General features: G+C 42.0%; 1 pseudogene; it reads right to left on the bottom strand.

The window, feature by feature from the left end:
* Positions 1–33,058: 33,058 nt before the first annotated feature.
* On the bottom strand, positions 33,059–40,472 carry LOC136317600 (phosphofurin acidic cluster sorting protein 2 pseudogene; annotated as a pseudogene).
* Positions 40,473–69,419: the final 28,947 nt, after the last annotated feature.

Genomic DNA, 69,419 nt, shown 5'->3' with positions numbered 1-69,419 from the left:
TCCTCTTCCCATTTTTTTATGGGATTGTTTGTTTGTTTGTTGTTGAGTTTTATGAGTTCTTTGTAAATTTTGGATATTAGGCCCTTATCTGAACGGTCGTTTGAAAATATCAGTTGCCATATAGTTGGCTGTCTGTTTATTTATTTATTTATTTATTATTATTTTTTTTAATAAATTTTTATTAATGGTAATGGGATGACATTAATAAATCAGGGTACATATATTCAAAGAAAACATGTCTAGGTTATTTTGTCATCAAATTATGTTGCAAACCCCTCGCCCAAAGTCAGATTGTCCTCCACCACCCTCTATCTAGTTCTCTGTGCCCCTCCCCCTCCCCCTAACTCTCTCCCTCCCTCCCATGTCCTCCCTCCCCCCCCCTTGGTAACCACCACACTCTTGTCCATGTCTCTTAGTCTCATTTTTATGTTCCACCAATGTATGGAATCATGTAGTTCTTGTTTTTTTCTGATTTACTTATTTCACTCCTTATAATGTTATCAAGATCCCACCATTTTGCTGTAAATGATCTGATGTCATCATTTCTTATGGCTGAGTAGTATTCCATAGTGTATATGTGCCACATCTTCTTTATCCAGTCTTCTATTGAAGGGCTTTTTGGTTGTTTCCATGTCTTGGCCACTGTGAACAGTGCTGCAATGAACATGGAGCTACATGTGTCTTCACGTATCAATGTTTCTGAGGTTTTGGGGTATATACCCAGTAGAGGGATTGCTGGGTCATAAGGTAGTTCTATTTGCAGTTTTTTGAGGAACCACCATACTTTCCTCCATAATGGTTGTACTACTTTACAGTCCCACCAACAGTGAATGAGGGTTCCTTTTTCTCCACAGCCTCTCCAACATTTGCTATTACCCGTCTTGTTGATAATAGCTAATCTAACAGGGGTGAGGTGGTATCTCATTGTAGTTTTGATTTGCATTTCTCTAATAACTAATGAAGCTGAGCATCTTTTCATATATCTGTTGGCCATTTGTATCTCTTCCTGGGAGAAGTGTCTGTTCATGTCCTCTTCCCATTTTTTTATTGGATTGTTTGTTTGTTTGTTGTTGAGTTTTATGAGTTCTTTGTAAATTTTGGATATTAGGCCCTTATCTGAGCTGTCGTTTGAAAATATCAGTTCCCATATAGTTGGCTGTCTGTTTATTTTGATATCAGTTTCTCTTGCTGAGCAAAAACTTTTAATTCTGATGTAGTCCCATTCATTTATCTTTGCCTTCACTTCTCTTGCCATTGGAGTCAAGTTCATAAAATGTTCTTTAAAACCCAGGTCCATGATTTTAGTACCTATGTCTTCTTCTATGTACTTTATTGTTTCAGGTCTTATATTTAGGTCTTTGATCCATTTTGAATTAATTTTAGTACACGGGGACAGGCTGTAGTCGAGTTTCATTCTTTTGCATGTGGCTTTCCAGTTTTCCCAACACCATTTGTTGAAGAGGCTTTCTTTTCTCCATTGTGTGTTGTTGGCCCCTTTATCAAAGATTATTTGACCATATATATGTGGTTTTATTTCTGAGCTTTCTATTCTGTTCCATTGGTCTGAGTGTCTATTTTTCTGCCAATACCATGCTGTTTTGATTATCGTGGCCCTATAATATAGTTTAAAGTCAGGTATTGTAATGCCCCCAGCTTCATTCTTTTTCCTTAGGATTGTTTTGGCTATTCGGGGTTTTTTATAGTTCCATATAAATCTGATGATTTTTTGTTCCATTTCTTTAAAAAATCTCATAGGGATTTTGATGGGAATTGCATTAAATTTGTATATTGCTTTGGGTAATATGGCCATTTTGATTATATTTATTCTTCCTATCCAAGAACAAGGAATATTTTTCCATCTCATTGTATCTTTTTCGATTTCCCTTAACAATGCTTTGTAATTTTCATTATATAGGTCCTTTACGTTCTTTGTTATGTTTATTCCTAGGTATTTTATTTTTTTTGTTGCAATCGTGAAGGGGATTATTTTTTTGAGTTCGTTTTCTAATATTTCATTGTTGGCATATAGAAAGGCTATGGACTTTTGTATGTTAATTTTGTATCCTGCGACCTTACTGTATTGGTTTATTGTTTCTAATAATCTTTTTGTGGAGTCCTTCGGGTTTTCGATGTATAGGATCATATCATCTGCAAAAAGTGATACCTTTACTTCTTCTTTTCCGATATGGATGCCTTTTATTTCTTTGTCTTGTCTGATTGCTCTGGCCAGAACTTCTAGCACCACGTTAAATAAGAGTGGAGAGAGTGGACAACCCTGTCTTGTTCCTGATTTAAGGTAGAAAGTCCTCAGTTTTATGCCGTTTAATAGGATGTTGGCTGATGGTTTATCATATATGGCCTTTATCATGTTGAGATATTTTCCTTCTATACCCATTTTGTTGAGAGTCTTAAACATAAAATTGTGTTGTATTTTATCAAAAGCCTTTTCTGCATCTATTGATAAGATCATGTGGTTTTTGTTCTTTGTTTTGTTGATATGGTGTATTACGTTAACCGTTTTGCGTATGTTGAACCACCCTTGAGATTCTGGGATGAATCCCACTTGATCATGATGTATTATTTTTTTAATATGTTGTTGTATTCGATTTGCCAGTATTTTGTTTAGTATTTTAGCATCTGTATTCATTAAAGATATTGGTCTGTAGTTTTCTTTCTTTGTGCCATCCTTGCCAGGTTTTGGTATGAGGGTTATGTTGGCCTCATAGAATGTGTTTGGAAGTATTGCTTCTTCTTCAATTTTTTGGAAGACTTTGAGTAGAATAGGAACCAAGTCTTCTTTGAATGTTTGATAGAATTCACTAGTATAACCGTCTGGGCCTGGACTTTTATTTTTGGGGAGGTTTTTAATAGTTTTTTCTATTTCCTCCCTGCTGATTGGTCTGTTTAGGCTTTCTGCTTCTTCATGACTCAGTCTAGGAAGGTTGTATTGTTCTAGGAATTTATCCATTTCTTCTAGATTGTTGTATTTGGTGGCATATAATTTTTCATAGTATTCTACAATAATTCTTTGTATATCTACGATGTCTGTGGTGATCTCTCCTCTTTCATTTTGGATTTTATTTATTTGAGTCCTGTGCCTTTTTTCCTTGGTGAGTCTTGCCAAGGGTTTGTCAATTTTGTTGATCTTTTCAAAGAACCAGCTCCTTGTTTTATTGATTTTTTCTATAGTTTTCTGTTCTCTATTTCATTTATTTCTGCTCTGATTTTTATTATCTCCTTTCTTCGGCTGGTTTTGGGTTGTCTTTGTTCTTCTTTTTCTAGTTCCTTAAGGTGTGAAGTTAAGTGGTTTACTTTGGCTCTCTCTTGTTTGTTCATATAGGCCTGAAGTGATATGAGCTTTTTTCTTATTACTGCTTTTGCTGCATCCCAGAGATTCTGATATGTCCTATTTTCATTTTCATTTGTCTGTATATATCTTTTGATCTCTGCGCTTATTTCTTCTTTGACCCATTCATTTTTTAGAAGTATGTTGTTTAGTTTCCACATTTTTGTGGGTTTTTCCCCCTCTTTTTTGCAGTTGAATTCTAGTTTCAAGGCTTTATGATCAGAAAATATGCTTGGTACAATTTCAATTTTTCTAAATTTGCTGATATTGTCTGTGTGGCCCAACATATGGTCAATTCTTGAGAATGTTCCATGTACACTAGAGAAAAATGTATACTCTGTCGCTTTGGGATGAAGTGTCCTGTAGATGTCTATCATATCCAGGTGTTCTAGTATTTCGTTTAAGGCCACTATGTCTTTGTTGATTCTCTGTTTGGATGACCGATCTAGAGCCGTCAGCAGTATATTGAGGTCTCCAAGTATGATTGTATTTTTGTTAGTTTTTGTTTTAAGGTCAATAAGTAGCTGTCTTATATATTTTGGTGCTCCTTGGTTTGGTGCATATATATTAAGGATTGTTATGTCTTCTTGATTCAACTTCCCCTTAATCATTATGAAATGACCATTTTTGTCTCTGAGTACTTTTTCTGTCTTGTAGTCAGCATTATTAGATATGAGAATTGCTACACCTGCCTTTTTTTGGGTGTTGTTTGCTTGGAGTATTGTTTTCCAGCCTTTCACTTTGAATTTGTTTTTATCCTTGTTGCTTAGATGTGTTTCTTGTAGGCAACATATAGTTGGATTTTCTTTTTTAATCCATTCTGCTACTCTGTGTCTTTTTATTGGTAAGTTTAATCCATTTACATTTAGTGTAATTATTGACACTTGTGGGTTCCCTACTGCCATTTTATAAATTGCTTTCTGTTAGTTTTGTATCTAGTTTGATTCTTCTCTTTTGTTTTTCTATCATTTGTTTTTGTTTGTTTGTGTTCCATACTTCTTTCCTCTGTTGCTACCTTTTTTAAGTCAAGTGTTTTTGTGGTGGTTTTTTCAAGGGTGGTTACCATTAAGTAATGAAAAGGGTACCTACCATATTCATTGTAGTACCCTATCTTATAAGTATTTCTGCACTTCATCGTCCTTTGCTACTGTTAATCTTCATCCTCTCCCCCCTTTTTTTTCCTTTGTTGTCACAGTTTAAGTTTGGTTTTATTGTGTTCTTGGTGGAGCTGTTACTTGTGGTGTTGTTTTCTTTTGTTCTTTGAATCTGGTTGGAAAACCCCCTTTAGTATTTCCTGGAGTGGGGGCTTTCTGTTGATAAATTCTCTCATCTTTTCTGTATTTGTGAATGTTTTTATATCTCCTTCATACTTGAAGGATAGCTTTGATGGGTTTAGTATTCTTGGCTGAAAGTTCCTCTCTTTCAGGGCTTTAAATATTGGGGTCCACTCTCTTCTAGCTTGTAGAGTTTCTGCTGAGAAATCTGATGATAATCTAATAGGCCTTCCTTTATATATTGTACTCTTCTTTTCCCTGGCTGCCTTGAGAATTTTTTCTTTGTCATTGGTTTGTGTCATCTTTATTATGATGTGCCTTGGAGTGGGTTTGTTGGGGTTAAGAAAACTCAGTGTTCTGTTTGCTTCTTGAATTTGAGGCTTTAGTTCTTTCCACAGGCTTGGGAAGTTCTCGTCTATTATTTGTTTGAGTATATTCTCCATTCCATTTTCTTTCTCTTCTCCCTCTGATATACCTATTATTCTTATGTTATTCTTTCTGATTGAGTCAGACAATTCCTGTAGGGCTTTCTCATTTTTTATTATTTTTGAGTCTCTTTCTTCTTCTCTCTGTTGTGCCTCAAGTTGTTTCTCTTCTATTTCACTAATCCTATCTTCAATCTGGGCTGTTCTGTTAGCTAAGCTTGTTACCTCATTTTTCAGCTCGTGAATTGAGTTTTTCATTTCTGTTTGATTTGTTTGTATAGTTTCAATTTCCTTGGTAATATATTCTTTGTGTTCATTGAGTTGTTTTCTGTTCTCCCTATATTGCCTTTCTGTGTTTTCTTGCATATCTCTGAGTATTTTTAAGATTTCTATTTTAAATTCTCTGTCATTTAGCTCCAAGGCTTCCAATATGTTAAGTCTTTTCTCCATAGATTTTTCCACATCTATTTGTGTTACCTCTCTTTCTTTTGTATCCATAATATTCGATTTCCTCTTTCTTATCAGCATCTGAGCGTCGTCTTGTTGATAGCACTAATTAGAATTAATAAAGAGTAAAAAGTAAAAAAAAAAAAAAAGGTAGAACACCCCACAACAAAAAACAGTAATAATTTATTATTTCCCCCTTTTTTTCTCTCTTCTCTTTCCCTCCTCTCCCCTCCTCAGGGAAATATCATGCCTATAATGGAGGGCCTGATTTGGGGTGAAGAGTTCAAGGGGCAAAAAAAAAGGGAGTAGGGACCTACTAAATGCAAAAAAAAAAAAAAAAAGGAAGAAAATCTTAGACAAGCATAAGATGATTTGCTTGTAAGTGATGGTCAACTAAGAGATATAATGAGAGGGATAAGAGGGAACCAGAAAAAAGGACCAAAAAAGAATAATAAAGAAGAAAAAATAAAAATAATAAGTAAAAATCTGTTGTATTAAGTGGAGCGAAGACTAAATACAATGGAGACCTTCAGTTGGGAGGACCCAAAATGCCACAAAAATAAACAAACAAGAGAAAAAAATAAAAACAAAAGCAAAAAAGAGAAATAAAGCCAGAAAAAAAGCCTTGAGTCCCAAATTAACTAATTTGTTCGTGATTGAGGATTATATGGGAGGAAAGTAAAATGAGAAAAGAAAAAACGAATAGAAAGGAAAAAATAAGAAAAAGAGAAAAACGAAGGAAGAAATAAAATAGGAAGAGAAAAAAACAAAATAAAGCAAGACAAAAAAAAAACAAAAGAGGAGAGAGTGAGAGTTAAGTGTTTTGGAGTATAACCTTAAAGGAGGGTGAGGATGAAGAAGAGAAATAAAATGCAACACTCATGGGTAGTGTAGTTCAAGAAAGGGGAAGCATAAGATGGGCAGAGAATAGAAGGACCGAGGTGGAGGAAATAAAGGCAATAAGATAGAAGAAACAAACAACAACAACAAAAAAATTAGTGGATCAAGTTGTAAAGTCTGTGGATTTTTCTTGATTTTGAGAGGTTAACTTCTTCCTTTTTCTTTTCTCTCCCTCTTCCTGGTCGGTGACTCTGTACCCCAGGCTCTGCCCCTATGTCACACTTAGGTAGGGATTTGCAATTGTTGGGATTCTATGGCAATGTCATATAATTGGCTTTAGTCTTGCTGGTAGTCAAGGCTTGTTGGCGTTTGCAGGGTCCAACGATGAGAGAATTTGCTTTCCTGGATTCTCTCTCCTAGTCCCCCCTTTCTGAATTAGCAGCCTGGTGATCCAACTATAAGGCTGCAACTGCTTCTGCCTGGGGAGTAAGAGGCTCAAAGAGCTGGGAAATCCCCACTCTATCCCCACTCAGTGCAAGGCTTTGGGAAAGGCTCTGACAGTCACGGCCTCTAGTGTAATCAGGCGGGGGTGGGAGTCAATTGTTGTCAAGGTGACTGTTCAGCACCTATCATTTAGTTGGACTTCTCAACCCAGGCTTTCCACACTTTGTAGCCTGTTTTTGCAGGGAAGAAGAGGCACTAGTCTCTGCTTGCGACTAGTGTAGTATAGATCTTATTATCTGCCAAGTCATTCTTGTTAGCGTTTATCCCTGAATATGGAGGCTCTATCAATCAGAAGTTGCCCCCGCCCCTTTAGCGAGAGGCACTAAAAAATATCACGCCTCTTGTCTTGGATCGCTGAACTGAGAGAGATCTTATCAATTAGGACCGAGGGTGCGCAGATTTCATGGGTTAAGCTAATTTCAGTGATTGGGTCGCAGCTGTGCTTCCGAAGGTATTTTAGGCTGCCTGCGCGCGCCCCTCCCCCAACGCTTGATTGTTAGCTTGAATGGCTGGGTGAGGTGCCCCGCCCACGGAGAGAATCTCCCAAGCCTCTCCTGCTCGCCCCGCCGCTGGCGGCTGGACCGCACCAGGCGCAGGATAATGGAGCACCCTGGGTGTGCGGGCCAGCAGGGCGCCCTGGGCGTGTGGAATGCCCAAGGCACGTGCGCGAATGGGGCACTCCGGGCACCGGTGGTCGGCGACCCCCACTCGCAGTGTGCGGGCCGCTGGGAACGTCAGCGGTGCTCAATCGGACCGGGCGCGCGCGTGGCCGCTCACGGCGGCTCGCGGCGGCTCGCGGCTCCCAAGTATGGGCTGACTTACCACAGGCGCACTTCCTCGCGGTTTGAAAGAACGTCCCTGTGGTAGATTCCTCCACACCCTTGTCTCTCAGATTCAAGTGATAACAGTCCTTTCGCTATCAGTTTGTGTGGAACTCTGGAATGCTCCGAGGATAAATTTTTCTGTTTCTAGTTGATAAATTTGTTGTGATTTAGGGGAGAGCTGTCGGACGCGCTGCTCACGGCGCCATTTCCGTGACGTCACCTCTCCTCTCTCTCTTTTTATAGATGGTTAAACTGAGGGTTAAGATTCAGTGTCAAACATAGTACTAGAACCCAAGTCCTTTAATTCTTGCCCTGACTTCTTTTCTGGTGTTGAGTCCTGATTCAAATAATCAAGAGAGACTTAAATTAGAATTCTCTTTAGCCTGCTCTCTTTTGCTTTCAGCTTTTTATCTTAGCATCTAGGTTACTTTTGAGTCTATTCTTTTTTTAATTTAGAAATTAAATTTAATGGGGTGACATTGATCAATAAAAGTATATAGGTTTCATGTGAACATCTCTATAACATTTCAACTGTTGATTGTGTTGTGTGCCCATCACCCAAAGTGAAATCATTTTACCTTACCGTATATTTGTCTCTCTTTACTCCTCTTTCCCTAGACCCCTCCCCCTGATAACCACTTCACTTTTATCTATGTCTATGAGTCTCAGTTTTATATCCAACCACAGTGTTTTTGTTTGTTTATTTTTTTTCATGGTCCGAGCCAAACAAATTTGAAACCCCAGAGTTATAGCTGCCTTCCCTCTTTGTGATAGACTGGTTAATGGCTCCCCACAAAGTAACCAGGTCCTAATCCCTGGAACCTGTGAATGTTACCTTATATGGCAAAGAAACTATGCAGATATGATTGAGAATCTCGAGATGGGGAGATTATCCTGAATTATCTAGGGGAGTCTACTGCCATAAAAAATGTCCTTAAAAAAGAGAGGCTGAGGGAGATTTGGCACAAAAGAGAAGGCAAGTGATAATGTTGTCAGACATTGGAGTGATTTAGCCACAAGACAAGGAATGATGGCAGCCACCAGAAGCTGGAAGAGGCAAAAATCCCTTTGGCTACTGGTCAGGGTAGGTTTTAGAGCCTGGGACAGAGCTGAGGCTGTAGCTAAGGGAATGAATGGTCCCAGTGGTGGGATTCAAATAATCTAACAACTAGTTCTCTGCCCCAATGACCATTTTAAGTATAACAAAACAGTATACTGAAAGGTAGTTTACTATTTCATGCATTTAATGTTAAGTAAGAACAATAAAAGAGGTACTCAAAACTAGATTGTTATAAGAGTTTAAAAATATTAATGAAAAATATTAAACAATACTTGACAAAAAACAATAAAACTGTTAAGATATTTCCATATTGCTTCTTGATTGACATCCTCACTTGCAATTTTTTTCACCTATGGATAGAATGAACATTATTATGGGCACTTAGAATACACTGTTGTGCAAATGAACATTAAAAAAAAGTAAGGAATGTAAATTTGTGATTTCCACATTGGGCAGCTGCCCAGGCACCCACCTTAGAGAGAACCCTGATTATAGGTACCATTTTAACAACTGGTTTGCTGAACTCAACAAAAAAATTAGGTATTGGGGCCTTGGCCGGTTGGCTCAGTGGTAGAGCGTCGGCCTGGCATGCAGGAGTCCCGGGTTCGATTCCCGGCCAGGGCACACAGGAGAAGCGCCAATCTGCTTCTTTGCCCCTCCCCCTCTCCTTCCTCTCTGTCTCTCTCTTCCCCTCCTGCAGCCAAGGCTCCATTGGAGCAAAGTTGGCCCGGGCACTGAGGATGGCTCTGTGGCCTCTGCCTCAGGTGCTAGGATGGCTCTGGTTGCAACAAAGCAACGCCCCAGATGGGCAGAGCATCATCCCCTGGTGGGCATGCTGGGTGGATCCTGGTTGGGCGCATGTGGGAGTCTGTCTGACTGCCTCCCCATTTCCAACTTCAGAAAAATACAAAAAAAAAAATTAGGTATTGGTTCTGCCAAACTGGCATGAACCTACTGAATCCCACCACTGGATGATCCTCTAGTACAGGGGTCGGGAACCTTTTTGGCTGAGAGAGCCATGAACGCCACATATTTTAAAATGTAATTCCATGAGAGCCATACAACGACCCGTGTACGTTACACATTATGCAATAAAAATTTGGTGTTCTCCTGGAGGACAGCTGTGATTGGCTCCAGCCACCTGTAACCATGAACATGAGCGGTAGGAGAATGTTTTATATTTTTAACGTTATTATCTTTTTTATTAAAGATTTGTCTGTGAGCCAGATGCAGCCATCAAAAGAGCCACATCTGGCTCGCCAGCCATAGGTTCCCGACCTCTGCTCTAGTATATGGTCCAAACAGGAGGAGGACATCAGCCAGGGTTTAAATCAAGAAACAGAGCTGCTATTAGGGCTGGCAGTTGCCAAGATAGAGGTAAAGTGCAGAAGAGCAAGGATAAGCTGAAACCCACAAGCACAAGCTGGAGCCTGCAAGATAGGCTAAAACCTGTGTCAGTTCTCATTGGGTCTGATTTTGGTAGTATGGGGGTTCTACTAAACATACACCTGTCCCAGGAATATGAGAAGATGAAGAGAGATCCAGAGGAAGGTGGATCAGTTGCAGGCCCAGCTTTTGCCTTATACCAATGAGATGAGTCAACATTTCAGCCCCATAAATGAGCTACAAAATGGCTGTTACTCCGTTCCCACTTTTTTTTTTAAGTGAGAGGAAGGGAGATAAAGAGACAGACTCCTGCATGAGCCCCAACCGGGATCCACCCGGCAACCTCCATCTGGGGCTGATGTTGAATCAATTGAACTATCCTCAGCACCTGGGACTGATGCTGGGACCAATCAAGCCACTGGCTGTGAGAGAGGAAACGAGAGAGAAAGCGGAGAGGGAGGAGAAGAGAAGCAAATGGTTGTTTTTCATGTGTGCTGTAATGGGGCATCAAATCTGGGAGGTCTGCATGGCAAGCCAATGCTCTATCCTCCTAGCCAACCAGCCATTTTCACCTTTTCAATCTCATATGAAACTCTCTCTTGTGGCCCACACTGACAGAAAATGTAGAAGGAAGGGAAATCTGGGGAATTTAGCTCAGCTTAGCAAAGTAAACTGCACAGGGAAGACAGAAGTAGAGGCTGGGAAACAGCAACAGTCTTATGGGTAAACCTAAGTCTAATAGAAGTTGCAGGAATAGCTTTCAAATAACTTGAGTTGTCTAATAATTGTATTAACTATATTATAAGCCAGGAAGTTCCTCACCTCTGGATGTGTTCAAGGAGAAGTTTATGGCAAAATATTTGGAATATTTAAGATCTGTGGAAGGTTTGAAATATCAACTAGGATCCACATTTTATTTTTAGAACAGTCACTCTGATAGATGAATTGAAGGAGGCCAGATTTAAGAAAGGGAAACAGACTAGAAAGCTATTTTAGTAACATGGGGTAAAGCTAATGAAACACTGAACTAAGAAGTGGTGGAGGTGGTGAAGAGAGATTGAATTTGGAAGACAGAAGTAGACTCAGAAGGACTTCACAGCTGATTTGAAGTAGAACACTGTGTTCATTTAGTGTGGCTACTGTAATGAACTACCACTAACTTAGTGACTTAAAGCAACAGAAATACATTTTCTCACAATTCTGGAGACCAGAAGTCCAAAATGAGTGATACACGGCTAAAATCAAGGTGTCATCAGTGCTGTTCCTTTCTGGAGGTTTCCAGGGAAGAACTTGATTTTTGTTCCTTCTAGCTTCTGGTGGCTTACATCATTCTTTGCCCTGTATTTAAGGAGGTGGGGACCAGTGATTGGCAGTACAGGGGATCCTAAGAAGTGCAGATGAGGCAGATGCTGGGTGGACAAAAGTGAAATATTCACATTATGCTTGCCAGCTTACTTTGCCCCCAGTACCTTCAGCTCAATCTAGAAGTCCACCTTTCCTCAACCAATTATTTCTATCCCGTCACAGAAGGGCTAGCGAATTCTCTGTTATAGTCCTTCCCAGTGATATATGTGAACTATGTTTCTCTGTGTTCTCAAGGTATTACTTTATTCTGGCCTTTGAAATAATGTAGAATAAGTCAATCCCTCTTCTACACAATGTTCTTTTCCAGAGTTCAAAACAAGCTGTAGACTCTGCTTGAACCCTTCCCTCCCTCTCACCTTGGAACCATATCTTTTTTAGATGAAACATACTTCTAAGTCCTTCAGCCATTCATTGGGTTCCATGGTCCACTTGAGTCAGTTTTCAAGGGCAGAAACCATATCTTAAGGCCTGGAAGTAAATAAATGTTTAGTAATTGACTTATTGATGTGGTTTCTATAGTGATCACTCTCCCATTCAGTCAGGCTTCTGTGTAGTCAGATTGGCATTCAGTTCAATTGTGCACACAGGCTGGTGCAGAAAAGAGTGGGGGTGATTCCTTCTGAGGCTGAGAGGCTATGCTTATCTACATGCAATCTAGTGAGCTCAGCCATATTTGGGAACATGGTAGCAATAGCTCCATTATAACTTTCGGGCTGTCTTCTATCCTGAGCCTCGCAAACTTCATTAAATAAGTCCAGAAGCTTGTTTAACTGCTTTTTTTCTAAGCTGCTTCGGGTGGGATGCACTGGCAGCCAACCACAGCTCCCATTAGCATACCTGCACTGGTATGCTGCCCAGGTATGTTCGTTATAAACAAACAGGAAGACTAGCAAAAAGAAGAGACTACAACCCTGTAATTCCACCTTTGAGAGACACCCACTGTTAACACTTTGGTTACAATATTGTTTCTGTCTTTCCAAGTTTTGACTCTGCCTCTGCCATTGTTTTTTTTGTTTGTTTTTTTTTTTTTTTTACTTTAGATAAATTTTTAACTTTTCCTGGCCTCACTTTCCTCATTTGAAAAACAGAGATAATAATGCCAATATAGCAGGGTGGTTGTGAAGATCTGATGAGATAATTTATGGAAAGCACCTAACCCAGAGTTACTCTTAAAATTGTAACTATTGTTATCTGACCGGGTCATTACAGTTGTAAATAACAGTCTTAACCACTATCCTGATCTTTCCTGTGATATTTTTCTTCCTTAAAAACAAAATAGTAGCGTGATGGAACAAAATTGTCTGCAAGTTAATGATTACTGAGAATGTGGGCTCATTGCATTATTCTCTTTACTTCTGCCATGTGTGTGGGGATTTTCCATAATTAAAAGTTTTTAAAAAGACAGAAAACAAAACAACAACAATAAGAAGCCCTGAATTCAGATGTTGCCCTTATCTACTGTTGCAAACTCATTTTCTCTAATTTAAGGACCAGCAGGCAGAGACCTTACAAATTGGAGCTTGCAACTATGAACGGAGGCCCATAACAAAGGTACTTTGAGATGTAACTGTGCGGCCATGAGCATTAATTTTAGATTATGTAGTTTGTTCTTATTGAGATGAGTGAGTTACTTTCCCGTGAGAGGTGGTGACGGCAGCACAGAGGTTTGCGTAGAGAGGCTAAAGTAGTGATGACCTGACAAGACTGTGGAGAAGTTCCTGCGCTGGAGAGCTCGTACTACCTAGATGCTGACCTTCTTCTGCCTCCCTTCTGTCCTGTAAGCTTTTCCCTACAAGCTCTAAGGGCCTACTATAAACTTTTCAGGAATTTTGTGAGCCAGGTGATGTCACACTAATAGCTTGCAATAGGTCATGGTAGGAGAATTTATATGATGGAAATAAGTAAACATTATAAATCATTATAAAACATTAAAAAAGATTTTTTTTGTCCTACAGAGGTGGATATTTAACATTTACCAGTACACCGCTAACCAGACCGTACCAGTAAATTCCTTTTGACTCAGGTTAGCCAGAGTTGGATTCTGCGACCCCTCTCCTAGCTTCCTGAAGTAGAACAATTAATAAAATAAAGTGCACCTTAAAGAGAAAAAACAGCCTGCTACGGCTACTACTTTTAAGCACTAAACATGGCATGGGGCTCTGCCAAAATCAGTAACTCCACTGACACAGATAAAGCACTCTGTCTCCTTTTTAAATTGTCAAACAGCTTAGGGGATGGGAATGTAAGTGACAGGTACTAGCACTGGAGGCCTCATAGAAAGCAAAACTGCCCCAGCTTCTTCCTGAACACCTCCAACCCAGTACATCCCATGGTCTCCTAACAAGACTGTGGCCTTCTCTCTTCCCCTTTTCACTGAAAGGACTGGATGACCTGCAACTCTGCAACTGACCTCTGACACATTTCTCAGATTCAAGGGTTTACTGATTCCCACTGTCATTTCAAGTTTTCCTATAGCATTAAAGAGACCTGGATTGTCCACTTCAATCTGTCACTAATTCACTATGTCAACTTAGGCAAGTCTCTTCTCTTGAGATTGTGACCCTTAGGTTCACTCTAGGCTCTGGCATTCTCTGTGTGAGTTATTGCTAGAGCAATGGTGCTACTACTGATTTCCCCATCCCAATTTGCTTTAATGTTGTTTAAAATTTTTAAATCAGTTTTTGAATTAGACAATATTTTTAGTGAAATGAACTCACTCCTGTTCTAAAAGGTCAAACAACACAGAGTCACATACAGTAAAATGTGAGAGTCTCATTTCTTCCTCATTCCCGCATTTTCCTTCCTGGAGGCAGCTATAGTTGTTAACTTCTGTGTTTCTATCCAGTTCTCTTACACACATGCATAAATACATATACATGTATACAGGACACACATACACACTTAGATAAATGGGACTATATACTATACATCCTGTTTATTAATTGCCTTCATGTGCTGAATCTGAACTAGAAAAATACTGGAGATAAGGAACTTAACCCCAACTCCCCTCTCCCCTCAATATGACTGCCTGCAGTCTTGCTATCTAATTTTGCTCTCCCTTCCAAGTCCCACCCCCCAACACTATGAGGTAAGACATTAGCCCTCCATATCTGATATTGGGCATATGAAGATGCCAATTGCCAATGATGTTATGTTGGAATTTGTTACACAGGTTTTTGTGGTGCCATAATTGACTCAACCACTACCCTATTAAGCACCTTGTCTTCAGATTTCCATTACTATAATACTGCAAAAAAATCTTTGTAAAGATATCTTTATGCATTTCCATGTGCCTATAAGTTAAATTCCTTAAAACGGACTTACTGTGTCAAAAGGAATGCATATTGAAATATTTGAGAGACATTACCAATCATACACTAAAAGTTATTTTTGTATACCACCTTGAGTGTTTGAGTGCTCATTTCCTCATTCATTATTGTCAGTACTAGGTGTTCCCAGTCTTTTTAGTTTTTGCGAACTGATGGACCAAGATTGTGCACCATAATCTCATTTTAATCAATGTTTCACTAATAATTACTGAGGTTGAACACCTATTCACAATAATTGATCACCCACTTTTCATTTTTGTTCTTAAGAAATGCCTGAAACATCAGTGAAATTTCAGAATAGGGAACTCTAAAAATCTATCCCTCTACAAAAACTATAAAGAAACTGGCCAAACTCTCAGAATAAACTTTTTCAAAATTCTGGAAACTATTCAAATTCTTACAGCATCCAGGTGAAGGCTTAATCGAGAAACTATATCTGAATCTTAGTAAGTGAGAATGAGAATTGTGGCATTCAAACTCACCCCTAGTACTGCTCCCCACCCCCAACCTTGGCAGTAGCCTTGAAAACAACATCCCACATTCCTGGTATAAGCACCTAGAACTAAGAGTCCTTATGACTGATTAAATTTAGCTTTAAATCCTAGCTCAAGAAATCATGTCTGTCTCTATATACGTATATACCCCTCAGAGACCTGCCCCTCCCACCCCACAGTCAGCAACCTCCAGACAGCAGAAGACAGAGCTCAGTATGACTAGTGATACCAAGGTCTGGACCTCTGGCAGGCTAAAAATAACTTCTTGTCCTAAGTTATGTTTCAGCTCCTGAGCCCCAAGGTTGAAGGACACCCTTATCTCAGCATGAAATCAGACAGAAGGGCATGAGAACAGACCACAGAGCTGTTCTCAAGTTCTGAAGAAATGATTTTTTACCCTTACCTCACCTCCAACCCAATCAGCTCCCAGCACTACCAGGAAGAGGTGTCTTGTGATTTTGCCCTTTATCATCAGTAACCTGCATGCCTGTCAAGAGTTGGGGGTTTTAAACATTAACTTCCTGTGCTCTTGGGTGTCACCATTTATAATAAAATAACTAATATTTCTCCACTGCAATTCTTAGTGTTTAGTGTTTGGCTCTGCTAGCCAGGTGGACAGACTCTTTCTGTTCTGCAACACACCCAGTATTGGAGGGAGTAGACAGACCTTATTTGCAAAGAATTGTGGTTAAGTTTTTGACCTGTTTGGTATCTCCCTGGAGTATTAATTCAAAGGATTTGCCTTTAGTTTACCTAACTTGGAACTCTCCCAGGGCTGAGGTGGGATTGTTTGCTAGCAATATTGAAAGACAAATATTTTAGTTGCTGCTGCCCAGAACAAGGGATAACAATGATGGCAAACAATGGAGAATTGAAAAGTGAGGGAGAACAGGTTGGGAAATGAAATAGATAGGGGTGTGTAAAGGGCTTAAAAGAGCTCCTATAAATTACTGGAAATCTAGAAGGCCCCATGCATGTCCAAGGCTGTGCACATGCTCAGGAAAGACCTGAGAAGGCCATATGCTCTCACCTCTGAGCTCTGATCAAGCACAGTAGTAAAGGCTCAGGCAGAGTCATAGACTCCCTGATTGTTGATGGCAAACCACAGTAGTAAAGGCTCAGGCAGAGTTATAGACTCGCTGATTGTTGATGGCAAACCACAACACATGGAGCCCCTCAACAAGAACTAGGACAGTGTTTTTGATATTATTATTTTTGTAGGCATTTAAGGAATTCTCTGTTAAATTTCTGGCTGACCACTAAATGTATGGAACAAGGAATTCAGTGCCACATGTGACAGAGAACTTGGACCTTACAAAATCAGTTCAGAAAATTTACTCAAGAAACAAACAATAACCTTTCTCAAACTCTTTCAAAATATTGAACAGCAGAGACTATTTCTTAATTCCTAGGAAGCCAATATTACTCTGATACCAAAGCCAGACAAAGACACCACATCAAAAAAGAATACAGACCAACATCCCTTATCATTATAAATGTAAAAATCAATAAAATAGTGACAAAATGAATCCTGTAGCGTATTTAAAAGATTATATACCATGACCAAGTGGGATTTATCCAAGGTATGCAAGGCTAGTTTCGGCATATGAAAATTAAACAATGTAACATACCACATTAGAGACTATTAATATTCTCTAATTAATATTTCATATTAATAGAATGAAGGATACAACCCCACAAACTCCTCTCAATTGATGCAATAAAAGCATTTGACAAAATACAACACCCTCTCATGGGAAAAACACGCAGAAAACTAAGAATAAAAAGGAACTTCCTCAATATGATAAAGGGCATCAATCAAAAACCCATAACTAACATCATACTCAATGGTGAAAAACTGAAAACTTGCCCTTTAAGAGCAGGAAGAAAACAAAGATGTCTTCTTTTTCCATTGCTATTCAACATTGTACTCAAAGTTCTAGCTGGAGCAATTAGGCAAGAAAAAAAGAAGGCATCGGATGACGTCAGAGTAATGGCGTGGTAGGAAGCGATACCGATAAATCTCCCCCAAAACTCAACAAGATCTTCAACCAGAAACAGAAAAACCTATCCTTGGAACCTCCAGATGTTTCGCAATACACCCGAAGGTGTGGTCGAGCGAAAAAGTGGCTAAATATATAATCAAACCCCAAAGGAATTAGGGAGTAAGAAATGCTCCGCCTTCCTCACTAACCTAAACAGGACTGCTTTCACTGGGAACTGAGAATATAGAAACTAAGGTGGGCAAAGGGGGTGAATAGATCCAGGCCGCGGCACAAACGGCCGAACCAGGCTGTGGCACGGAGATCCAAGCCAAGGAACAACTGTGCCTGTGGCAACCCAGTCAATACAAGCTAGCACTCGCGCCAAACCCAGACAAAGAAAGACAAGCGGGGCAGCCATTTTCCCCAATCTCCGGGTCGGCATGCGCAAATAGTGGGCAAGAGATTCCTCCGAGTGCCTCAGCAGTGGGCGCTCGTGTTACCCCACAGAGAGGCAGAGTCAGGGGCCTCTGTGTGTGGAATCTCTGGGCTGCCCCAGAGCCCTGAAAAAGCCGTGCACGAGGAGGGAGTGAGAGCCAATTCCAATGCTGGAACTTTTCCGTGTGGATGGGGGTTTCACTCAGAGGGTGAGGTGGCCGGCCTGATATCCTGGTCTGCATGTGCAGATAGTGAGTGAGAGATTCCTCCAAGTGCCTCGGCAGTGCACAACCGTGTTATCCCACAGAGGGGGAGAGTCAGGGGCCTTTGTTGGGCCAAAAGCAGAATCTCCATACTGCCCCAGCACCCTAAAAAAGCCTTGCACGGGGAGGGAGCGAGAGCCAATTCCAACGCTGGAACTTTTCCATGCGGGAGGAGGTTTCACTCAGAGTGTGAGACTGCCAGCCTGATATCCTGGTCTGCGCACGCAGATAGTGAGCAAGAGTTTCCTCCAAGTACCCCGGGAGTGGGCACCCACCCATGTTACTGGACAGAGTGGCAAAGCCAGAGGTCTTTGAGTGGGTGGAAGCCCCGCCTGATTATGCTAGCAGCTCTGACTGACTGAGCCTTACCCAGAGCCCTGTGCTGACTGGGAATAGAGTGGGGAGTTGCCAGCTCTTTGAGCCTCTTACTATCCAGGCAGAGGCAGCAGAAACCCCATAGCTGGATTACTAGGCTACTAATTGAGGAAGGAAAGACTAGGAGAGAGGCTCCAGGAACACGGACTCTCTCACTGTTGGAGCCTATAAATGCTAATGAACCTCGACTGCCAACAAGACTGAAGCACAATACATGACATCGCCATAGAGACTTATCAACTGCAAACCTCTACCTGAGCGTGCCAAAGGGGCAGAACCTGGGGTACAGAGTCACCGACGAGGAAGAGGGAGAGAAAAGAAAAAGCAAGAAGATAACCTCTCAAAATCAAGAATAATCCGCAGACTCCTATCCCATTTTATTATATTTGTTCATTTCTTTCTCTTATCTTCATTCTTGATATTTTTTTTTCCTCCTCCAATTTGGTTGTTTAACTCTCTGCCAGTCTTATTCTCTCCTCTCCTTGAACTACACTACCCGTAAGTGTTACATCTCCCATTATCTTTTCTTTCCTCTTCCTTTCTCTCTATGAGGGTTGCACTCCAAAACCCTTAACTCTCTCTCTCTCTCTTTCCTTTTTTTTCTTTTTTCTTTTAGTGGTTCCCTCTTTTTTTTCTCCCTCTCTCTCTTTCTTTTCTCCCTCTATATTAGTTTCTTCCTTTCTCCTTTACGTCTCCTCTCATTCAAACCTCAATAATGAACAAATTCTCTTATCTGGGACTCAAACTTATGTTTGTGGCATTTTGGGGGGTTTTTACTTCACCTTTTTAACTCACTAGCAGTGCTCCCATCACTGTCTCTCCATTTTATCTAGTTCTTGTTCCACTAAATACAATAGTAACTTTTTAATTTGTCCCCCCATTTTCCTGTTTCCCTCTTATTCCTCTCATCATAACTCTTAGTCAACTAACACCTAAAAACAAATCATTTTATTCTTGACCCAAATTTTTTCCTTATTTTCTTTTTGTGGGTCCATTCCCCCCCCCTTTTTTTGTTTGTTTTTTGCCCCTTTATTACTTCTCCCTGATTCAGGCCCTCCATTACAGGCATTGTTTGTTCTATTTAGTACAATATAATTCACAGTTCACCACAAGATTTTCTCAAGAAAGAAGGGAGAGGAGAGGAGAGGAAATAAGGAGGGGGGGAAATAATTTCCTTTTTTAAAATTTTTATTTTATTTTATTTTTCTTTATTTAATTATTAATTTTTTAAAAAACAACTCTTTTTGACTTTGATTTTTTTAACTTTTTATTCTTTATTAAATCTCATTAATTCTATCAACAAAACCACCCTCAGATGCTATTAAGGAAGAGAAAATCAAATATCATGGATACAAAAGAAAGAGAGGTAACACAGATATATGAGGAAAAATCTATGGAGAAAAATTTTAATATATTGGAAACCTTGGAGTTAAATGACAGAGAATTTAAAATAGAAATCCTAAAAATACTCAGAGGTATACAAGAAAACACAGAAAGGCAATTTAGGGAGCTCAGAAAACAACACAATGAACACAGAGAATATATTTCCAAGGAAATTGAATCTATAAAAACAAATCAAACAGAGATGAAAAACTCAATTCATGAGCTGAAAAACGAGGTAACAAGCTTAGCTAATAGAACAGGCCAGATAGAAGGTAGGATTAGTGAAATAGAAGACAAGCAACTTGAGGCACAACAGAAAGAAGAAGAAAGAGACTAAAAAATTTAAAAAAATGAGATAGCCCTACAGAAATTATCTGACTCCATCAAATAGAATAACATAAGAATAATAGGTATATCAGAAGGAGAAGAGAGAGATAATGGAATGGAGAACATACTCAAACAAATAATAGATGAGAATTTCCCAAGCCTGTGGAAAGAACTAAAGCCTCAAATTCAAGAAGCAAACAGAACACCGAGTTTTCTTAACCCCAACAAACCTACTCCAAGGCACATCATAATGAAATTGGCACAAACCAACAGCAAAGAAAAAATTCTCAAGGCAGCCAGGGAAAAGAAGAATACAACATATAAAGGAAGGCCCATTAGATTGTCATCCGATTTCTCAACAGAAACTCTACAAGCTAGAAGAGAGTGGACCCCAATATTTAAAGTCCTGAAAGAGAGGAACTTTCAGCCATGAATACTACACCCATCAAAGCTATCCCTCAAATATGAAGGAGAAATAAAAACATTCACAGATACAGAAAAGATGAGGAAATTTATCATCAGAAAACCCCCACTCCAGGAATTACTAAAGGGGGTTCTCCAATCAGATACAAACAACAACAACAACAACAAAAAAACAAAGCCACAAGTAAAAGCTCCAAGAAGAACACAATAAAACCAAATTTAAACTGTGACAACAACAAAAAGAATAGGGGGGGGAGGATGGAGATGAACAGTACCAAAGGACGATGAAGTGCAAAAGTACTCACAAAATAGTGCACTACAATGAACAGGGTAGGAACGCTTTTCATTACTTAAAGGTAACTACCATTGAAAAAACCACCACAGAAGCACATGATTTAAAAAAGATAGCAACAGAGGAAAGATGTATGGAATACAACCAAATAAAAACAAAAGTTAGAAAAATGAAAGAGAAGGATCAAACAAGACACAAAACTAACAGAAAGCAATCTATAAAATGGCAATAGGGAACTCACAAGTGTCAATAATTACACTAAATGTAAATGGATTAAACTCACCAATAAAAAGGCACAGAGTAGCAGAACGGATTAAAAAAGAAAATCCAACTGTATGCTGCCTACAAGAAACTCATCTAAGCAACAAGGATAAAAACAAATTCAAAGTGAAAGGCTGGAAAACAATACTCCAAGCAAATAACATCGAAAAAAGAGCAGGTGTAGCAATACTCATATCTGATAATGCTGACTACAAGACAGCAAAAGTACTCAGAGACAAAAATGGCCATTTCATAATGGCTAAGGGGACACTGAATCAAGAAGACATAACAATTCTTAATATATATGCACCAAACCAAAGAGCACCAAAATATATAAGACAACTACTTATTGACCTTAAAACAAAAACTGACAAAAATACAATCATACTTGGAGACCTCAATACACCGCTGATGGCTCTAGATCGGTCATCCAAACAGAAAATCAACAAAGATATAGTGGCCTTAAACAAAACACTAGAGCACCTGGATATGATAGACATCTACAGGACACTTCATCCCAAAGCAACAGAGTATACATTTTTCTCCAGTGTACATGGATCATTCTCAAGAATTGACCATATGTTGGGCCACAAAAACAACATCAGCAAATTCAGAAAAATTGAAGTTGTACCAAGCATATTTTCTGATCATAAAGCCTTGAAACTAGAATACAACTACAAAAAAGATGAAAAAAATCTCACAAAAATGTGGAAACTAAACAACATACTTTTAAAAAATGAATGGGTCAAAGAAGAAATCAATATAGAGATCAAAAGATATATACAGACAATTGAAAATGACAATACGACATATCAGAATCTATGGGATGCAGCAAAAGCAGTGATAAGAGGGAAGTTCATATCACTTCAGGCCTATATGAACAAACAAGAGAGAGCCCAAGTGAACTACTTAACTTCACACCTTCAGGAACTAGAAAAAGAAGAACAAAGACAACCCAAAACCAGCCGAAGAAAGGAGATAATAAAAATCAGAGCAGAAATAAATGATATAGAGAACAGAAAAACTATAGAAAAAATTAATAGAACAAAGAGCTGGTTCTTTGAAAAGATCAACAAAATTGACAAACCCTTGGCAAGACTTACCAAGGAAAAAAGAGAAAGAACTCATATAAACAAAATCCAAAATGAAAGAGGAGAAATCACCACGGACACCATAGATATACAAAGAATTATTGTAGAATACTATGAAAAACTTCATGCCACTAAATTCAACAACCTAGAAGAAATGGATATATTCCTAGAAAAATACAACCTTCCTAGACTGAGTCAAGAAGAAGCAGAAAGCCTAAACAGACCTATTAGTAGAGAAGAAATAGAAAAAACCATCAAAAACCTCCCCAAAAATAAAAGTGCAGGCCCAGACGGCTATACCAGCGAATTTTATCAAACATTCAAAGAAGACTTGGTTCCTATTCTACTCAAAGTCTTCCAAAAAATTGAAGAAGAAGCAGTACTTCCAAACACATTCTATGAGGCCAACATAACCCTCATACCAAAACCAGGCAAGGATGGCACAAAAAAAGAAAACTACAGACCAATATCTCTAATGAATACAGATGCTAAAATACTAAACAAAATACTAGCAAATCGAATACAACAACATATTAAAAATATAATACATCATGATCAAGTGGGATTCATCCCAGAATCCCAAGGATGGTTCAACATACATAAAACGGTTAACGTAATACACCATATCAACAAAACAAAGAACAAAAACCACATGATCTTATCAATAGATGCAGAAAAGGCTTTCGATAAAATACAACACAATTTTATGTTTAAGACTCTCAACAAAATGAGTATAGAAGGAAAATATCTCAACATGATAAAGGCCATATATGATAAACCATCAGCTAACATCATATTAAATGGCACTAAACTGAAGGCTTTCCTCCTTAAATCAGGAACAAGACAGGGTTGTCCACTCTCTCCACTCTTATTTAATGTGGTACTAGAGGTTCTAGCCAGAGCAATCAGACAAGACAAAGAAGTAAAAGGCATCCATATCGGAAAAGAAGAAGTAAAGGTATCACTTTTTGCAGATGATAGGATCCTATACATCGAAAACCCCAAAGAATCCACAAAAAGCCTACTATAACAATAAGCCAATACAGTAAGGTCTCAGGATACAAAATTAACATACATAAGTCAATAGCCTTTCTATATGCCAACAATGAAACAATTGAGAACGAACTCAAAAGAATAATCCCCTTCACGATTGCAACAACAACAAAAAAATACCTAGGAATAAACGTAACAAAGAATGTAAAGGACTTATATAATGAAAACTGTAAACCATTGTTAAGGGAAATCGAAAAAGATATAATGAGATGGAAGAATATACCTTGTTCTTGGTTAGGAAGAATAAATATAATCAAGATGGCCATATTACCCAAAGCAATATACAAATTTAATGCAATTCCCATCAAAATTCCAATGACATTTTTTAAAGAAATGGAGCAAAAAATCATCAGATTTATATGGAACTAAAAAAACCTCGAATAGCCAAAGCAATCCTAAAGAAAAAGAATGAAGCTGGGGGCATTACAATACCTGACTTCAAACTATATTATAGGGCCACAACAATCAAAACAGCATGGTGTTGGCAGAAAAATAGACACTCAGACCAATGGAACAGAATAGAAAACCCAGGAATAAAACCACATATATATAGTCAAATAATTTTTGATAAAAGGGCCAACGGCACACAATGGAGAAAAGTAAGCCTGGTGCTGGGAAAACTGGAAAGCCACATGCAAAAGAATGAAACTGGACTACTGTTTGTCCCCCTGTGCTAAAATTAACTCAAAATGGATCAAAGATCTAAACATAAGGCCTGAAACAATTAAGTACATAGAAGAAGATATAGGTACTAAACTCATGGACCTGGGTTTTAAAGAGCATTTTATGAATTTGACTCCAAAGGCAAGAGAAGTGAAGGCAAAAATTAATGAATGGGACTACATCAGACTAAGAAGTTTTTGCTCAGCAAGAGAAACTGATAACAAAATAAACAGAGCCAACTAAATGGGAAATGATATTTTCAAACAACAGCTCAGATAAGGGCCTAATATCTAAAATATACAAAGAACTCATAAAACTCAACAACAAACAAACACTCCAATAATAAAATGGGAAGAGGACATGAACAGACACTTATCCCAGGAAGAAATACAAATGGCCAACAGATATATGAAAAGATGCTCATCTTCTTTAGTTATTAGAGAAATGCAAATCAAAACTGCAATGAGATACCGCCTCACAACTGTTAGATTAGCTATTGTTAACAAGACAGGTAATAGCAAATGTTGGAGAGGCTGTGGAGAAAAAGGAACCGTCATACACTGTTGGTGGGAATGTAAAGTAGTACAACCATTATGGAAGAAAGTATGGTGGTTCCTCAAAAAACTGAAAATAGAACTACCTTATGACCCAGCAATCCCTCTACTGGGTATATACCCCAAAATCTCAGAAACATTGATACATAAAGACACATGCAGCTCCATGTTTATTGCAGCATTATTCACAGTGGCCAGGACATGGAAACAACGAAAAAGCCCATCAACAGATGACTGGATAAAGAAGATGTGGCACATATACACTATGGAATACTACTCAGCCATAAGAAATGATAACATCGGATCATTTACAGCAAAATGGTGGGATCTTGATAACATTATACGAAGTGAAATAAGTAAATCAGAAAAAACCAGGAACTGCATTATTCCATACATTGCTGGGACATAAAAGTGAGACTAAGAGACATTGATAAGAGTGTGGTGGTTACGGGGGGAGGGGGGAAAGGGAGAGGGAAAGGGGGAGGGGGAGGGGCACAAAGAAAATTAGATAGACGGTGATAGAGGACAATCTGATTTGGTGATGGGTATGCAACATAATTGAACCAGAAGATAACCTGGATATGTTATCTTTGAATACATGTATCCTGATTTATTGATGTTGCCCCATTAAAAAAATAAAATTATTGGCCCTGGCCGGGTTGCTCAGTGGTAGAGCATTGGCCTGCCATGCGGAGGTCCCAGGTTTGATTCCCGGCCAGCGCACACAGGAGTGGCGCCCATGTGCTTCTCCACTTCTCCTCCTCTCCTTCCTCTCTGTCTCTCTCTTCCCCTCCCACAGCCAAGGCTCCATTGGAGCGAGGATGGCCCGGGTGCTGGGCATGGCTCCTTGGCCTCTGCCCCGGGCCCTGGAGTGGCTCTGGTCGCGATGGAGCGATGCCCCAGAGGGGCAGAGCATCGCCCCCTGGTGGGCAGAGCGTCGCCCCCTGGTGGGCGTGCCGGGTGGATCCTGGTCGGGGGCATGCGGGAGTCTGTCTGACTGTCTCTCCCCGTTTCCAGCTTCAGAAAAATACAAAAAAAAGAAAATTATTAAAAAAAAAAAGAAGGCATCCACGCTGGAAAAGAAATAACTATCTTCCTCTGTAGATGCCATGATCTTATATTCGATAACCCTAAAAAATCCACAAAACAACTATTACAACTAATAAATTTTAGCAAGTTTGCAGGGTATAAGATTATCAAACAAATATCAGTTTTATTTTTATATTCTAGTAATGAGTAATCTGAAAATGAAATTAGGAAAACAATTCCACTTAAAATAGCATAAAAAAATAAAATACTTTTCAGATCACAGGCTCTTGTCCACGGCCCATCTCTACCAAGAATTCACATGGTAAAGATCATTGTTATCTGCCCATCTTTTATACTTTCCCAACTCTTCTGAACAAATTAATCTTCCTCTCAGTTCCTTGCATTACATTACTAGTGAATAGCAAAGATCCCCTCACTTTAACACCCCCTTAAAAGTAATTTTCCTGTTCTAGAGTTTATGACTTATCTCCCATGGGGATTCTGAGTACTCCAGATCTCTAAGACAATACTTTAAAATGTTACTTAGTAAGTTTTCTTACTAATTACTTTCTCTCTGAGTACTTTCTTAACTTTTAGAAAAATATTTTATTCTTTTCTCCTTCTTTCCTTTCCTTTATTCATTCTACCTTCTTTTGGCAATAGCACCCCAATTTTGTTTGGGGGACATCTCTCTATATATACTGGATAAAATCTGGCAGGAATATTAATTAATATTAATTAATTAATATTCCTGTTCTCTCTTAGCGTAGGAGCAACGATGTGGACCCAAGCTGAATCAATTAGAAACTTCCTCTTAAATTTGATCCATGAGTGGAGTGATAGAAAAGACTGGATAAAGCGTAAGCAGTTCTTGCTTGACACTTTTGGAGCTGGACTGATTTCAGCCCTAATTTCTGAAGAGGTGAGTTCTCAGCCTTTCTTAAACTCCTTTGCTCCCCTGTATCTTTCGAATAAATTCCTCTTTGTTTTAAGTTAGCCAGAGTTGGGTTTTGTTATTCACAACTCAAAACCTCTGACTCAGAAAGGTGATTCATTCAATCATTTGGCAAATATTTATTAAGTATTTACTATTTCCTAAGTACTGTGCTAGTCACTGGGGAGGGCTTGCCAAGTGCTTGATAGGTTGATCTTTTTCTGTTAATAAGAGAAAACTGGGGGTTAACTCTATAAGTCTTCACTATAAGTGCCAGGAAAGAAGGGGGCTCCAGGAAACTCTAGGAGAATAATTAACTCTCATTTTATAAAGTTTAACAGAAACAATAAAAAAGTGTTGAGAAATAATTTCCTCTAATTGAAATAATTAATTCAGAGCTGCAATAACTCTCAACTTTGTGACAAGTTTCTTTAGATGTCATATGTATTGTTATCCTTTGAAGCATGTTTGAGTAGATCGCTGTTGCTTACCACTTGAGAATACATTACACAGTGTTGCATATGTGAGAAGCAGCCTCATCATGAAACAATGCCGATTATTTGAGGCATCTGTGCTTGTGATATATTAATAGCTGAGGAGGAAAATATATTCACTTGGTATTTTAAGCATTTAAAAAAATAAAGGGGTAATTTTGAAGGAACAAGTGGTTTGGGGAGTTAAAGACTGATTCCTCTCTATGGCATCCTATGAAATATACAGTTTGACTGTGGATATTATCTTAAAGATCTTAGAATTCTGATACTGCTTCATTAAAAATGATTTTAGCCACTCCGGGGGCTTAGTCATGGGTTCCAACATGACCTTTTCATTGGAACATTCAGGCTTTTTTTCAGGTACCAGATATAGAACTGGTGTAGATTCTTTGGCATAATTTATTTGCAGCTCAAGTTTAAAAGCACTATTTTTTGTAGCAGAAGCATCTGAATTAATAGCTCACATATCTCCTGATCAGCAGTCAAATGTCTCTTGGAGCCTGATTTTGGTTTTAACTGCTTGTGAATGAGCACGCCTCTCTCGATCTCCCACCAAACATTTCTCTCACTGAACTTCTATTTGCCCTTGAAAGAGTCAGTCTTTCCAACTGGCCCTCACATAGGTGTGCCTGCCAAATTGGGTTTTAACCCTTTGAAAAATTCTCATTTAAAAATGCACTTAGTGGGAAAAACGTGCACTTGGTGATGGGAAATCATTTATTCAAAACCTTTGAGGTGAATTTTGTGACATTTAAGCTGTGTTCAGAGAAAAAATTAAAATTATTAATTTAAAAAATTAGTGAAATTTTATAATGTCCTTAATATTTATGACATTTTAACAAAGTTCATAAAGTGTAAATGTTTTAACTCATACAAATCTTTAAAATAATGGGTCACAAAACTCACTATGAAAGGAAAAGAATAATCAAGGTGGCCTACAGAGTCCCTAAAGTTCATTTTGTCAATACAATGTATTCTAAGTCACACCATCTCAAACACAGCTTCCCAATTTGGTGAACATCTGTGTAGCTGTTTCCACCAATGGGGAAACGAACAAAACTGGAGGTTAATTACGTGCAGATAAGACATAAGTAATCTGCCCAGTCAGTGACGACTCTGTCCCTTTCTTCCTTGACTCCTGCTACTCCTTAGTACTTCCAGCAGGGGGCAGGCAGTAAAAGAGAAAGGGAAGAAAAGGAGAGGCTATGACAGGGGTCGGGAACCTTTTTGGCTGAGAGAGCCATGAACACCACATATTTTAAAATGTAATTCCATGAGAGCCATACAACGACCCGTGTACGTTATGTATTATCCAATAAAAATTTGGTGTTGTCACGGAGGACAGCTGTGATTAGCTCCAGCCACCCGCAACCATGAACAGGAGTGGTAGGAAATGAATGGATTGTAATATATGAGAATGTTTTATATTTTTAACATCATTATTTTTTTAATTAAAGATTTGTCTGCGAGCCAGATGCAGCCATCAAAAGAGCCACATCTGGCTCACGAGCCATAGGTTCCCGACCCCTGGCCTATGAGGTCTTCTGTAATACAATGGAGAACTCAAAGTTACCTAAACCCATCTCTGAATATGTTCCCCAGTGGCCCTGGTATGTGTCACTTACTTGAATGAAGGCATTGTCTCAGATGGGGACACTTTGGCCAAAGAATGGTTGGTCATTTCAGGCAGTCAAGAACTATTTATTGAGTGTCTGTTATGTGCAAAGCACTGTTCTAGATGGTTTTCTTTCTTTCCCTCTTTCCCTTTCTCTTTCTCTAAAATCAATCCATAAATAAAAAGTTTGAAAAGTCTCTACAGGTCTGGAGGTTTCTTACCATCAGCAGTCACATAAAAAAATGAGACCTAAAGGCAGCCAGATAATTGAAGTTTATATAACATCTTAAGCTAACGAAAGGGGTCGGGGTTTGGGAATACAAAGAGGAGGAAGGCCATTCACAGGAAGGGCAAAGACAATGTTTGGAAAACTAAGGTTGCCCTGTAATGCATATAAGTTACTTAGGTAAAAAGGTATCTCTGATAAGAGTTCCCTTCCTGTTACAAGCCCCCCATTCCATTGTGATATTAGGCAGTTAAGGGAGCAGGTAAAGAACTTTTCCTGAATCTGCTTGGTTTTGATTGCTTTAGCTCAAAATAACCCTTATGCTACCCCCAAAATAATCAAATTTTGAGGTAGCAAAATCTGTTCCTCTTGACAAAGAACATTCTTTTATCTTTTGAATAAACTTTCTGGGTAAAGTTCTAAAAGTGGATTATTATATCAAAATGGATGACAACAAGATATGAATATTTTCATAATCCTGTAGGTGTTCACAACGAGTCTTCCCAAATGGTGCCTCTATAGTCTGTGGATTCTTTTGAGTTTAAAAGCAACCAAGACCCTGTGGGTTCAAGAGAAACTTCTGCTCCCCCTTAACTACCTAGAAGAATTTGAATTAGGGGCCTTGCTCATATTAAGAGATTATCAGGTATAACCTATTTTTTTTTTTTATAAAACCTATCTGTAAGGCAGGGTAAACTACTAATTACTGAATATCTGTTCTTATTATCCTACAATGACTTTCTTCCCTTCTGAAGTCCCAAGATGAACCTTAGCTCAGAATGGCATACACATCTTAATTTCCCTGTCTTTGAACCCTCCATACATGTGAGGTCTCTATCTCATGTATGTGGGGATCCTATACATATATGTGTATGTAATAAAATTTGGTCATTTTCACTTGCTAATTTGTCTCATGTCAATTGGAATATTAGGCCAGCTGAAAGAACCTTGAAGATAGAGGGAAGTTTCTTTCTCCCCCACAATCCTCAATATATATTAGCATCATGTTGCCATGAAGACTGGTACTAATATAAGTTTAACAACTACCACATTGTGATTTAATTCATATTTTTAAATTATTTATATTGTTTAATTTATTTCATATAGTTACTTATTATTTGGATATCCCTGTTGTAAAGATTGTGTTTGGGGGGCAGGATATTTTGGAGGGAAATCAGGGCAGATCCTAATTTATGGGATGCTAACCGACGAGAGCAAGCCTGGAAATTACCCCTTTAACCATCAGAACATGAGGAAGAGAGAAGGTGAGCAAAATTTGTCAACCCAAAATACACCTCTTTGTCATAAGGATTGTTTTAGACAGATTACTTTTAAAAACAACACACACTACTAGTAAAGCTCTGAAAACAGTACAGAGTTACCCTTTTGTAATAAACATATCCATGTATAAGGAAAATCTCCATTTGTAGGATGTTTCCCTCTCCGTACCAGGATGCCTAAATCTCTAGAAACTTATCAATGAAGAAGGCATGGACTTAAATCTGCATAATAACCACACTGTTGTTTATTGTGCTTTGCCTGAAAATGTCCCATAGCTGACTGTCCCCACACCCTTAGCATCTTTTTCTTGTTATTAGCAGAAGATGATATTTAAGGTGATGGCTTGGGCCATTTGGGGTTTTCCTGGTATCCCATGTATATAAGAAGTATACAAGTTATTAAACTTCCATTTCATTTTCTCCTATTAATCTGTCCTTTTATTATTGGGGGGGCAGAAAGGGGTTCTCAGCCAACATCTTATAAGAGTAGAGGGAAAATAATTTTCCCTCCCCTACAAGAGAATGAGGTGACAAGATGAAGAGAAATGCAAAAAATAAAATGGAGGGACATTGAAGAGGTATGTTACAGATTTGCTAAAGACCACCAGATGACAGATAAAGACTATTACCACAAAGGGATGTATCTTTGTTGCATCACATCAAGGGTGGGTATGTTTTGTGCAATGAGCACCTGCGACATTGGAAGTGAAGTACTGAGACTCTGCTGCCTCGGTCAGACTTGAGATCTGATGCAGCGCCAGGCACAGAAATATTGATGATGAATTAGTATGACTCGAGGCCTGGTTGGTAATGTGATTTGCATACCTGTGGTTTGGGGTTATGTGTACTGTATGTTTACCTCTTTGCCCTGAAGAGTAGGACTGGTTGAGACGTTGAAATTAAGCAATGATCCTTTGATCTGAAATGGTTTGGTAAAATAACAATTGTGTGGTTTTGAAAAATAATGCATTTGGAAATATTTTCAAACTTAAAGAAACATCATAAGTGCAGTATGGAGAACTTCCTTATCCCTTTTGCCTAGTTTCCTAATTCACACCTCACTGCATTTGTGCTCTTTTGCTCTCTTTCTCTTTCTTTAATCTCCAGATCTTATTAAAATTGTGCCATCTCTCTGTGGAGGAAAAAGGGGCCATATACTATACCTGACAAGCTCAAAAGAGGCCTGTGTGATGGGCCTTACAAACTCAGAGACTGCAAGTAACCACACAGGATGCTCTCAACAAAAAACTTCTTAACTAAAATGGAGTCATGGCAGATAGCCATGTCATAGGCTTGTAGCTTCCTTGACAAAGGTCATTCTTTTTTTTTTTCTTTACAGAGATAGAGAGAGAGTCAGAGAGAGGGATAGATAGGGACAGACAGACTGGAGAGAGATGAGAAGCATTAATCATCAGTTTTTCATTGTGTGTTGCGACACCTTAGTTATTCATTGATTGCTTTCTCATATGTGCCTTGACTGGGGGGCTATAGCAGACTGAGTAACCCCTTGCTCAAGCCAGAGACTTTAGGTCCAAGCTGGTGAGCTTTGCTCAAACCAGATGAGCCTGTGCTCAAGCTGGCAACCTCGGGGTCTCGAACCTGGATCCTCCGCATCCCAGTTCGATGTTCTATCCACTGCGCCACCACCTGGTCAGGCGACAAAGGTCATTCTTTACTTTAAGTGAGCGTGTATATTGTCTTTTTGCATCCAGGATAACATACCCTTGAAATATCAGAGTAATCTCCTTTTCCAGACCCCTCAGGGCACAACCTCCCACCAGAGCACAAGAGGGCAGAACCCTCACCGTTACCTGGTTGCCCACATACCCTATCTATGTGCTGTAATGTTAACTATCCTGTGCCCACCGATGGAAAAGAAGTATGTGTTTCTGTTTTACATTTCATCCAATCTCAAAGTTTTCCCTGCTTTGCTTTCTCCCACCTCAGTAATCTATCAGCTGTGGGTTTCATGTAACCCCCTATGTCTCCACCTTTGGTTATACTGTGTAAAATAATCTGTAAACTGCCATTCTACAGAACATTTTCTCAATCCGTTGAGATTTTGCTTCCCGGCAATTGTTATTGATTTGGCCTAAATAAACTTAGTACTTTTTCTTAGGCTGGATGTTCTTTCCTCACCATGTTCCAACAATGTTTCTTTTTCCTTTCTGGTCTAGGATTCCATCCAGGAACATATGTTACATTTATTTGTCATATCTCTTCAGGCTCCTCCAAGCTGAAATAGTTCCATAGTCTTTTCTGACCTCTTATGTCATCAACAATTTTAGAAACTACTGGTTTTACACTTTGTAGGAAAACCTAAATGTTTTCTCAGGATTAGACTCAGGCTCTGTTTTCTTAACAGGAATACCCCAGAAATGATGCTGTTTTCTCAGTGTATCACACAGAGGCCACACAATGACAAGCTATCCTGTCACTGGTAATGTTAACCTTGATCATCTGGTCATTTTGGTGTCTACGAGTTGATGCTCCTCATCTCTATCCCTCTCTCTTTCTCAATATAAATCTGCTACTGTAAAAGCTCTCCTGCCCCGAAGGCTGGAGTTTATTGAGAACCACCAGTGGGAGTTGCTGAGGCCATTTGGCTGTTTGGTGGCTGGGGCCTGGGGCTGGCTGAGGACCTGAGAGTGCTGCTCACAAAGCTTCTAGTGGGAGGATCGCCTTTGGCCTCTGGTGGCCCAGCTCTGAGTCTGGGCACATGGGCCACCCGCCAGAGCCCACTCCTGGGAGAAACAGTCATGGCTTTCAGGAAGGTCAGATCGCAAAGGCAGAAACGCTTCCTTGCTGGGAGAGTTGGGGGTCCTGAGACCAAAACACACCTCGCGTGATTTTCCAGCTAAACATTGCCCGCCTGACCTGTGGCACATTCTGGTTAATCAACAGAGCAATTAGGGACTCCAAATGGGAGCCACCCCATTAGTTTCCAGGTTGTGAGCATATTTGCACTTAAGATCTGCTTCTGTTTGTGTTTCTGGGGTCTGTCTCTATAGTAAACTGAAACGTTAACAGAAAAGCAGATGAACCCTTCTGGCTTCAGCCATGACTTGGCGGTGGGCAGGGCTAGAAGATGGATTTGTAGATCAGAAGATGCTGATGGGTAAGTGCTTGTCGTGGGTGAACTGCCAGCCACCAGCTGGAAGAACTGCAGGTCCTTCCCCCACTGTGGACCAGCAGCATGTCTTGCCGGTGGTCAGCTGTGCAGGTCGGGCGGCTAATGCCTTCAGTGCATTGGCCTTTGGACTCCACATCCTTGTCATTGGTTTTCTTGGGCAGAAACATCACCTTCTTGTTGTTTTCTTTGGTGACCACAGTCATGGCCATGGGGGGTGTGTCTTTGACCTTGCCACTGCTGGCTTAGAGAGACCAGAAGGTACACTCAGCGTGTTTTTGGTGGTGGGCAGGTCCTTCTTCTCTGTGTCTGTCTTCCTGTCCGCAGGCGGGGCTTCCCTCCGGTGATCTACCTGCAGCCCCATCAGTTTGGCATCCACCCCCTCGCTGGTGGAGGAGGATGGGGTGGGCAAGGTCTCCTTGGCAGCAGGAGATGTGGATGGCAGGGTGGACAAAAGCACGCTGGAATCCGAGGGAGCCACATCATCTGTCTCCTGAAGCCACTGAGGTCAGTTGTACTATTTCAACTTTCACTACCCCCATGAAGGGAATGAACTATTGCGAAGAATCCTTGTCAGGGCTCTTCTGCTTGTAGATGAGCATGGTCTCCTTGATGGGCATGCAGTTGGCCCCCCGAGATGTACTGTGTGATTCTTCACACGATGTTCAGCATGACCTGCACGCATTGCGGGCATCCAGCTTGTTGAGCAGGTCGCACCAGGCCAGATCCTGGAAGAAGTTGTAGTGGGAATCCATAGACCCCATGAATCTGGCCATGGGGGGTGGCAATCCAGCAGGATGACCAGGAAGCACCAGTAGCCCAGCCAGTCAGGCATCTTGTGGGACAGCTGCTCGACAAAGGGCCACAGCACGGCACCGAGGTAGTGCTATGCCCCTGCCACCGTGATCTTCACGGGCGTCAGGGGCTGGGAGCTGCAGTGGCAGTTATCTCTGTATCTGCTAGACGACGGTGCCGAAGGCTGCCTGCAGGTCGGTTGCAGAGTACACGCACACCACAGGCAGCATATGCTGCTGCCGGGAGTCTGCCAGGAACTGCCCCTGCCAGTCAAAGTGTTGACAAGGATGATGTTCTCAGTTGGTCGTCGGAGATGAGGCTGTGGTTTAGCTGGTCCTTCACGGTCTTCCTGGGCATCTGCAACTGGCTCCCGCTGTCGGGCCAGTGCTCCCAGTCCAGGCTATTGGCCTACTTATTCTGTGGCTGAGCAAACTGCTACTCCTTCGGGGACTTGCTTTGGCTCGGTGGCCAGCCGGGTGGCCAGCCGTCTTCCCAGCGGACCTAGTGGAAGGGATGACAATAGACTCAGTTTTGGTGATGCGACCCCTGGGCAGCAGCTTCTTGGTGAATGTTTTCAGGGCAGACACCTCTGCCTCCATGCTGTCCTCAGGCTGTGCCAGTTGGTCTCTAGAGGCGGGCGTGCTGTGGGCCACTGAGATGGAGACACTGTTCCTTGGCTGCTTACTCCCCTGGGGCCGGTGTCTTCTCAGGCACGTAGGCCAGACTCGGAGGCTCTTTCTGGCTCCAGGCATTGTGCATGCTCTTAATCTCTGTCTATGAGCTGGAGTGTGACAGACCTTCAAAATATGGACTCAGCTTGGGGTTGGGGGTGCTGAGGATGCTGTCATTGTCCTCTATGTCTGGGCTGCTCACTGGGGTTCTCCATGTCCAGCATGTTGTACAGAAGGCCCTGGCCCTCCTCTACCTCAGGGACATGCTATGCAGGGTCCTGCTTGGAAACGAGGATCTCGTCCAATGCTCTAAACCTGTGCAGCCGTGCCACAACTTTCTGCTTCAATATTGCTACCTTGTGATAGATGTCATTCTTACTATTGATCGCTGCTTCTTCTTGTGCTTCCCCATGTCAAAGTTGTCCTTGTCCAAGTCCTGCCCATGTACAACATTGTCACTGGCCTCCTGCTTGAAGGAAAAGCTCTTATACTCCTTTTATTTTCTTTCTTCTTTTCCAAGTGAGAGGAGGGGAGATAGACTCCTGCATGTACCTCAACCAGGATCCACCCAGCAACCCCCACTTGGGGCCGATGCTCTGTCTATCTAAGGTGATGCTGGCAAACAAGCTATTTTTAGCACCTGAGGCTAGGCTCCAATGAAGCCATCCTCAGTGCCACCCTCCTCCTCACTATGCACTCAAACCAATTGAGCCATGGCCACAGGAGGGGAAGAGAGGGAGAGAGAAATAAGAGGGGGGGGGGTAGAAGCAGATGGTTGCATCTCCTGTGTGCCCTGACTAGGAATCAAACCGGTGCTTCCACACACTGGTGGACGCTCTACTGCTGAGCCAACCAGCCAGGGCTTCATACTCCTTTTTCGAGTAGTTATCTGTGAACTTGGCCTTGGGGCCAGCCTGCATGATGTTACCTTTGTCATTGACAGGCTAGCTAGACAGGAAGAATATCCATCCAGATCTAAGCCATCTTGGCAGAAGCTTTCTTGACCCTGCTGCAGAGGCTCAGCACCTGGCCCCACTCCAGGGGGTGCTGCGCTCCTTCATCTCGGCCACGTGGATGGCGTCGGCCACCAGTGTCTTGTAGCCCAGGATGATCCTGTTCCTGTAGTGCTTCCTTTGCTGCAACATACCTGGAGCTTGTTGCCTTCTCTCAGGAAGTGGGGGTGCTACAGCTAGGTCAGCCCATGTCAGTCTCTGCTTGTCCACTGAGGGACAGCACCATCTCTTGGGAACTACAGAATGCGCTTGGGGCCCTGCTTCTTCATGGCAATTACCCGATATGAGTTTCTTCTTCAGTTCCTTAAAGACCACCAGCTTCTTCAAAGTCAGGCTGCATAACCCGGCACACAGCTGCAGCTAAAGTCGTCCACTTCCCAGGTGGTGAACAGATTTGTAGGCAGTGAGTGGCATGTTGAACATAGAGGGCAGGCGGGCTAGGCCCTGGCCCCACTTGGCTTTGGTGCTGGTACCTTCACCCTTAGAGGCCTGGGGCTGTGGCCCGGCCATGGACTTAAGGTGGTGGCAGGCGTGCCAGCCATGGAGGGCCATGGCGTGGTCACTTGCTGGCTGGGCAGCCGTGGGACTGGGACTGCGGTGGTGGTGGTGGTGTGTGTGTGTGTGTGTGGGGAGGCGGACAGACCCTCTATCCCCAATGAAGCTTTCAATTCATTTTTATGGTGGAGTAATAGTCCATTGTAAATATGGAATGTTCATCACTTTTTAAAAACCATTTGTCTATTGATGGGCACTTGGGTTTTTCTATATTTTGGCTATTGTAAATAATGCTGCAATGAACATACGGGTGCATATCAAATTAGTGTTTTAGATTTCTTTGGCTATATTGTTGGAAATGGAATTGCTGGGTCATACATAAAGCAGTTCCATTTTTAATTTTTTGAGGTAACTTAATACTGCTTTCCACAGTGACGGCACCAATTTGCATTCCCACCAATAAAACACTAGGGTTCCCGTTTCTCCACACCCTTGTCAATATTAATATTTGTTGTTTGGTAAGTTATTGGTGACAGCCATTCTTAGCAGGTATAAGGTGATCTCTCATAGTGGTTTTAATTTTCATTTCTCTGATGATTAGTGATGTTGAGCATCTTTCCATATGTCTACAGCATCATCTATATGTCCTCTTTGGAGAAGTGTCTGTTCAGGTCCTTTGCACATATTTTAATTGGATAACCTTCTTTATTTTTTTGGTGTTGAGTTGTCTGAGTGCTTTATAATTTATCACTATTAATCCTTTATTAAATGTATCATTGATAAATATGTTCTCTTATTTAGTAGGTCGTCTTTTTATTTTTTTAAAAATATTTTATTTATTGATTTTACAGAGTGGGGAAGCAAGAAGTATCAATTCATTGTTTCACTTTGGTTGTTCATTGATTGCTTGTCATATGTGCCTTAACTTGGCAAGCCCAGGGTTTTGAACCATCAGCCTCAGCATTCCAGGTTAACACTTGATCCAATGTACCACCAGAGGCCAGGCAAGTCTTTTGATTTTGTTGATGTTTTCTTTTGCTGTGCAAAAACAATTTAGTTTGATATAGTCCGATTTGTTTATTTTTTTCTTTTGTTTCCATTGCCCAAGGAGATATGCCAGAAAAAAATGTTGCTAAGAGAAATGGCAGATTTTACTTCCTATGTTTACTTCTAGGAGTTTCATGGTTTTGAGTCTTACATTTAAAGTCTTTGATATTTTTTGAATTTATTCTTGTATATGGTTTAAGAAAGTGGACTAGTTTCATTTTTTTTGGCATGTATCTGTCCAGTGTTCCCAATGCCATTTTTTGAATAGACTGTCTTTACCCATTGTCCGTTCTTGCTTCCTTTGCCATAGAGTCATTGACCATATAAGCATGGGTTTATTTCTTGGCTCTCTATTTCATTCTTTTGATGTATAGGTCTGTTTTTATGCCAGTATCATACTGTTTTGATTACTATGGCCTCGTAGTATAGTATGATACCTCCAATTTTATTCTTTTTCAAGATAGCTATTGCTATTCTGGGTCTTTTGTGTTTCTATACAAATTTTTGATTATTTGTTCTAGTTCTGTGAGAAACACCATTGGTATTTTGATAAAATTGCATTGAATCTATAGATTGCTTTAGGTAATATGGACATTTTAAAGATGTTAATTCTTCTTATTCATAAGCAGTATATATGCTTCCATTTATTTGTATCATCTTCCACTTCTTTTTTCAGTGTCCTATAATTTTTCAAGTATAGCTCTTTTACCCCCTTGCTTAAATTTATTTATAGGTATTTTATTTTTTGATGTAATTATTAAAGGAATTTTTTTTCTTTGTTTCCCTTTCTGATAGTTCATTATTGTTGTATAAAATTGCAAGTGATTTCTGGCTATTTTATCTCCTGCTACTTTACTGAATTCATTTATCAGTTTTTATATATATATATATATATATATATATATATATATATATATATATAGTGTGTGTGTGTGTGTGTGTGTGTAGGGGGATTGTTAGGGTTCTCTCTATATAGTATCATGTCATCTTCAAATAATGACAGTTTTATCTTTTCCTTCCCAATTTGGAGCCCTTTTATTTGTTCCTTCCCAATAGCTGTGGTTAGGGTTTCCAGTAGTCACTCTGGTTCCTTTTAAAGCAAATCCCATGAGCAAAAATTGGATTTTATATAATTGGAGGGATTCAATGAATCACCCTAAAGTATACCTCTATGGTATGGAGCTTATTTTGAGCTAAAAGTACCTGGAATGCTGCAGGCTCAAGAGAAACTTTTACTTCTCCTTAAAGAATTTAAATTAAGGACCTTGCCCATAACAGTTGTCCCCAGAAAGAGTTATGACCTATCTACATGGCAGGGCAAACTTCTAATTACTGAACATCTGCTCTTCATGTCATCCTACAATGACCTTTCTCCCTTCTGAAGCCCAAAAGTGCCTACTTCATCTTTAGCTTAGAATGCCAAATATACCTTATTTTCCTTTTTTGTTTGAACCTTTCATTTATGTGGGGTCACTGATTCTATCATGTATGTAGGGTTCCCAGGCATATTTACATAATTAAATTTGGTCATTGTCTCTTGCTAATTTGTCTCATGTAGATTCATTAGACCAGCCAAAAGAACCTTAAGAGTAAAGTTTCTTCCATTCCAAGAGAATCATGAAATATAACTAGAAACATTTGTAGGGGAACTCGCTATAGAGATACAATATGGCTCCAGCAGCAGAGGCATCTGGGAAGTGCTTGGCTTTGGTGCTGGTTTCAATACTGTGCTCTCTGTGACCTCTTGCTGGGCTGTGACTGCTCCCAAAGCCAGAATTGTGAAGTCAGTTGGCAATGGGGGAAGGTCACGTGAGGAACCAGGCCTGGGAACTTTGGCTGGAACCACCCACGCCCATGCTCACCAAAAGAAACTTCCCAGGTGCACTTTGAAAAAGAACAACTGTCTGTCAGCCAATGATTTTTCGCCATGTCATATCAACTCGCTTTCACCCTACCGACCCTATAAAGTACCCCCAAACAGGAGAATCGGCGCGACTTCTGTGGCCCGTCTTGCGGACCACAGAACCTTGTCAGGGATGCGCTCTACTAAATAAAGCTTTTGCTATTCCACACTTCATGGCTATGCTCTTCTTTCTCCCTTGGCAGGGAAAATACCTTACAAGAATGCTACTGCCTAAAGACAAATTCATGTCCCAGGAGAGAGGTTAATGAAGGTATAGTGTAACAACTGCCTGTTATCTTTTAACTTAGAACTGTATTATTCTTTCTGTAGGTCTGTGTGAGGTCCGTGTGACAACCCACCATATGATTTTGCTACTATCCCTTTATAAAAAGGGGACCCCGTTCAGAGAGGGACATGAGTTTTATCTGGCCTGCCACCACCAGGGCACATGCTGTGCCCTGTATGTAAGTTTCTCCCATTGAAGCTCTTATGAATTTGGATAAGGCTATATGTTAGTTCTTTTTCTTTTCTTTTTTTAAAATTATTATTTATTTTATTTTATTTTTTTGCATTTTTCCGAAGCTGGAAATGGGGAGGCAGTCAGGCAGACTCCTGCATGCGCCTGACCAGGATCCACCTGGCATGCCCACCAGGAGGCGATGCTCTGCCCATCTGGGGCATCGCTCTGTTGCAACCAGAGCCATTCTAGCGCCTGAGGCAGAGGCCACAGAGTCATCCTCAGTGCCTGGGCCATCTTTGCTCCAATGGAGCCTTGGCTGCGGGAGGGGAAGAGAGAGACAGAGAGGAAGGAGAGGGGGAGGGGTGGAGAAGCAGATTGGCGCTTCTCCTGTGTGCCCTGGCTGGGAATCGAACCCGGGACTCCTGCACGCCAGGCCGATGCTCTACCACTGAGCCAACTGGCCAGGGCTATATATGTTAGTTCTTTGAAATTGATTCTGATTTTAGACTTTTGGGACTTTCCCCCAACACGTTCATCTGGTCCAGTGGTTCTTGTCCTGTTTGTTTACTTATTTTTAATGGACTTTATTTTTAAGAGAAGTTTTAAGTTTGTAACAAAATTGAGAAGAAGGTACAGAAATCCCCCATATACCCCTTGCCCCTGTGATAAGGTGCCAAGGAACTGTAAAACTTAGCATTAGCAACGCCATTTTACAGAGAAAAAGTCAGGCCTCTTACCCCCTCCTTTCTGTGGAGAAAGGAAAGAGAAGAATGCAGGAGCTTCCTGGCTTATAAGGTATAAGGCCAGGAGCCGCTATCGTGGCCATTCACATGCAGGTACTCATTAGATTTGGACAAATGGTAATAAAACAACGAAGTCAAGAACTGGTGTGCCATCATCTTTAATCCTAGAATCAAAGGTGTCTACCTCACCAGCCTCATTCTCCTTTGTTCCTGTAAGGCCAGCTGCCACGGCCACCATTGTGGCCATTCACATGCAGGTTCGCATTGGATTCAGACAGTCAGTAAAGAAACAACGGAGCCAAAAACTGGTGGGCCATCATCTTTAATCCTAGCTTGCACCTGGCAGGCAAGTAAAAACACACACTGGGCTCCAAAACCCACTCATTCAGTGCTCACAAAGCTACTTAATTTAATCCTAGTTCTCCTAGAATCAAAAGTTTCTAGCTCACCAGACTTATTCACTTCTGTTACCTATCTCCTTTCTTCTCCCTGTACAAACTCTGCACAAACTGGCTTTTCCTTCAGCACTCTGCCATCTTGGCTGCTTCTCCTGGCCTCCTCCATGTGGTCTTTCTCTGCCTCTGCTCTCTGCTGTCTCCTCTAATGCTAATCTCAGGAACTAAGAGAGCAAGTTCCCATTCTGCCCCCATTTTTTGGTGTAGAAATCAAAACCTTTAATCCAATATACAAAATAGGGAAGTCTCTAATACAAAGTCACTTATCTGGGGCATGATGGGATTGCACCACCCCACATCAAAAAGGGTGGGAAAGGCTTAGTCCTAAAACCAAGCCCAAGGCTACAAGGATCCTGCCTGCCACAGCCCGCCCCCAACACACATTAATATCACCTGGGCGACAGCTTCCATGTGGGCAGCGCCATCTTTAACAAAGTGAGCATAATATATTCACAAAGCTACTGACTTATCTGAGTTTCCTAGAATCAAAGTTGTCTACCTCACCAGCCTCATTTTCCTTTGTTCCCCATCTCCTTCTCTCTACACAAACTCTGCACTAACTGGCTTTTCCTTCAGCACTCCGCCATCTTGGCTGCCTCTCTCCTCTTTGGCCTTTCTCTGCTCTCTGCTTTAATGATAATCTCAGGAACCAAGAGAGAGCAAGCTCCTGGTCTGCCTCACTTTATAGTGTAGAAATCCAAACCTTTAATCCAATATACAAATAGGGAAGTCTCTAATACAAAGTCACTTATCTGAGGCATGATGGGATTCCTCATGAGAGTGCACCACCCCACATCAAAAAGGGTGGGAAAGGCTTAGTCCTAAAACCAAGCCCTAAGATACAAGGATCCTGCTTGCCCACAGCCTGCCCCCAACACACATTAATATAATCACGCCCACCCCAAGTAATCACCTGGGCGACAGGCTTCCACGTGGGCAGCACTATCTTTAACAAAGTGAGTGTAATATATTTTATCTGCCCAACACAAAGGCAACTGGGTCATCTAGTCATAGTTAGCTGATTCCTAGAATTCTCTGAAAGGGTGCCTGGGGCCACTTGCCTCACAGAGCAAAGAAGATAGAACTTATCTGAAAACCTTACAAAACAATGTTATATACCTTAATCAAGAATTCCTATACTTGGACTCACCATAAAGTCATGAGAGTAACTATACCTCTAGATATAGGGATCATGAACCCTATTAAGCCAAATTCGGAGGGACCCAAAACATAAAAGACAGAAATAAGGTCCGTAGTTTACACACCAAAGCTTTATTGTCTAGCTTGGCCAAGCGGCTGCAGCTCCGACAGAAATCTGAGGGAGAGCACGCCGGCCCTTTGTTCTACTTAGTTTTTATAGTTTTGTAAGTGGGAAGTACAGAAGCAAAAATTGCAATTAGGAGCCCCTTACCTCTATTGGTTATAGTCATATGTCCTTTAACATGATAGGACCACGTTCAATTTGCAAACCATACATCATTTTGGAGAAAACAAAATTTACAAGCCAACACAATGGTAGAAAGATGTCTCTTTACATATTAAAGGCATTCCTATATTATTTAGTGTTTATCTGCTATCTCTCTGTCCAGAGTCACACACGCATTTACTTAGGAGAGGTAGTTTCGGTGGGGACAAATGCCCGCAAATGACTCATTGCTATAAGAAAAGGTTTATTTTGGCTTTTCTCTTCCTGCACCTGGCTAGCCATTCACCCCTTTCCCCACAGGTGTGGTGGAATGTCTGGGAATCCATGTTTTCCTCCCCTTGCATTTACAATACAATGCCAAGGGCCATCCTGGTTATGCCAATCGCACAGTACAGAGACTATTCTCACAATTTCTCTGCACACCTTAATCCAAATTAATAAAATGTTCTCCAAGCCTCCTAAAATATTAATATTAATTCTGTAGCCTTTGGTACTTTACAACACCTGCAGGTGAAATGGCTCAGTGGCTCCTCAAGCCCCTCCTTACCCACTCCAACCAGTACTTGATTTTGTATAAAAGCAGGCTCAGACCCTACATGTTTTGGGATTGTGTCCTATGTAGCTAGCTGGCTAATTAATAATGCTCCTAATATTTCTTCTGTAACTTGCCTTAGTGTCTCTATGGAACCTGCGGATTGAAGTACAGTATTTTATAACACCCCCACACATGCATAGCCTTCCTCTTTTTCTATATCCCCACCAGAGTGGTACAGTTGTTACAATTGATGAGCTTACATTGACACATCATCACCCAGAATCTTTGGTGTTGTATGTTCAATGGGTTTGGGCCAATGCATAATGACATATATCCATCAGTACAAGCAATATCATACAGAGTATATCTGCTGACTTAAAAATGCTCTGTGCTCTACCGATTCATCCCTATTGGCCCACAGAGGGCTAAACACACTGGGAATAACTAGAGCTTCCTCAGGGCCCCAGGAGACTATTTGTTTGAAATGTAATAATAAAGGTTTCTCTATACCAAACATGGAGTAAAAGCAATGCTGGGAACACTTCCGAGTCAGTGTGGGAGGTCTTGTCTATCTTAGTCAACTAACCAGGCAGCAGGCATAAATTAGATATCTGCTGTGAGCCCTTCTATGCTGGAAGTTACCAAAGATACATGGGCTTTGCCCTGAAGGGGTTTATGATCAATTTGCTTAGACAAAACATCTTATCAACCAGCATGTAACCTCTCTAAAGGCATAGCCTTTGTCTTCCCTAGGGCTTGTGGGGCTCCTGGCCTCCTTCTGGATGTTTGTCAGCTACGGTTTGATTAAGGCTTCTTTGTGGCTGTATTTCCTCTCCTCAAAGGGGAAATAATGAGAGCTGAGTTGATGCAACCACGTAGCCCATTTTCTCAGGTAAAGTGACTACATACATTTTGCCTGGAAACTCACTGCCTTCTTCAGAATTCTTTCACATCGGTAAAGGTTAAATTTTCCTATCCTCCTGGCTCTTTTGAAAATATCTACAAATGAGGAAGCTAACAATAAAACCCCTACTGTTTGTATAGGTCTTGTAGTTTACTGTGATCTCATTTAATCTCCTATCTTGCTTTTTTCTTCAGTGCTTTCTACACAAATGTTATCAATTCTCTCCAGAGGCAGCCATGTGTGATGGAATAAACAGCATGAGATTGGAGTTTTAGTACCCACCTCTTTCATTAACTATCTGCATGTTAGTAAGCAAGTTGCTTCCCCTTCCTGGGCCTTGATTTACATACATGCAGGAGGAAAGGGTTTAGATTCCAAATAATCTGCCACTTCCAGTTTCTAATTGGAGCACAGTGCCATTCTGTGGTTTCTGCTGTGGGCGTGTTCCAAACCAAAGCGCAAGGACAGGATGCAGTCTGATGATCGGGGATAGGAGAGGAGTGGTTGAGCTGCTTTGCAAATTCGTGGGTCCCTCGCTCACTGTCCTTAGATATCCCAGGCTATTTAAGCTCATGATGATAGGGCACTGCCTGTCCGCCCACTGCCACACACTGTACCATTCAGTGTTTCTTTCCCAGGATCTGCTTTAAAGCCAGTGTAAGATTTTCAGAGGTCTCCGATCTTATTTCTTGCCCTCTTGACATCTGAGGCCTGAAAAGAACTTGGGTTGCTTGCCTAGGCAGGCTTCCGGAGGCCGTAGCCTTCTGTCTTCCGGGGCTGGGGCAGGGGGTGCCCAAGCGAGCGCAGGCAGTCATTGTTTGGGTATTGACTCAAAGGAGTGGGAGCCACAATGCACAGGAAAAAGGATGAGCTCACGACGGCTAAATGAAAAGATTCTTATCTGGGAAACAGCGGTTTCTTATGCAAAACAGGAGGCGGCAATGTGATTGTGCCCCACTGAGTACATTCAACAACAGGGATTTCAAATGAAGAAGCTGTTTTGCATACCTACAGGAGCAGCAATGGGCCAGAATGTTCATTAATTAAAAATGGAGGGGGGGGGTGCTGAAAAACTCACGCTCCCGCTTGCTGCTGAACCGAGGCAATTCATTTGTCTTCCTCTCAGTCCCACTTGATCAGTTGGGAAACAAATGTTTTTTCAACCTTAGCCACCTCTGGAGAAAGAAGGGGAGGGGCGAGGAGGAGGGAGAAGGGGAGAAGGGATGGGGGAGGGGTGTCACAGATGACTAGAACAGCAGTGATCTCTCAACCGTTTCTACCCAGTGTTCAAATGTATTGTAAGAGGTGTTGGGTTTTTGTTGTCAATTTTTTCCCCACCCAGGAGATTTACCTTCCTAGTTCTGTTTGATTTCATGTGAAAGAAGTCTGAGCAAATCCCCACTGATGAAGAGGAGAGGAAGAGAGAAATGAAGAGTGGGGGGAAGGAGAGGCAGGGATATACCCTCTGACTACAGACCCCCTATCAGCCCATCTCTGACATGTGGTCCCCTGAGGGGATGGACTAGAACTGTGGCTGTCCTGGAAATTCCAGAATGTAGGTCACTCACTGAATGGGTAATACCACCAGTGGAGAGAAGAGTTGAATGCGGTTGCAGGTGCGGCACACAAATGCCTCCCACAGCTCTTTCCTACCAGCGACACTGCTCTTCTACCCCATACCATCTTTTGATTTAGGAATAAGATTGGTTGTCATTTACAAAGCACTTTTGCATTCATTACTTCCTATGTTATCTCCTGTCACTATGTTATTTATACATGCTTTCACTTATGTTTGCTCAGGTACCCTGGGAGATAACTAGGATTATATGCTCCTTCCTGTCTTAGAAATGTGAAAACTGAAGCTCAGAGACATGAAGTGAGTTACTCAAGATCACACATATTGGTAATGGGGCTCAGGACAAGCTGCCCCAAAATGCCAAAGTGGCATAGCTATTATTTCAAATTAGTTACTTAAGAAATAGCTCTTGCTATTTCTCTGACTCTCTTCTCTCTGTCTTCCTAAAAGCAGGAAATAAATCTCCCATGCAAGTTACCCTCCATGCACCAGGAGTTAAAGAGACATCCTTATTGCCAGAGATAGGGAATTCAGGACCAAGAAGATTATATAGACAAACCTCTTTCATTCATTTTTTAAAATTGATTTTTTAGATGTAGAGGAGAAAGGAGAGAGAGAGAATCATAAACTTTGTTTTTTCACTTACTTATGCATCCATTGGTTGATTTTTGTATGTTTCCTGACCAGAGATCGAACCCAAAACCTTGGCATATCAGGATTATGCTCTAACCAACTGAGGTACCCAGCCAGGGACCACACCTTGTTAATTCTTTACTAGTACTTTGCTCCCCAAAGCCCAAACTCTGTTAAGATTCTTCACTAACTAAGCATTCAGGCCTAAGTTGTCTTTTTTTATTTAAGTGAGAGGAAGGGAGATAGAGAGACAGTCTTCCACATGTACTCCAGCGGAGACCTGTTGGAATCCATGGGAGTCGGAAAGACCAGAGTAACAGGCTTTATTGAAAGGAAGAAAGGAACCCTGCTGGGCACCTCTCCCGGGGGAGGAGAGCCTCAGTACAAGCTAGGGAGATGAATTTATAGGGTTAAAAGGAGGGTCTCAAGCAAGTGGGTGTTGAGTCAAAAGTCCTGGTATGCTTCCTTCTACGGTTTTACGATATTGGCTTCCTGGAACGCTTCTCCTTGGGGCAGCTGACCAGCTTCCTAGAACTTTTCTGTTTCAGGGGCAATAGTCCAGTAAGTAAGGGTGGGGTCAGATAGACAAGTGGAACAGCAAAAGGGCAGTTGGAAGTTCTGGTGAATTCATGTATCTGTCAAGATCCACCCACCAACCCCCATCTGGGGCTGATGCTCTGCCCATCTGAGGCCATCCTTGCAACCAAACTATTTTTAGCACCTGAGGCGGAGGCTCCACAGAGCCATCCTTAGCGCCCAGGGCCAACACACTTGAATCAAACCATGGCTGTGGGAGTAGGAGAGAGAGAGAAGAGGGAAGGGGAGGAAAGGAGAAACAGATGGTCTCTTCTCCTGTGTGCCCTGAATGGGAATTGAACCTGAGACTTCCACATACTGGGTCAGTGCTCTACCACTGAGCCAACCGGCCAAGGCCTACGTTTCCTTGTCCTGTCAATTTCTCACAAATTCATTGTTTCTTTCTCTAAAAAAATATAAAAGCTGCCTGCTTTGGTCATTTCTTTAGGTCCCATTTCTGTGAGACCTCAGTATGTACAAATTAAATTGTTTTTTCTCCTGTTAATTTTTCTTGTGTCAACTTAATTACTAGACCTGTCAAAAGAACCAAGAAGGGGGCCCTGGCCGGTTGGCTCAGTGGTAGAGTGTTGGCCTGGTGTGCAGGAGTCCCGGGTTCGATTTCCGGCCAGGGCACACAGGAGAAGCGCCCATCTGCTTCTCCACCCCTCCCCCTCTCCTTCCTCTCTGTCTCTCTCTTCCCCTCCCGCAGCCGAGGCTCCACTGGAGCAAAGATGGCCCGGGCGCTGGGGATGGCTCCTCGGCCTCTGCCCCAGGCGCTGGAGTGGCTCTGGTCACAGCGGAGCGATGCCCTGGTGGGCGTGCCGGGTGGATCCTGGTCGGGCGCATGCGGGAGTCTGTCTGACTGTCTCTCCCCGTTTCTGGCTTCAGAAAGATACAGGGGAAAAAAAAAAAAAAGAACCAAGAAGGGGAGGGGAGGGGAGGGGATGGGACGGGACGGGAGGACGGGAGGGGAGGGGAGGGGAGGGGAGGGGAGGGGAATTCCCCCTCGCAAACATTGAAAGTAGTAAGGTTAGGATTTGCACCCACATTGGTTCGATGTCAAAACCTGAGACCTGGCCTGGCCTGTGGTGGTGTAGTGGATAAAGCGTCGACCTGGAAATGCTGAGGTCACCGGTTCGAAACCCTGGGCTTGCCTGGTCAGGGCACATATGGGAGTTGATTCTTCCAGCTCCTCCCCCCTGTCTCTCTCTCCTCTCTTTCTCTCTCTCTCTCTCTGTCTCTCTTTCTCCTCTCTAAAATGAATAAATAAAATAAAAATTAAAAAAACCAACAAAAAACCTGAGACCTGAACTACTGTGCAATATTAACTCTCCTCCCTTTCCCCCATCTTCCCTAATGAGGAAGCCCATCTGTTATCCAAAAGACAGACCTCCTAAGGCTGACATTCTGGCAACCAGGGTAAGGATGCAGGTCCTTCTTGAATGTGAGACACTCCCAAACCATGCATATCTTCAGTATGGGAGACAAGCTAAAGCAGACAAAGCCTGGTAGATCCCTGTTCTACCACAAGCTTACTAATATGATTCATGTTTTTTAATATCAGGCTTATTGAGGTATCATTTTCATATAGTCAAATTCTCCTTTCTAAAGTATAGTTCAGTGAGTTTCAACAAATACATACTGTTGGTATTGCTGTTACAGGGAGAGTAATGAGACCTTGATTCTTGTTTTTTTTAGAGAGAGAATTTGATTAAGAGACAAAGTGCAGTGAGTAAAGGAAGAATTATTGGCCGTGCAGGAAGAAAGTTAGAGCAAAGGGGACCTTGAAGATAGGTTCAGGGGATGAGCCCAGGATGAGCTGCCACTGACCCCCTGGTTGCAAGTCTTGTGGGGACCCTTAAAGTTTAGGAGAAAGGGAGACAAGGGAACTGTACCTGGGGAAAAGAAGAGGAGAGGAAGAGGGGAAAGGGAAAGGCAAGGCCATGCTCAAGGAAGGGAGAGTGCTCTGGGACCTTTGTCTTAAGAGATTTTAAGGATAGGGATTTTAGGGGAGGTCTCAGGGGAGGATCTCAATAGAACATTCATCAGCTCTCCAGATGTGTCTTTTAGGGTTGTGTTCTCCACGGATTGGTCAGTACCAAGGCATAAGGTCATCAGTCAGTGCAGCTGGTCCTGAGGTCAGAGGTCAGCTTTGGCTTTTCTTTGTTTTGCTGCTTTTCTGGGCCTGAAGCTGAAATACAACTGAGGCCTAGATGTTATCTCTAGGAGGTTAATGCTTAAGAGCTAGTCTCTGGTCCCCGTGTTTATTCCTCCTTTAAGAGGGTCCAAACCCACATGACCTGTGATATGCCATGACCGTGATATGAATTCAAGGGTCTAAACCGCATGACCAGTTAAGGGAGGAAAGGTCACCCTGGGGATGAGGTCCTTGTCTTCCCAGTTTTGCCTGTTGCTGGGCACCTGAGGCTTTCCACCTTGGTGGCTTTCTGTGCCTGGGCTATGGTCCCTGCTCTGCTCATGCCTAACTGCCTACCACATCACCACCAACACAGTCAAAATATGGAATATTTTCATTACCCCAGAAAGTTCTTTTGTGCCTCTTTGAAGTCAATCCCTTGCTCATTACCCAACTTTTGGCAACCATAGATCTATTTTTTATTTCCGTGGTTTTGCCTTTTCAAGAATGTTATATAAATGAAATCATACAATATGTAGGCTTTTAGGTTTGACTTCTTTTATTCAGCATAATGTTTTTGAGATGCATTTATGTTTTATTTAATTTCTTTTTATTGCTAAGTAATATTTCATTGTATAGATGTACTGTATTTTTTTTTCTGAAGCTGGAAACGGGGAGAGACAGTCAGACAGACTCCCGCATGCGCCCAACCAGGATCCACCCGGCACGCCCACCAGGGGCAGCGCTGTGCCCACCAGGGGGCGATGCTCTGCCGCGACCAGAGCCACTCTAGCGCCTGGGGCAGAGGCCAAGGAGCCATCCCCAGTGCCCGGGCTGTCTTTGCTCCAATGGAGCCTTGGCTGCGGGAGGGGAAGAGAGAAACAGAGAGGAAGGAGGGGGGGTGGAGAAGCAAATGGGTGCTTCTCCTATGTGCCCTGGCCGGGAATCGAACCCGGGTCCCCCGCACGCCAGGCCAACGCTCTACCGCTGAGCCAACTGGCCAGGGCATGTACCGTATTTTTTTATGCATGCACCATTTCATAGACATTTGGGTCATTTCCAGTTTTGAGTGATAATTAATAAAGCTGCTATGAATATTTATATACAACTTTTTGATAAACACATCTCTTTATTTTTCTTGGTTAAATGAATACTTAGGAGTTGGATTGTTGGGTCATTGGGTAAGTGTATACCTAACTTTATTTATTTTTTAATCTAACATTATTTTTTAAAACAGCTGCCAAACTGTTTTCAAAGGGGCCATACTGTTTTGAATTCCAACCAGCAGTGTATAAAAGTTCTACTTGCTCTACATTCTCACTAACATTTGCATAAGGTCCATCTTTTTAATTTTGCTGATTCTAATAGATGTGTATTTCATCTCCTTGTAGTTTGACTTTGCATTTTTCTGATGACTAATGATGGTGAATGTCTTATTTTTATTTTATTTATTCATTTCAGAGAAGAGAGAAAGAGAGAGAGAGAGAGAGAGAGAAAGTGGGGAGGAGCAGGAAGCATCAACTCCCATATGTACCTTGACCAGGCAAGCCCAGGGTTTCAAACTGGTGACCTCAGCATTCCAGGTCAACGCTTTATCCACTGTGCCACCACAGGTCAGGCGATGGTGAATGTCTTTATTTGCCATCTGCATCTCTTCTTTGGTGATGGGTCTATTTGAATCTTTTGCCCATTAAACATTGAATTGTTTGTTTTGTTATGATTGAATTTTGAGTCCTTTATATAGTCTGAATACATGTTCCTCATCAAATACATGTTTTACAAATATTTTCTTCCAGTCTATGGCTTGCCTTTCATTTTCTAAGCTTACCTTTTAAAGGGCAGAAGTTTGTAATTTGGTGAAGCTTGATTTATTGATTTTTTTTCTCCTATTGTTAATTTTTCTCTGGACTTATCTAAGATATTTTTCCCTAACCAGAGGTCACAGAGAGTTTTTTCTTATGTTATATTCTTGAATTTTTATAGTTTCAGCTTTTATATGTATGTCTATGATACACTTTGAGTTAATTTCTGTATATTATACAAGGTGAGGATTGAGGTTCATTTTTTTTGCACATATACTAGTTTCCCCTTATTTGCTGTTTTGCTTTTCATGATTTCAGTTACTAGTGGTAAACCATGGTCCAAAAATATTAAGTGGAAAATTCTAGAAAGAAATAATTCATAAGTTTTAAGTTGTGCACTCTTCTGAGTAGCATGATGAAATCTTGTGCCCTGTCCAGCTCCTTCCCACCTAGGGATGTGAGTCATCTTTTTTTCCAACAGATCCATGCTATAGATGCTCACTGCCCATTAGTCACTTAGTAACCTTCTTAGATATCAGATTGACTGTCACAATATTGGTATCACACTACTTGTGTTCAAGTAACTCTTACTTTACTTAATGCCCTAAAACACAAAAGTAGTGATGCTGGCAACTCACATATGCCAAAAAAGAAGCTGAGAAGTGCTCTCATTAAGTGAAAAGATGAAAGTTCTTGACTTAATAAGGCAAGAAACAAAACTGAATGCTGAGGTTATGAAGATGTATGATAAGAAAGAGTCTTCTATCTGTGAAATTGTGAAGATAGAAAAATAATTTTATACTAATTTTACTGTTGTACCTCTGATTGCAAAAATTATGGCCACAGTGTATCGTAAATGTTGATGTAAGGTGAAAAAGGCATTAAATTAGTGGGTGAAAGACGTTAATAGGAAATGTATTTTGATTGACAGCAGTGCAATGCATCAGAAAGCACTGAGCCTATATGAAGACATCAGCAAGGGATCCCATAAAACAAATGACATCAAACCATTTACTGCAAGTAAGAGATGATTACATAGATTCAGGAATAGACTTGGACTGAAAATATAAAAATTACTAGAGAGAGTAAGAGAGAGACTACATTTATAATACTTTTATTGTAGTATATTATAATTCTATTTTTTATTATTTTAATCATTTTATAAATTAAACTTTATCATAGGTATGCACATATAGGAAAAAAACCTAGTATGTATGTGTGTATGTATATATACATATATACACACATAAATTGTGTGTGTGTGTGTGTGTGTGTGTATATATATATATATATATATATATATATATATATATATATATATATAAAATTTAATACTATCCACAGTTTCAGGCATCTACTGAGGGGTCTTGGAATATATCCCTTGCAGATAAAGGGGTATTGTAGATATCAAATTGTCCCAGTACCATTTGTTGAAAAGACTATCCTTTCCCCACTGTATGTCTTTTGCACTTGTGTGAAAAAGCAACTAATGTAGGTTTATTTGTAGACTCTCTATTCTGGTCTATTGATCTCTATGTTTAGCCTGATGCCAATACCACCTTGCTGTTTACTGTAGATTCATAGTAAGTCTTTTTTGCGTGTGTGACAGAGACAGAGAGAGACAGAGAGAGGGACAGACAGGGACAGACAGACAAGAAGGGAGAGAGATGAGAAGCATCAATTCTTTGTTGCAACTCCATAGTTCATTGATTACTTTCTCATATGTGCCTTGATGGGGGGGGGGATCAACAGCAAAGCAAGTGACCCCTTACTCAAGCCAGTGACCTTGCGCTCAAGCCAGCCACCTTGGCCTTCAAGCCAGTGACTTTTGGGCTCAAGCCAGTGACCATGGGGTCATGTCTGTTATCCCACGTGCAAGTCGGCCACCCTGCGCTCAAGCCTGATAAGCCCGCACTCAAGCCGGTGACCTCGGTGTCTTAAACCTGAGTTTTCTGTGTCCCAGTCTGATGCTCTATCCACTGCGCCACTGCCTGGTCAGGCCATAGTAAGTCTTGAAATCAAATAGTATAGGTTATCCAAATTTGTCTTAGAAAAAATTGTTTTGGCTCTTTAATATATAGTACTTTGCTTTTCAATAGAACTTTTAGAATCAGCTCATCAATTTCTACAAAGAAGCTTGCTGGGATTTTGATTGAGATTGTGTTGACTCTAGAGATCAATTTGGGGAGAATTGACATCTTAGCCCTATTGAGTGTTCTGATCCATGAACACAGTATACTTCTCTATTTATTTGGATCTTCTTTGATTTATTTCATCAGTGTTTCATAATTTTCAGCCTAAAAATCTTGCACATATTTTGTTAGGTTTATTTCTAAGTGTTTATTCTTATTATGTTATTATAAATTGTACTATTTGTTAAATGTCAATTTCCAATTATTATTCAATTGGTTTTTGAATATTGACATTGTGTCTTATGACTTTGCTAAACTCACTTATTAGTTCTAATAGGTTTTTGGTACACTCTGGGATTCTCTAGGTAATAATCATAATGTCTGTGTGTAAAAACAGTTTTATTTCTTTCTTTTCAATATTTGTGTCTTTCATTTCTTTTTCCTTGCTTAGTTGCCCTGGCTATAGAACCTGAAAGACAATGTTAAACAGAACGGCAAATGCAGATGTCTTTGTTTTGTTTCTGATCTTAGGAGGAAAACTTTTAGTCTTTTTATCAGTTAGCTTGATGTTAGGTGTGGGCTTTTATAGAAGTCCTTTACTACTTATTTTTAAATCTTTATTTTATTGATTTTAGAGAGGGAGAGGAAAGGAGAGAGAGAGTGTGAGAGAGATAGGAACATCGATCTGTTCCCGTATTTGCCCTGACCAGGGATTGGACCAGCAACCTCTGTGCTTCGGGACGATGCTCTAACTGAGCTATCTGGCTAGGGCTTATTTTTATTTTTAAAAGAATTTATTGATTTATTTTAGAGAGAGAAGAAAGGAGAGACAGAAACATTGACCTGTTCCTGTATGTCCCTGACCAGGGATAAAACCCACAACCTTTGCACAGCAGGATGATGCTCTAACCAACTGAGCCAGCCAGCCAGGGCAATAGAAGCCCTTTATCAGGTTAAGGATATTCCCTTCTATTCTTAGTTTCCTGAAAAATTTTATCATAAATCAATCTGCATTTTGTCAAATGCATTTTCTGCACAAACTGAGATGATTATATGGTTTTTATTTGTCATTCTCTTGATATAGTCAATTACACCGATTTATTTTCAAATGTTTAACCAGTCTCGCATTCTTGGGATAAACCTCCCTTGGTCATCAGGTATTATTCTTTTTTACGTATTGTTCAATTTGATTTTTTTTTTTTTTTGCATTTTTCTGAAGCTGGAAACAGGGAGAGACAGTCAGACAGACTCCCGCATGCGCCCGACCAGGATCCACCCGGCACGCCCACCAGGGGGCGACGCTCTGCCCACCAGGGGGCGATGCTCTGCCCATCCTGGGCGTCGCCATGTTGCGACCCTCCTGGGTGTCGCCATGTTGCGACCAGAGCCACTCTAGCGCCTGGGGCAGAGGCCACAGAGCCATCCCCAGCGCCCGGGCCATCTTTGCTCCAATGGAGCCTTGGCTGCGGGAGGGGAAGAGAGAGAGAGAGAGGAAGGCGCGGCGGAGGGGTGGAGAAGCAAATGGGCGCTTCTCCTATGTGCCCTGGCCGGGAATCGAACCCGGGTCCTCCGCACGCTAGGCCGACGCTCTACCGCTGAGCCAACCGACCAGGGCCAATTTGATTTGCTGATATTTTGTTGAGGATTTTTGGGTCTATATTCATGAAGGATATTGGTCTGTAGTATTTTTCAGGTTTGGTATGAATTGGATTTTGAGTTGGAGTTACTTTTTAAGGAGAGGACCTGAATTTAGGGCTGGTCTGAGGCAAGGATGATCTAAGGAGGCCCTGTTTCTCTGAAGCACTCACTTTGCCTTTCTCCACTCTGCTAAACCACACTGTTGACCTTTCTTTTCATAACTGCAGATGGCGCTGGACCCTCAAATAGTCTGTGTGCTGTTCAGACCTCTGAAATTTTCTGTATCCCTTTTCTGCTTCACTTCCATATCAACAACAAAATGCACAGAACAACGGAGACCTGTATGTGATAGTTACCTTAACAGATACATTAAGCCTTAGGGGCCTGTTGGGCGAATAGAGTGTATTATGCTCACTTTGTTAAAGAGGCCGTTGCCCAGGTGATATTAATGTGTGTTGAGAATTGTTGTAGCCTGAGGCTTGGTTTTGGGATTAAGCCTGTCCCACCCTTTTTGGTGTGAGGTGGTACAATCCTATCATGCCTCATAGAAGTGATTTTGTATTAGAGACTTCCCCATTATGTATATTGGATTAAGGGTTTGGATTTCTACACTATAAAATGGGAACGGAGTGGGAGTTTGCTCTCTTGGTTCCTGAGGTTAGCATGAGAGAGCAGAGAGAATAGAGCCAACAGCGGGAGGAGGCCACGTGGAGAAGGCCAGGAGAAGCAGCCAAGATGGCGGAGTGCTGAGTGAGATGCCAGTTTGTGTAGAGTTTGTATTTGGGATAAGGAAGGAGAGATGGGGAACAGAGGTGAATAAGTCTGGTGAGCTAAAAACCTTTGATTCTAGGAAACTCGGATAAGTCAGTAGCTTTGTGAGCACTGAATGTGACTGGGTTTTGGAGCCCAGTGTGTATTTTTACTTGCCCGCCGGGTGCAAAGCTAGAATTAAAGACTATGGCCCACCAGTTTTTGGCTCCGCTGTTTCTTTGCTGACTGTCCGAATCCAATGCGAACCTGCATGAGCCAGGCAGCTCTGATGCTGGCCATGGCCGTGGCTCCTGGCTTTACAGGGCCCAAGAGACCCTGCAGTCATATCTCTTATCTATGCCTAAGGTCAACTTGACTGAGCTCCCGGGATGCCTGCGCATGTGGTCACCAGGGTGCAGAGAATGGTGAAGGGAGATTATATGTAGCTTGTTAATAAGAGTACTTTCAAATTGTCACCTGTACTTGGAAAAGCTTTGAGAGTTCTTGGTAGTAAGTACCCTGAGTATCTTAGAAGCATTCTAATGCTGAGTAATGATTACAGCTGTACATAAAATAGAAAAATTAGAGTCTCAGTTGCCTGCTTAACATGTAAATGTATCCAGTTATGTGTGAGTGCTTTTAATGAAGTAACTTGCACTTCTGTTCCCTATGTTGAGAGTGACTGATGAAACAAAAAACAATAAAAAACATTCTCCAACCCCAACAGAAATTAACAGCCAGTAGGGCTCTTCTGAAGGGCCTAAGGCTTGGTGTTGCCTGGCCTAGGGCTAAGAGGCAGTAAGAATGGGTTTTAGTCCTGGCTTTGAAATTGATTTCCACTTCTCTGGGAACAGAAATTAGACTTCCTGATCCCCAACTGAGCTCAGAGGGTTGCTGATGATGGATTGTGTAATAATTTATTTACTTTGGATTGGCTCTCATTTCAACATACAGGAATGGATAATAAAAATAACAGCTACCAAGTATGATGCTGTAAAGCCAGCAGGCAGGGCCAGGGCCATGCAGGTTCGCATTGGATTCGGACAGTCGGTAAAGAAACAGCGGAGCCAAAAACTGATGGGCTTTCATCTTTAATCCTAGCTTGCACCCGGCGGGCAAGTAAAAACACACACTGGGCTCCAAGGCCCACTCACATTCAGTGCTCACAAAGCCACTGACTTATCCGAGTTTCCTAGAATCAAAGGTTTCTAGCTCACCAGACTTATTCACCTCTGTTCCCCATCTCCTTCCTTATCCCAGATACAAACTCTGCACAAACTGGCATCTCACTCAGCACTCCGCCATCTTGGCTGCTTCTCCTGGCCTCCTCCACGTGGCCTCCTTCTGCTGCTCTCCTCTGCTCTCTCTTCTAATGATAATCTCAGGAACCAAGAGCACAAACTCCTGTTTTGCCCCCACTTTATACTATAGCTTCACAACCTCTAATCCAATATACAAAGTAGGGAAGTCTCTAATACAAAGTCACCTCTGAGGCATGATTGGATTGTACCACCCTACATCAAAAAGGGTGGGAAAGGCTTAATCCCAAAACCAAGCCCCAGGCTACAAGGATTCTCAACACACATTAATATCACCTGGGCAACAGCCTCCATCTTTAACAAAGTGAGCATAATTCATTTTATCTGCCCAACAATTTGGTGGCCCTGGCCCTGCCTGCTGGCTTTACATTTGGCGTAGTCTGTGGCAGGATTCGATACAGATCGGCAAGGAGCCTTTGAGCGGTGGAGTAGAGGACTGGCTGCTGTTATGGTTCCCCATGGCTGTCCTTTTGGGGACTGTAGGCTGGCTGACTTTTACAGCCATGCATGAGGAAACTGAGAGCTCTGTGGAAGAGGCTGCCCGGGACCTGCAAACCGAGCAGCAGAAGGAGCTGGAGCAAACGCGGGAGAAACCGATGCTGACCCTGGAGCTGGAGGAAGTGCTGGAGGAGGAGGCCAACCAGGTTTGCGAGATTCGCCTGGAAATGGAGCAACTGCTGGAGGAGGATTCACAGGTTCGTGAGTTGCAGATTGCCCTGGATGTTGTGGAGAGCCAGCAGCAGCAGGAGGCCGGGGCTGAGGCTGAGGCTGAGTCCAGAGCTGCAAGGTCTGTGGAGCAGAAGGCGGCAGCGGCCCAGGGTTCGAGCCTGGCAGCGGGAGCTGGTGTTTTCAGTTCCTCTTTGGAGGATGAGGAGAATCGAGCTGGAATTGCAATCTGCAGTCTCCATAAGATGGGAGCCCAGCTGGAAGGAGCACCTACTACAGCCCTGGTAGGTCTGTGATTTTGGGGACATAGGATGGACGTTATCATGCTCTTCAGAGCCAAGATGGAAATGCTGACTGCCATTGCTATGTGCTCCTCTTTGGGACGGTGTAAGACCTGCCATGATGGCAGGGATGAGGGGGGTGGCTGACACCCTAATGTGCGTGGACTGATTTCCTGGACTACGACCGGAGTGGGCATTGGCTCCTTTGTTGGATGGATTTACAGATTATGGATTTTGGACAATGAGAAATACCCTGATGGGGGTGGGGGTGGCTTTACTGGAAGCACTCCCCTACCCCGGGAAGCTTTTCCCATGGCTAGGAAGAAGGCCGAGGACATTTTGTGCTTTGGGCAAAGTGCTCAGAGACTGGTGAAGTGTACCTCTGTGATTGTTGAAACTGTATAATTTGTGCTGTTGTAATTTGTGTAATGTTCTAATTTCCTTACACAAGGATGCCGGTGGTATGGATTGTGGGTAATAAAATGAGCATAGGGGTGGATTGTTGGGCGGATAAAATGTATTATGCTCACTTTGTTAAAGATGCCGTCACCCAGGTGATATTAATGTGTGTTGGGGGCAGGCAGGATCATTGTAGCCTGGGGCTTGGTTTTGGGATTAAGCCTTTCCCACCCTTTTTGATGTAGGGTGGTACAATCCAATCATGCCTCAGAAAGTGACTTTGTATTAGAGACTTCCCTATTTTGTATATTGGATTAAGGGTTTGGATTTCTACACTATAAAATGGGGATGGAGCGAGAGCTTGGACTCTTGGTTCCTGAGGTTAGCATGAGAGAGCAGAGAAGGTAGAGCCAGCAGCGGAAGGAGGCCACGTGGAGGAGGCCAGGAAAAGCAGCCAAGATGGCGGAGTGCTGAGTGAGACCCCAGTTTGTGTAGAGTTTGTATCTGGGATAAGGAAGGAGATGGGAAACTGAGGAGAATAAGACTGGTGAGCTAGAAACCTTTGATTCTAGGAAACTCAGATAAGTCAGTGGCTTTGTCAGCACTGAATGTGACTGGGTTTTGGAGCCCAGTGTGTATTTTTACTTGCCCGCCAGGTGCAAGCTAGAATTAAAGACTATGGCCCATCAGTTTTTGGCTCTGCTGTTTCTTTACCGACTGTCCGAATCCAATGCGAACCTGCATGTGAATGGCCCCGATGGCGGCTCCTGGCTTTACAGATGCTAAGTGCTTTGTTTATATTATTTCCTTCAGTCATCTTGAAAGATAGGAATTAATGTACCTCCATTTTATAGGTGGAGAAACTGAGGCTCTGAAAATGTGAGTTGTTTGCTTAACCTGATCTTGAACTTTAATAGCTAGGCTGGGACTGAAATTCAGATCTCCATGGCTACACTGTGCCGTCTCTCCCACTGCTGATGTTTATGACATCTCTCGGCCAGAATTCTCTGACATACCAGTAACTAGATGAACTTGGAAATACAAGGAGTGTTCTGTTTATCTGTGATGAAAAGCAAGATCCATGCAGTGAGGAGGTTTGAATAGTTTCCTTTTGCACCCTAACTCTCTCTCTCTCTCTCTCTCTCCTCTCCTCTCCTCTCCTCTCCTCTCCTCTCCTCTCCTCTCCTCTCCTCTCCTCTCCTCTCCTCTCCTCTCCTCTCCTCTCAGCTTTTGGCAAGAAAGGTGATGATTTGAATTGCATTTCTTCTGAAATTCAATTTAAAAGAAGTATAGAACTTCTACCTGCTATCTCTTTAGCAGTGAAGGGCCCTTCTGTCTCTACAGAGACCTCACAGTGGCTTTGAGAATGTTGCTCTGTCTCTAATTGGAAAATAATTGTATATAGCAGTTATGCACCAGACACTTCTCTAATCACTGTATGCATATTAACTCATATAATTCTCACAACAGTCTTGTGAGAACCCTTATTATTCCCATTTCCCAAATGAATAAACTGAGACACCAAGGGTTTGCTTAATTTGCCATTGTCTTTCAAACAACAAGAGGCAGAGCTGGGATTTGAACCGAGAGTGTGGTAACTCCAGACCTGAGCTGATCTATATGGTAGCCACCAGCCACGCGTGGTTATTTAAATTTAAATGAATTAAAAAAGAATTAAATGAAAAATTTGGTTTCTCAGTCATACTAGCCAGTTTCATGTGCTTAATAGGTACATGTGGCTAAGTGGTTACAGTACAGGAGGCTGTATTTACAGAACAGTTCCATCATCACAGAGTTAACATTGTATAGCTACATAGGCTAGACCCTGTGCTTTTCAAAAGTTAAAAGGCATTTAGGTGGTATAGCCCACTTCGAGGACACTCTGAGTGCGTCTCCTTATGTTCCTGGGTTGGTCTCCACTTGTCTTTCTTTCCAATTTTCTGTCCATTCAACACTTTTAGCTTGATTGGTAAAGAGGATATCATTTTCAACCATGTTAAAACTTAGCTCTTGTCTGGCCAGGCGGTGGCGCAGTGGATAGAGCGTCGGACTAGGATGCAGAGGACCCAGGTTTGAGACCCCGAAGTCGCCAGCTTGAGCACGGGCTCATCTGGTTTGAGCAAAGCTCACCAGTTTGGACCCAAGGTCGCTGGCTTGAGCAAGGGGTCCCTCGGTCTGCTGAAGCCCCACAGCCAAGGCACATATGAGAAAGCAATCAATGAACAACAAAGGTGTCGCAAGGAAAAACTGATGATTGATGCTTCTCATCTCTCTCCGTTCCAGTCTGTCTGTCCCTATCTATCCCTCTCTCTGACTCTCTCTGTCCCTGTAAAAACAAAACAAAACAAACAAACAGAAAAAAAACCTAGCTCTTAACTCTGACCTAAAATACTTCTAGCAACTTGACCCTTCCTCGCCACCAGCCCCACTTGGCTTCAGGCCTCTACTGATACTTTGACGTTTTAAAAGCCACATATTCTGCTCTGGGCATTGCATTAGGCCTGCAGATGCCTTCTGGAAACCCCAAATCATGGTAGGGAAAGAAAAGAGGCCAAGGGGGTGTTGCCTTCTTGCTACTTCTGTCTCCAGACCTTGGCCCTCATCAAATCAGTCTAATGTGTTGCCTACAGAGAGAAAAATAGAGGAGCTTCCAAACAAGAGCCAAACAATCAAAGTCTAGAGTAGTTTCCCTTGACTACACTAATTTATGGACATGACCACAAAATTCCTTGGGGCTGGAGCTAGCAGCCCAGTGATTAACCATGATCACCAGAGGATATTTGTGTGGGCTTTCAGAAGCCCAACAAAGTATGGTCCTACTCACCAGCAGGTTGCTATACAAGGCTTTATGGCCTTCTTTCCCTAAAATTAATCTCCCCCTGACCTTAAGGGAAGTCTGCCATGTCTCCTCCCTTTCAGAGTGAGGGTGTGCTGTTTACCTGATGGCCCAAGTGTCATGTCAGTGTTGATGGTGTCAACCATTCTCCCTCCAGAGGGCCTGGATAGGAGTGCAGGGTAGGGATGTTTTGATGGGTGGAGAGTAGTTTGCTGAAAAGTTGCAAACCTACTAGACACACTGCCATTAGTTTTCTTTTAAGCCTGTGATGCTCTCTGCAAGTTCAAGTTCAGAAAACAAGAAAGGTTTGCAAAAACTCTTTGTCGGCACCATGCCTCCCACAAATAGATGTTTCTCAGGGCAGTCCAGGTAATGACAAGATTTCAGAGAGAAAGGGCAGGCCACTGAGTGGTGATTTGTGGGCAGATCTGGGCATCTGTGGTTGATACAGCAGGTACTTTGCTGCCATGTTAACAGATGGTGGGAAGGGTGGTGGCAGAGGCTGTTTATCCCACCAAGTACCCAGTGCCTGGGTGAGAGGTGACTTGGGGAGCCCAACAATGAGTCAGTACTGTCCTTTCTCCTTGTTCCTATTTCTGGAAACAACTTGTTGTCCTCATGTGTTGTCATAAAACCTTTTCAATATGCCTTGCAGGGCCCATCAGAATAGTAATAACAAGCCCTCTTGCCTGAATTTTATAGAACACTTTCAAGTCCTTGGTCACTCTTTACATTCACCTGTTGTCTGTGAGGATGGCAGATCATCTACATTTTATTTTATTTTTATTTTTTTTAAAATTCTTTTCCAAGTGAGAGGAGGGGAGATGGAGATCCAGACACCTGCATGTACCCTGACTGGGATTCACCTGGTAATGCCCATTTATGGCCATGCTCTCAACTGAGCTATTTTTAGCACCCGAGGCTGAGGCTCCATGTACCCACCCTCAGTACCTGGGGCCAATGCGCTCGAAACAATTGAGCCATGACTGTGGGAGGAGGAGAGAGAGAAAAAGAGAGAGAAGGGTAGGGGTAGGGGTTGAGAAGCAGATGGTTGCATCTGTGTGCCCTGACTGAGTATTGAACCTGGGACATTTACATGCTGGGCTGATGCACTACCACTGAGCCAATCAGCCAGGGCTAGATCATCTCCGTTTTAATGGTGAGAAGATGAAGGTTCAGAGAGGCTTCAAGGTCTTTTGGCAAGACAGTGTTTGAGTGGCACCTGATTGGAATCCCAGATATACGGCTATCCTTCTGCTTCTCAAAGATTCTAGTAGTTCATCCTGTTCTTTTGCTAAGTCTGGTTGCTGAGAAGGAGAGGCACCACAGCTGGCATGTTGTGCTCCTTCAAGGGATTGAGGTGGTTAGAAGAGTTGACCACACTAGCAGCTTCTCTGAGCTTTCTTCTGACTCAGTTTTTTTTTTTTTTTGTATTTTTCTGAAGCTGGAAACGGGGAGAGACAGTCAGACAGACTCCCTCATGCACCCGACTGGGATCCACCCGGCACGCCCACCAGGGGCTACGCTCTGCCCACCAGGGGGCGATGCTCTGCCCCTCCTGGGCGTTGCTCTGCAGCGACCAGAGCCACTCTAGCACCTGGGGCAGAGGCCAAGGAGCCATCCCCAGTGCCCGGGCCATCTTTGCTCCAATGGAGCCTTGGTTGCAGGAGGGGAAGAGAGAGACAGAGAGGAAGGGGGGGGTGGAGAAGCAAATGGGCGCTTCTCCTATGTGTCCTGGCCGGGAATCGAACCCGGGTCCCCCGCACGCCAGGCTGACACTCTACCGCTGAGCCACCCAGCCAGGGCCCCGACTCAGTTTTGTTCTTCAGTTTTCCCCACCCCCACCATCAGAGACCCTCTTTAGCCCCTCCCCTCCCCCCATTTTTTCCCCACTGACTAAGATCCAGTGAAGACAGCATGGGCACAAGAATCAAGGGAATATGCTGCATTGCTCTGTCTTCAACCCATGAGATTGTCTAGCATGCCTTGCTGATTGATGATGGCTCTTGGGGACAGAGCTGTCCATTCAGGACCACGGAGTGCTTGAAATGACAGGTTTACAAGTTTGGGCTTCATCTTACAGGAAGATGTTCACCATGGAAGAACAAGCAGGAAGCAGAGGAAGGTCTGCAGGGGTAAACAGGGTGAGGGAATGACTTTGGAGATGTGAGCCGATGAAGACTTGGTGTCAATTAATTGTGATAACTGGCTTCTCACCTTCCAGCAAATGGTTACAGTAATAAGATAGTCACAGCCCTCCAATGTGTTGTAATTGTCTGTTTACTTGTTTGCTTTCCCTGCTTTTCTATGAGTTTCAAGAGCAAAGGAGCCTAGTCTTATTCCCCATTTCCTAGCACAGGGCAAGGCCTAGAGTAAATGCTCAGTAAATGTTTGTTTGAATGATGGGAATTTAATAACTTTGCTCGTAGATACTGCCAACAAATTCCAATCAGGGATTGCTAATCCTTAGAGTCTTTCTTGCTTATATATTAGGCACCTGGTGGAGCCACCGGAGTCCTGTGTAGTGAGCTGGAGCAGGCCTTGACTAACTAAAAAGTAGTTGGCTAAATGGATCCCTGGTGTCTGGCAGAGTGGTTTTTACCTTAAGGGCCTGTTAAAGAAACATTATTCTGACACTTGTTGAAATGGTAAAGATTTTCTTCAAGAATATTGAAGAAGAGATTCTTAGTGGAGTGAGACTGAACTCAACATGTAATATAAGAAGGACAAGTAGGGATTTATAACCAGTGAGGAGAGTGAGAAAGTGGGTGGATGCAAAATTAGTAAGAGGAACTTAATTCGATGTTATTATAGAGTGAATGTTTGTATCCTTACCACCCCCTTCATGTCTTGAAGCCCTAACTCCCAATGTAATATTTGGAAGTGGGGCCTTTGGGAGGTAATTAGGTTTAGATGAGGGTATAAGGCCCCCATGATGGGATTCATGTCCCTTTAAGAAGAGGAAGAGAGACCAGAGGTAGCTCTCACTTGCTCCCTCTCCTTCCCTCTTTCTCCCTCCCTTCCCTCTCCCTTGCCTCCTTTTTCTCCCCCTCCCTGCCCCATGTGAAGCAGTGAGAAGGTAGCCTTCTGCAGCCACAAAGAGGGTTCTCATCAATAAATTAATCTACCAGCTTCTTGATCTTGGATTTCCAGGATCCAAAACTGTAAGAAATAAATGTTGTTTAAGCCACCTTGTCTATGGTATTGTAGTTTGTTATAGCAGCCTAAGCTGACTAAGACAGACATCAAAGGTGAGGAAATTCTCACTAAACTGACTTAGCAGGATTGTTGCTAAAGGCAAGCCAAGGACTTAGAAATCAATGGTGGGGTAAGAGGAACTTGATCAGATATCAAGGGTGATCAGATATCTCAGGTGGGAGGATTTTCTGCTACACTGACTTAGCAGGTTTCTTTGACAAAGGCAGGCCAAGAACAGGGCCAGAGAGGAGGCCTAGTTAAAATGAGGGCTTAGCAGAGCCTGATCAATCTTTGTTCAAGGATGGAGTCCTTTTTAAGCCTTCTCTGCTGGAGCATAGTTTTGCTCACCATGCCTGGCATTTGCCACACCACTGAAACCTCTATTTGCCTAGGCAAATTTTGCATAAACAGGCATACCTGGTGGGAGTCCTAAGCTAATGCCAGTGATTGCTCAATGGAACTGTCCTTTAGAATCACCCAAAAGCAGCTTTAAAAATACCCATGCCTACCTCACCAGACAGTGACATAATGGATAGAATGTCAGCCTGATAGCCTGAGGACCCAGGTTCAAAACCTTAAGGTCTGTGGCTTGATTGTGGGCTCACCAGCTTGAACATAGGATCATAGACATGATCCCATGGTTACTGGCTTGAAACCCAAGGTTGCTGGCTCAGCTGGAGCCCTCCAGTAAAGGCACATATGAGAAAGCAATTAATGAACAACTAAGGTGCTGCAACTATGAGTTGATGCTTCTCATCTCTCTCCCTTCCTATTTATCTGTCTCTCTCTCAAACTTGAAACAAACAAACAAACAAAAAGCCACAAAAACCTCCACCTATGACTGATCCTGTACCTACTAAATATGAATTGATGAGGGGGTGAGGCAGCTATATATTTAACAAGCTCTCCTAGTGAATCTCATTATCAGCCAGGTTGAGGACTCCATGGGTTTACACTTATGAACTAAGAGGATGACAAAAAGGGGATGGGAACTAGTTGTTGTGAAGGTGGTGAATAGGGAAGAAGTATGGGACTGAATGTTTGGAGGGGGTCCGATGTCTATTTTGTTCCTTTTCCCCATAGACATGGGTCTCTTCCACCCTTGGAGGGTGCTAGACTTGTGTACTCAGCAAAATGGCAAACTAAGTGACTATCGTTTGTCATATCTGCCGCTGTTGGGCAGATAAAACATATTATACTCACTTTGTTAAAGATGGCGTTGCCCACATGAAAGCCCGTCACCCCAGTGGTGATATTAGTTGCCCTTATGCTTGGAATGGGCATGATTATATTAATGTGTGTTGAGGGCGGCTGTGGACAGGCAAGATCCTTGTAGCCTGGGGCTTGGTTTTAGGACTAAGTCTTTCCCACCCTTTTTGATGTGAGGTGGTACAATCCCATCATGCCTTAGGTAAGTGACTTTGTATTAGAGATTTCCCTATTTTGTATATTGGATTAAAGGCTTTGATTTCTGCACTATAAAGTGGGGCAGACAGGGAGCTTGTTTTCTTGGTTCCTGAGATTATCATTAGAGCAGAGAGCAGAGAAAGGCCATGTGGAGGAGAGGAGAGAGGCAGACAAGATGGTGGAGTGCTGAGTGAGAAGCCAGTTTATGCAGAGTTTGTGCAGGGAGAAGGAAGGAAATGGGGAACCGGGGTGAATAAGGCTGGTGAGGTAGAAACCTTTAATTCTAGGAAACTCGGATAAGTCAGTAGCTTTGTGAGCACTGAATGAGTGAGTTTTGGAGCTCAGTATGTGTTTTTACTTGCCTGCCGGGTGCAAGCTAAGATTAAAGATGATGGCCCACCAGTTCTTGGCTCCAGTGTTTCATTACCGTCTGTCCAAATCTAATATGAACCTGCATGGGCCAGGCAGCTGTGATGGTGGCCCCAGCAACTGGCCTTACAGCCACCTTTGCTTCTCAGGCCTTTTTTTGTTGTTGTTTATCCCTGTGGGGCTTCTGTTGCCCCTTGGACAATTTGGTACTGTTGACATAAGAAATGTCCAAACCTGTAAGAATTTTTTATTTAAACCAAACTGAGGACAATTGCCAGGAAGCAAAATCTCAATTTATTGAGAAAATACTCCAGACAGTGGCAGTTCTGCACCTTATTTTATACATTAGAATCAAAGGAGAAGATATAACGGGGTTACATGGCATACATCCATGATAGATTAGGGAGGTGGGAGAAAGCAAAGCGGGTAATCTCTGGGATTGGATAAAGAATAAAATGTATAGACACATACTTCTTATACATTGGTGGGTGTGGATGAAGAAGGAGCCACATGCAGAACCTGACAAGCTCAGGGAAAGCCTGCGTGGTGGCCTTGTGAATGCAGAGACCTAAAGTTACCACGCAGGATGGCCTGAAATAAAAAGTTTCTAACTAAAAGCAGTTCATGGTGGGTAGTTGTGGGTCAAATAAGTTTGTAAATATGATATATATGTTTGCTTGCTTATAGTTTGCATTGGGTGTAGGGGACAGGCTGTGAGCAGGCAGGGTCATTATAGCCTAAGGCTTAGTTTTAAGACTAAGCCTTTCCTACCCTTTTAATACTAAGATCTTTTCAAAACTAAGCTTTTCCCCACACCCTTGACTGTTGCATGTTGCATGATGTGGGGTGGTGCACTCTCATGAGGAATCCCATTATGCCTCAGATAAGTGACTTTGTATCAGAGACTTCCTTGTTTGTATATTGGATTAAACGTTTTGATTTCTACACTATAAAATGGGGCAGACCGGGAGCTTGCTCTCTCTCGGTTCCTGAGATTAGCATTAGAGGAGAGAGGAGAGCAGAGAGAGGCCACGTGGAGGAGAGGAGAAGCAGCCAAGATGGTGGAGTGCTGAGGGAGAAGCCAGTTTGTGCAGAGAGAAGGAGATGGGGAACAGAGGTGAATAAGGCTGGTGAGGTACAAACCTTTGATTTTAGGAAACTCGAATAAGTCAGTGGCTTTGGGAGCCCTGAATGGAAAGGAAGTATTTTCCCACTGTGTGTATTTCTTGCCCGCAGGGTGCAAGCTAGGATGAAAGAGAATGGCCCACCAGTTCTTGACTCCATTGTTTCATCATCTGTCCGAATCAAATGCAAACCTGCATGGGCCAGACGACTGTGATGGTGGCCGCAGCTACTGGCCTTAGAGTAGTCATGTCATATTTTTCTCTAATAAAGGTCAACATTTACCTTAATCTAGCCTGCTGTGTTTTCCATCTATAACCGTGTACTTGATAACATGCTGGTAATCTTTTTTTCCTGCCCCCCTTAGAGCACGCATCCCACCAGAGCAGGCACCCACAAACCCCCTCACTGTTGTTATTATCATGTTAATAAAATTAACTGTTTTGTTCCTGCCTATGTATAAGAAGATTTCAGTATATAAAATTTTACTTTTCATCCAATCTCAGAGATTTCCCTACCTTGCTTTCTCCTGCCTCCTTAATCTATCACCAATTAATTTCATGTAACCCCCCTTACGTCTTTCCTTTTGATTCTGATGTATAAAAGAAATGGTGGAACAGCCATTTTCCAGAGCACTTTCTCAAGCCGTTGAGACTTTGCTTCCTGGCAATTGTTGACAGTATGGCTCAAATACACTCAAAAAGTCTTTCAGGTTTGGAAGTTTCTTACACTGACATAGGTATAGCGTAGTTAACAGTTAACAATGATCACGATAGGGGTTCTGTTGTCTCCTACTTTGGTGGGAGGTTGTGCACTGAGGGGTCTGGAAAAGGGGAATGACCCTAACTTTCCAAATATATGCTATCTTAGATGCAAAAAGACAGGTAAATATTGACCTTTGTCAGAGAAGCTACAGGCTTAAGACATGACTACCCGCCACCATGACTCACTTTTGTTTGGGAAATTTTAACTTCAGACCATCCTTGGTAGTTACTTTAGGTCTCTAAGATTGCAAGGCCACCATACAGGCCTCCCCTGAGCTTGTCAGGTTTAGTACGCAGCCCCTTTTTTGTCCACAGTATCCTCACCTTCTCTCTATTCTCTTCTTTCAGGAAGGCTGGTTAAATAACTCTCAATAAACTTTGTGCTTTTAATGAGGCAGATTAGCATTTTTAAAAAAAGGGGCAAATCCATAAGTTAAAGCACTGGATGTCCCAAAGTAGAAAATTTTTTGCCTGTGCCTAAAGTCTGCTGTGGGTCAAATAAGTTTGTAAAATATAATTTTTTTTTGCTCGCTTATAGTTTGCATTGGGGGCAGGGCAGCCCCAGGTATATGTGATCTGTGAAATTGAAAATTACCTTCCTGCTTGGGAAGGGCCGTTGTTTTGCTAATGTTTGCTGGAGGAGAGGTTTTCCTGCCAGAATGTTTTGAAAAGAGAGAGAAGAAGGAGAAGAGGCACAGAGAGAAGCCATGTTTGCAGAAAGAGCAGAGAGAATGCAAAGTGCTGAGGAGGAAGCCAGTTTGTGCAGAGAAAAAGGAGGTGTGCAGATGGGGAACCAGAGCTGAGGGGCTTTGTGAACTCCACTGAGACAGGTGAGGCCTTTGATTCTAGGAGAAACCAGAAAAGATTCTCCTGGAACTGGAGAATGTGTCAGGCTCTGGGGGCTCTGAATGAGTGAAAGGGAAGTGTTTTCCCTGCCTGTTTGCTCTCCGGCCGGTGCGAGACTTTAATAAAGGAATGGCCCATCATTTTTTGGTTCTACTGTTTCCTTTTTTAAAAATTTTTTTAATTCATTTTTAGAAAGGAGAGGGAGAGACAGAGAGGAGAGACAGAGAGAGAGAGAAGGGGGGAGGAGCTGGAAGCATCAATTCCCATATGTACCTTGACCAGGCAAGCCCAGGGATTCAAACCGGCGACCTCAGCATTTCCAGGTCATCTACTGTTTCTTTACGATCTGCCCAAATTCAATGAGAACCTGCATGTGCATGGCCAGGATGGCTGCGACTACTGGCCCTACAGTCTGTTTAGATACTTTGTGCCCCAAATTTCTAGGATGTTCTGGGGGATATTAGGTGGAATTCTTTTTCCTAAAAGGACAGAAAAATGAAAGGTTTAAAGCTAAACCCTGACTCTTAGGTAAGATGCAACCCTTACTGAAATAGTACTATGTCAGCAGAACATGGTATCATTGGCTCATTATCAGGTGAGGTCAGGACATTATTTCTGGCAGCTTCTGAAAGCCATAGCCTGTTAGAAAAAAAGTCTTCTTCCTGAGGGTTTAATACAGCTTGTTCTTGCTCCTTCTCAACAGCTCTGTGCATGTTCTCTCTCTCTCTCTCTCTCTCTCTCTCTCTCTCTCTCTCTCCTTGAGCCTCTTTTTAAAATGATAATTAAATTTGCTTGATCTCCACTGCCCTCCACCCCCAGCTAATTTTGGAGATCTAGGAAGGGAGCTTGATGTCTATAAAAGATGTACCTATCTTTGCACCTGAAGTACCTTTGTATTTCATTCTGTTTTATTATAAGAAATTGTGTTGGGGCCTTAAACACTAACATACATAATATTGATTGTATTCTGCATAACAAATTGGATTAGGATAATTACCACACAGATGTTAAAAAAAACCCTGAATGCAAATCAATGCAATTAGTCATGACTTAATATACTATAATTGTAATGTCTTACTGTGATTATACTACTTTAGAACAAAAATGCTTTAACAAAAATAAAAGAGGAAGAAAAGAATTCTTTTACTCTTGTGCTGCACGTGCTCTGAACAAGAAATTGTTTTATGCTAATTTGAAATTTCACTACTTGGGATTCTTATTAACTAATCAGATCTTTCAATTTCTCTTGCCCCCTTTTATCTAGAGAAAGCTGCTTCTTTAACAAGAAAGACAATTTCATGCCCAATTCAACTTGAATGCTACCATTATGAACAAAGGAATTTCCACACAGATGCTTTTGACAAACATGGCTTTAGAAAACCAGAGCCTGGGGTGATGGGGGCAGGGCCCCCCA

The sequence above is a fragment of the Saccopteryx bilineata genome, chromosome X, assembly GCF_036850765.1.
Source record: "Saccopteryx bilineata isolate mSacBil1 chromosome X, mSacBil1_pri_phased_curated, whole genome shotgun sequence".
NCBI lineage: Eukaryota > Metazoa > Chordata > Mammalia > Chiroptera > Emballonuridae > Saccopteryx > Saccopteryx bilineata.
The sequence above is the reverse complement of the archived record's forward strand: the minus strand, read 5'-3'. Positions and strand labels throughout refer to the sequence as shown.